Source organism: Anser anser (assembly GCF_964211835.1).
Source record: "Anser anser genome assembly, chromosome: Z".
In the NCBI taxonomy this organism is placed as follows: domain Eukaryota; kingdom Metazoa; phylum Chordata; class Aves; order Anseriformes; family Anatidae; genus Anser; species Anser anser.
The window spans coordinates 6,914,852-6,986,940 of NC_139723.1; the positions used below are offsets into that span (position 1 = coordinate 6,914,852).

Below are 72,089 nucleotides of genomic sequence, written 5' to 3' on the forward strand. Positions count from 1 at the left end.
TCTCTAATCCTAAAATGACTTTAGAGTGTCTAAATAATTTGCCCACATAATCTAAATGAACTCATTGACTCTTGAACTCATTGACTTTTCAAAAAAAAAAAAAAAAAGAGTATTTTATTTACCTAAAAAACACTTGTTTTCAACAGAATAGTAGAACATATCACTGCAAATATTTTCATTAGAAATTCAAATCACCTGCTTTTCAATAGGACTTTCTTCTACCACAAAAGACTATTGTTGGTGATCATTCGTATTTTAAATAGACTAGCGCATCACCGTATAAAATAGGCAAACATTTGCAAGAACAGAACATTCTGAATGCCAGAGGTACTAAATTAACATTTTTGTCTCAGAAGGTTGTATAAGGAAATCTTTAGCAGATTAAAATAATTTATTTTTCTGCTCTGTTGCTCACAACCTTTTAAAGTACAAGCAGCACAGATATAGATTTCTGTATGAATCCAAAATAACCTTTTAAGACTTTAAGCTGTAGCTTATCGGTAGTACACCTGCTGTAACATCTTTGCAAAGTTTATTGCTTTTGAGCATGTTTCATCCACTTCTTTTTAATTATTTGGCATTCTCTTAAAGTAATAGATCTACAAATCTGTACATTTTAAAACATTTCTTCTAGGAAAAAACCTATTAGTAAAAATAAAAATAAAACAAAATGTGGGTTCTGTGCTTCCATTTTGAATTACATTTGAAATTTTTCATTCAAAAATAACTTCTGTTAAAATAAATGGCACATAGCTCTGAGTTTGGGTAGTATGTTTAGAGGAAGATTCATGCAGTGGAAAAAGTTACATCTTTTTCCAGACTCACTAGAGATGATGAGTCCAAACAATGTAATCCTTAAAGGTTAATTCAGCTTTCAAACAAATACTGCTCACATCAAACTCTCTGTATTGTTCTTGATAGTTTTGTCTGGTATCAGAGTTGAGCATTTAAATATTTTAAGCAATTTTTGCTTTTTAAAATACAAGTGACTATGCCTGTACTATGAATCCTCATTTGGCCAAGAAAAATATTCAAAGAGATTTTTCCTGCGTACTGTTGAAAAGAGTAGAAAGAAAGGTTTTGAGGGTTGCAGGTGGGTACTACAATGAGGCTTTTCAGCTCATTGGAGATAGCCCAGGGATCTCTAACCCACTCTTGCACTAGACTTCATGAGCATGCTCTTTCTCACTAAGGCTTTTAATGCTTCAGCTGTTACTGCTCAGAAAATAGAGAAAAGCAAAAATTGCACCTTACAGGAATGAATATCTGGGGAAAGAAACAGTACAGAATGAAGACATGAACACAGAGAGACAGACAAGAATGCAGAGACAAGAAATGCCAAGCAGGGTAGAGGCAACCAGAACTATGTAGTTACCGTAAATGAGAAAGATGGACTATGGATCTAGTCAGGAGAGATCTATAGCTGGTCAAGAAAGGGCCACGCTGAGATGGCATGACCTTTATCTCCCTCAAAGAGGAGTTAAGACTGAACAAAACGTGCAGCCCAACTCTGTCTGTCAACTATTCACCTAGATTTTGCCTTCTCTGTGTTGCTAAATAAGATGCTCCCACCAACAGCAACTGCTTGACTATGTCAAAGTTATGGTGGACTATATAAAGGACATCACATATCAACAACTTTGTTTTGATGTACATGTTAAAAAGGACTGGCGCTTAATGGCAAGTTTCAAGTTGCTTTCAGCTGTCTAACAATGAGAAGTTCAGTGATAGGCACATATTTATAATAACATAAATGTACACATTTTTAATGAAGGCATACCTCAAAGTAGCTATTCAGATTTCATTAAACTTTCTTTGAAACAGCACACTTTCACTTCTGCTCTTACAAAGCATTCCTGAAAAGCTTATTTGGGTGGTTGCTGAGAAGCTCTGCAACCTTAACCATCAAACCCTCCATCTAGAAAGACTTTGAGGCATGCTTTAGAATAACATCACTAGTAAGTTAGTGGCAAGATGCTCTCTCTCTTTTTTTAGGGTCAAGGGATAAGGTGGGTATACCTTATTAATCTCTGGTCAGCCATCCACTAGAGTGAGGAGTTTCAATAAGATATGAAAGATTTAAAAGGATTAAAGAAAAAAAAAAAGGAGAAAAAGTTTCTTACTCTGGTTCTAGAAATCACTGTTATCAGCCACGGCAAGAAACAATCAAGGCTCTTGTACAGCACTTTAGGTAATCTGTATCTTAATGAGCTGATTTGAGTTTAAAGTGACCCCATAATGTAAAGGAAAGAATGTTTCATCCCTCCAAACATTCAGCCATAACTACTCGTGATTTAATGAACTTCTCTCCCATCTCTGCTTAGTAAGTGATATGACAGTCACAACATACCTCTTCAGTTTAAGTTGTATGAAACCATATTTTTGTCAAGAATATATAAAACTAAGATGTGTGTGGAATAAAAAATAAATCACTCATTCAGTAAGTATCTATATCATTTACTACGAAAGACAAAAAAAGAAATTGAGTTCAAATTTCTGTATCCCTAGTCTATTCCATAATCACCTTTTCAGCCAAATATAAAAATATTGGAATTCAAACCACCACCAGTGCAAATAAAGCTGTGACCTGTAATCATCTTACAGAAAGCAGGAAGAATGCTAAGGTTGTAATATTGTAGGTTTTTGCCCACCAAGTATCATATTCTAGTTAAACTGACTACATCAGGAGTCTGAATATCAAATAGCTCACTAAAACATGACTTTTTCACCAGCTTTTTATATTTTCAAAAGACAAAGTTAATATCTTTATGTTAATTCCATTTATTTCACATATTTAAGTAAAGAATGCATTCATCATCCATTTTAGTAATTGTGGGAAATTACATAACCTTTTTCAAAACGGCAAAAAGCCAGACAAGATATTTCTGATCTTTAGGTTCCAGAAATAGCGTCAAGGCATAAGATACTGCATGGCCTATAAGCACAGGAGATAATGATTGCAATAAATCTGTCCATGTGTTGAATAATTAATGTTAGTAGACTTTATGAGGGCTTACCCCCTCCCTTTTTGCTGATGCATAGTTAAAGCTGTTCTCCTGCAGCTGCATAGTAAAAGAAATGCAAAATAATAAAAGGTAATTTTAAAATTAAATTAAATTATATTACATTAAAAAAAAAGAATAAAACCAACTCTTCTAGTAATTCTTTTTATCATATTCTCTTCAAATTTAATAAAAGGATAGTGAGAAAACTTCTCATCCAAATTTTTATTCTTTCTTTAAATCTTATTTTTTCCAACTCATTCTGATTAAGGAATTCTTGCTTTCCTCCGGCATTGGATAGAAAATCCCTGGCTTTTTCCATGAACTCTGTGGAATCTTTGCTTTCATTTGCCTTACTTCCTTAGTCAAAATTCCCATTGACAAATTTTTGTTTTCTTTTGAATTTCTGTAGTCAGACTCTGCTCTTGTATATTTCAGCATGCTTCCTCTGTGTCTACTAATTAGCTGATTTTTCTTTCATTCTTGGGCTTGCATATGGTATTCAGTTTTAATTTCCATATAAAATTTATGTTGTCTAGAGTATTATTCACTTGATTTCAGAACAATAACTAGGTTCTAAAGAATGAAAGAAACTAATTTTTTTGGTAATAGAAATTATGGACAGATATTCTCTTATTCACATTGTCTGGTGAGTTCCCACTCTTCTAAGATCTAAATAAAAAGTTATGAATTTTGTAACATATTTTATAGAATTGCCCTCGGTGTGTCCCTCCTCTGAAAAACAAACCTTCATTTATCACCTCTCTGGTGCCTTCATCACACCTGCTCATCATAGAATCACAGAATCACAGAATCATAGAAAGGTTTGGGTTTGAAAGGACCTTAAAGATCATCTAATTCCACCCCCCACCCCATCCACTAGACCAGGTTGCTCAGAGCTCCATACAGCCTGACCTTAAACACTTCCAGGGACGGGGCATCCACAGCTTCTCTGGGCAGCCTGTGCTGGTGCCTCACCACCCTCAGAATAAAGGATTTCTTCTGAATACCTAATCTAAATCTGCCCTTCTTTAGTTTAAAACCATTACTCCTTGTCCTATCACTGCGCTCCCTGACAAACAGTCCCTCCCCAGATTTCCTATAGCCCCCTTTAGGCCCTGGAACGCCACTATAAGATCTCTCCAGAGTCTACTCTTCTCCAGGCTGAACAACCCCAACTCCCTTTGCCTGCCTTCTCAGGAGAGGTTTTCCATCCCCTTGATCATGTTTGTGGCCCTTCTCTGGACCTGCTCTAAAAGACCCACATCCTTCTTGTGCTGCGGGCCCCAGAGCTAAGCGCAGGGCTCCAGGTGGGGTCTCACGAGAGCAGAGCAGAGGGGGACAATCCCCTCCCTCGCCCTGCTGCCCACGCTGCTGTTGGTGCAGCCCAGGGTACGGGTGGCTTTCTGGGCTGCAAGCACACATTGCTGGCTCATGTCGAGCTTGTCATCAACCAACACTCCCAGGCCCTTCTCCGCAGGGCTGCTCTCAGTCCATTCTCTATCCATCCTGTATTTGTGCTTGAGATTGTGCCGGCCCAGATACAGGACCTTGCACTTGGCTTTGTTGAACTTCAGGTATATTTCTTTTAAAGCTCAAAAATTCAAGTTTTCAAGTGTACGATTATGAGGTGCTTGTAAAAGGTGTCTTATCAATACATCCTTCTAGTATTTGGTCTGGAAACACGGGTCCCTCATTACAAGCGTGTATGACATACCTAACAACTGTCAAATTTAAATTCTTTTTTCTCAGTGGGAATGGTTTCCCCACTGCCTCTATATTTCAACACTCTCTTATGGAGTATCTTTGTCCTTATTCACAACTTGCTGTTTTGCCTATTGGAGTACCCTTGCCCTTCTCCAAAGGTTTTTACTGTTCTTATTTTCTAGAGACTGGGGGAAAATATCTCCAAAGAAATTCTTATTTCATCTTAGTCTATTAGTCATTCTCCAGTTCATACACTTATGAGGTAATACCTTATTGGAAGAAGTTAACAGCTATCATGTATTGCAGTCAACCATGTTTTTTTTTCCATAATAGAAAAGAGAAAAGAAGATTAGACTTTGTCCAAAGGAGAAACATAACAGCATGTAAAAATCAAAGTATCCTAAGAAAAGAAGGTAGTGGGAGAGGGTGCAGAGAAGGAACACATAGAAGAATATATAGTACATTAAAGAGTACTTGAGAAGGTTAAAAACTTGATTTCAGGTAGGCCAATAGCCTGGAAGTTATCTTTTATATGTGGCTAAAGGGAAATTCTTTATTTCTTTATGGTAGTCTAGTATACATAAGGAAAGCTTAAATTTGTGCAAGACTAATTATACCAAGGACTTGAAAATTAAATTTTAATTGAAATCCAGTAACGTCATTACCAAGATGAAAAAAAAGTCGTACACTCATACATACAAAAACAAAACAAGTCTTACTGCTTAAAGTGCACATTAAAAACAAGTTATGTCCTCAAAATAGGTGATATGGACCATTCTCTTTTGAGGACAAATTTGTTTTTAATGATTCTGGTTGTTTTTTAGCAGTGTAACTTGCTGTAGTATTTGTAATGAATTGTAAACTGAAAATGTCTCTCAAAAATGAGAAGTAGAGAACAAGGAGAAGAGCCTGGCTGTGAGAAGAGTTTAATCCTCATTACACTAATGTGGCATATTTGTGTTATTGAGAGAGATGGAAGATCTCTGTATGGTTATACATTGTTTAGTTTATTTAAAAACAACAATAACAAAAATAAAACTGTGAATATTGAATGCTTTGGGCACGTTTCTTGTAGAGACAAGGTCAAACTTGCTAAAATTTTAAAATTACATGAAACTGTACACCTTGACCAAGTTTGCCTAAAAAAAAAAAAAAAAAATTGCATTGTTCAATTTTCATAGAACATTTTGCAAATTCTGTAAGCTTCAAAATGTTATGAGAAAGATTTTTTATCTTCATTTAACAGATGAAGAGGCGGAAGCAAAAATAGTTTACAAAAATAGCCCCTATATTTTTGTGTCATAAGAACAACATAAAAAAACAGAGCAGATCATATGATCTGCCTGTTATTCATCAAATTTTGCCTCATCCTTACATTTGACACATTTGTTCTTGCTTTCAGTAGTGTGACTATGTGGCTTTGCAATTGTGATAATTATTTTGGAGCAGTTTCTACCTCCAAGACTCTGTGCCATATAAACACAAAACCGTCTTTACACTTCACTCAGAAAAAGAACAAGAAAAAACATCAAAAAATTGTCTCCACCATAAGTTTTCTTTTGAAATATAATGAATCTGATTTTTGTATTATATCTGTTTTCAGCTGTGCTTTTTGCCTGAAATGGAAAACTGGAAGTGATAGTATTCTGTCTGATCCTCTGTGCTGTAGTTCTTATGCAAATTACTGGAATATACTTTTATTTTGTCTCTCTTTATGTTCTCTTTAAAATAAACCAACCATATCTTTTCAATCTCTCTTCGGAGAAGAGTTTCTATGTATTAAGTCATTCCAATCATCTTCCTCTGGAGAGCTTACTTTACTCTGATACGTCCTTTCAGAGTTGGAAATCTAGAACAATATTCCAAAGGAGGGAAATTTACTGATTTATGTGGTGAAATTATATTTTCTGCTGCTTTCTCCACCCTGTTCCTTATGCATCATTACATTTTGTTTATTTGTTTTTAGTGATGCTCTAGAATGGTGCCAGTCCTGGTCCATTATATATTGTCTCTCACAACATCATGTTCAACTTATCATTCCTTCTTGATATTCCTTCAGCTGGTGTTTAGTTCACATTCTGTTTTTTTGTTTTGTTTTGTTTTGTTTTTGTTTTTGTTTGTTGGTGCTGTTTTTTCCTCTCTACAGAAACATATGGAGTAAAGAATATCACTTTATATAATAGCGTTTGAAACAACTGCTCTAGTCCCAACAAGAGGGATCATACTGCAGTTATGAAAAAAAAAAAAACCAGACATGATTGTCACTTTCATTTTAGCATGCAAGGTAGAGGACAAGGCAGAAGCAATGCTTTCCCACTCTAAAATGGATTATTCAAACTGAAAAAGTTGCCCTCAATGCACTTAAGGTAATATTATCCCACTAAAGCAAATGGTCAAACTTTACTTGTCATGATTGTGCAGGGAATTTCCTTTATGAAAGCTGCACTCTCATGAAAGTGAAAAGAAAAAGGAATCTTGGTATATACAGTGGCACGTTTCCAAATACTAGCTTCTTTTTATGTAGAAAACCACAAAAACTGTGCAATCCCTGATTTTCTTGCCTTTTCCCTCAACTTTTGCCAAATTCCTCTTCTGAGTAGTTTGTCTTATACTGAAGATAAAGACCTGCTCCTTCACATGTCTCCTTCTTGCTACCCTACTGTGAAAACTGTTAACAGGTTGTTTCATATTTGTTTGACTGTGAAACTAAATTAAATTGAAGAACAATCCATATATGAAGTCATCGAAGCATACTGATTTCTCAGTCTTGCTTCTGCCATCCTGTTGGCACCATCTCAGTAAACATGCAGTAAAAGACCTTGCATCTTCCTACTTGCAGCAGAGAGGTGCCTGACATTACTATTGCTGTCACCATCCACAGAACATCCAGGTTTACAGCTAATATGTGCCAAAACCACTGAAGATTTTGGCAACCCAATGTAACATTTTGCATATTTGCACTAGGTTCATCACAGTGACAGCTGCTCAGACAGATTTCTCAGTCTTCTGTGCCACTAGTGCCCCACGTATTTCTGTCCTTGGCAATCCTTTCAAGAGTAGAAAATACCAGCTGTTACTTCTGGCCACCAGAGTAGCAACAGCCTTCTTTTCTCATCTCCTCTAAATAAATAACTAAGGCAGGCAACTAAATCCAGACTGAGGAATGGCTTCCATCTCTAAATCAAGTGGATAAAATGGTATTGACTCAATGAAGCACGCTGAGTCTTCAGTGAAAACAACACAAATAAGAAGGCTGAAAATGGTTGTGGTTCAGTTATTTGTTGTTGTTGTTGTTTTCAAAAAGTACTTTTAATAGTTAGAAAATGTGGTCTTTTGTGTTTTGTTTTTTTTTTTTAACCTGTTTTTTTTTTTTAATTCTCCCCACTATATACTCATACAAATCTCTGCTGCAACAATACCCCTTTTGTGTAGAAGAGATAGGAATACTAGATCATCTAAAAATCATAGGATCATTGAATCATAGAAAAATATACTTGCAGATCCCAAACCAAATAGTTTCAAAATGCTGCAGCAGTTTGTGCCCTCTCTGTTTAATGTATCAGAAGAATATGTTTTCTCCTCACTTTTCATTTTCAGGTTACACATTTGGATTATATCTGTACATCATCACTTACATGTACACAAAATATACTGTACAAGACATCTCAGCAAGTCAGACACAATACTGACATGACTGAAGGCAAAGGCAAAAGGTTTAATATTCAAATATCTTTACATATAGCTGATAGAGAAAACCAAATGGACATAGCTATCACACTTATACTTTCATACCAGAAGGGCAAGAAGCAGTTGTCACAGCCCCTGTTAGTCTGTTTCAACACCAGTGTCTACCTAATAGAGGCAGCTGGAATCCACCCTATAAGGATTGCTCCCTTCTCTTCCTGGTGAATATTAACTTTTGACTTCTTATTCTAGCAACTCAGCTCTTTCACATGGGACTTTGTGGTGGTTTTATCCTGCTGGGCAGCTGAATTATACCACATCTACTCTCTCACTCCCTCTCCTCAAAGAGAAAGGGAGTGAAAATACCATGGAAAGGGCTCAAGGGTTGGGATAAGAACAGGGAGATCACTCAACAACTATTGTCATGGGCAAAACAGACTCGGCATAGGGAGATTAATAAAATTTATTACTTACTAGGTCAGTGAGATCTAAAAGCAAACTAAAAACACCTTCCCCTCCCCATCCACCCTCTTCTACCTCCTCCCCATGAGTGGCGCAGGAGAACGGGGAATGGAGGCTTCAGTCAGTCCCTGACGCTTCATCTCCGCTGCTCCTTCACAGTCCCTCTCTGCCCCTGCTTCACGTGGGATCCCTCCCACGGGATGCTGTCCCTCCTGAAGTGAGCCTGCGGGGGCTGCCCACAGGTAGCAGCTCTTCAGGAACTGCTCCCACACGGCTCCGTACCACGGGGTCCATCCATCCCCCAGGAGCAAACTGCTCCAGCAGTTGATAATGAAAGGGCTTGAAGGCCGCACCCAGAGAGTGGCAGTCAATGGCTTTATGTCCAGGTGGAGGCCAGTGGTGAGTGGTGTCCCTAAGGAGTCTGTCCAGGGACCAGTACTGGTTAATATCTTTATTAAGGCAGCTCACCTAAACCAACCAAAAGAATATTCCATACACTCAGCAGTGAAAGATGGGAAGGGTGAAGGAAAGGGGGGACTCTCGTTATGAAGACATCATCTGTCCTCTCAAACAACCACTATGCATATTGAGGCTCTGCTTCCAAAGATGTGTCTGAACATGGTTCGTTGATGAGATTTAGAGAACATATTTTCTCTCTCTCTCTTTGATTCTTTTAGGAGTGAGAAAGCAGTTGTGGTGGAGTTTAGCTGCCCAGCCAAGTAAAACCAACACACAAGTTTAAGTGCAAAATTCTACACCTGGGTTCGGGCAATCCCAGACATGAGCACAGACTGTGTGAAGAACTCATTGAGAGCAGCCCTGCAGAGAAAAACTTGTGGGTTTTGGTGGATGAAAAACTTGACGTGAGCCAGCAGTCTGTACGTTGCAGCCCAGAAGGCCAACTGCATTCTGGGCTGCATCAGCAGAGGCATGGGCAGCAGGGAGAGGGAGGTGATTGTGCCCCTCTGCCCTTGTGAGGCCTCACTTGGAGTACTGTGTCCAGATCTGAGACCCCCAGCACAAAAAGGATGTGGGTATGTTAGAGCACGTCCAGAGAAGGGACACAAAGATGATCAGAGGGCTGGAGCAATTCTCCTGTGAAGAAAGACTGAGGGAACTGGGGCTGTTCAGCCTGAAGAAAAGACTCCAGGGAGACCTCACTGTGGCCTTTCAGTACTTAAAGGTGTGAGAAACAAAGCTGTGTTTTTGCAGTAGAGAACTAATTTTCTGTATTCCAAGGTAGTTGTGTAGTCATAATAAGGAGAAATGCTAAGTAAATAAGTGGACAGTAGAAGGCCTCACTGTTCCAGAATAAGGTAGAAGCTTGAGAAAAACAGGATGAGCAGTGTGAGAACAGTAAAACAAAGATCACAAGTTCTCAAAACATAAGAAAAGAGAAATTAAAGGGTTGAAAAAAAGAAAAATTGTACATATATGGTATAGAGGAGCGTCGAGTAGCTTGTGAACCTGTAGTACTCAGCCAATGAGGAAACAGGGGAGGTGATCAGGCGTCGGGTAATACGGAATAAAAGGTTATGATTTGTTTACTAAAATGCGCTCCTGATTGCCAGGACGCCTGCCATTGCAATCACAAATAAAATAACTTCACAGAAGATCCTGTCTGAAGAAAATTATTTGAGATTTTTCTCATAATTTGGGGGCTTATAAAAAAGATGGAGAGTGACTTTTTACTAGGGCACACAATGACAGAACAAGGGGGAATGGTTTTAAACTGAAAGAAGGGAGATTTAGATTAAACATTAGGAGGAAATTCTGCACACAGAGGATGTAAAGCACTGGACGAGGTTGCCCAGAGAAGTTGTGGATGCCCTATCCCTGAAGGTGGGGTTTGATGGGGCCCTGGGTCCTAGTGGATGGCATCCCTGACCATAGTAGGGGGGCTAGAACTGGATGATCTTTAAGGTCCCTTCCAACCCAAGTTGTTCTATGATTCTGTGATACCATAAACATACTTCAATTTTGTTTTAGTAATTATTTACTTTTGTACAAATGTCTTTCATAGAAGAGGATGCTAAGTCAACGGTCATACTGATACCAGTGACTGGACAAGCAGTTGACATTACTTTCAGTAAGATGTTAGACAAATAGGGAAGATAGCAGGCAAAATTAATAAAAGTGGGTTTTGCTCGATGCCTTTAGGTACTAGCAGTAATTAAAAAATCAGGCAAATAAACTGCAAAAATCAGCAGATCCCCTCCATATGTTACAGCACATACAAGATGTGTGGCTTCCAAAGAGTCTAAGGGCCACTTTCTAATTTTAGATGTTCTGATATTCCTGTAACTCCAACAACTGGGGTGGAATGGTTGCAGGGGAGAGGGGGGAGCGGTGGAAAGAGAATCTCCTTCTGCACACAAGCTGAAGAGCATGTTTTCTGCACCTTGGAGTTCTGCAGTTCTTCTGGGATTAGAAACTAGCCCCCAAAATAGAACGTGTCAAAAGTCTGAGTCACTATAACCCCTTCATGAATGAATAAGCAGTTCTTGTCCACTCTCTTCACCTCCATTTTTCACAGCAATGTGGCATTCAGAACTTGAGGCTATCTCCTCGCACCATTCTACCCTTTTCATGTTGCAATGCCAATATATTGAAATTCTAATTGCTACTATTTGCTAAATCTGTTCACAGTGGTGGTGAGTTTTATTTTGAAAATAGTGCTTTTTTTTTTTCTTCCTATTTTATTTTTTCTTTCTGTATTACTTGTAATTCTCCAGAAACTGTTCACATGGGCAAAAATTTTGGGTTGCATCTGGGTGATCTTACATTGCTGGTACTTGTTTTAACACACTAAAGCTATGCATTTTCAATATTTCTGCAATACTATCTTTTAATATAAGATTCCTATTACATCATAGGTTATCATTCATTTTTATCTTCTGTAAAACATTAAAGCATTGCTAAGTGTTACCTGTTATCTGCCATCCAGTATGCATTCAGATACTCCATGATTAAACAGTCTACAAAGCTGAAACATTTTTTTCCCATAATTGGTGGTTAAGAATGGCTTTTCATCATTTTTAAGATAGTTGCAGGCAGACATAAAACAAGAAAAATTTTTAGTTTAATTTACAGAGGTAGATAAATTCTACCTTAAATTATGTACACCGTGTCTGCACTAGAAAATGTATAATTTTAGAAAGAGGCATAATCTGCCTTCATGCACTTTAAATGGGCATTCTGGCATTTTTTTCTAATACATTTTTTTGTGGTTCAATTTCATTTTTTTTATAAGACTTTATCTTAAAATATAAAAATCTATCAAATGTTGAAGCATAAATACAGATCAAAAAATCAGAATCTAGCTTCCAATTTAGCAGCTATGATACATGAAATGGCCCCTTCTCTGAGGAGCTCAAATCCTGATCCACGGGTATTAATAACAAACTTTGACTAAGTTACAGGGTTTCATTATGTCTATCTGTCTCTCGATATGCAAGCTAAGAGCAGTCTGAAGTGCAGTGTGGATAATGTGTTCTGTCAGTGCAGTTGGGAGCAAGAGACTGAACTGGAGTGAAAGCAACAAGTTCTGAAGATAATGTCCTTTCCCAACTGAGTGGATGATGTAGTTAATAATCAATAAGCCAAGATACCTGGAAATGAAAGAACAAAGGAGAGGGATAACTAGCAGTTGGACTGGTGGTAGCAATTAATTTCTAGACAGTGATTCCTAGTTAAACATATGGCTGAAAGACTATATGTTCTCAGATAGAAAGTCTGGTAGGCACCTGAAAGATAGTTTGCGAAGTTTGATTCTTGTTTTTAATTTTTCCAGTGCAAGTCTTTTACATGATACAGCAAACATTCTGACGTATTCAACTTGCTTAATTTGTCTGTGATTTTGAGCAACTTTTTCTGTCTGTCAAGGAATCCTCTGGGAGTGGGAAAGAACTAGATTGATTTGACATAGGCCTTGTCCACACCTTAATTGCTAGGTCTTGGGCACAGTTATCTTAGAAAGAAATTATAGATTTAGACCTACTAGAGACAAGTTTGGCTTGTCATTACTTCACAGGGACCATAAGGGCTAACAGACACACTTGCCAGGATGTATATACCTTTAGATGCACCACAGTAAACTGCAGGGCTGATTTTGAAAATAAACCAAAAGCTTTGTAAGATGAATTTAATACTTCACAAAGAGTCTACCAAAAAGCCCAGACTGTACCACAGCATAAGAATAGCTGTTACTTCTTATAAAGTTTAGGGCTTTCTGCCATTTCACTTAAAACCCTATCTGACCTTGATTTAAATTTACTGCTTACTTGTATCAGGACTCCCAGATTGCCTCAAGTAGAGGGCCAAGAATTTGCATAGACTCCTACAGTTATTGTAATGACCCAGGTTTTGATATATCATACTGAAGATGATTTTAAAAATGCAAAGATAAGATGAATTTAAACAGGGAACCAGAAAAGTCATTGCTTGTCCCAGAAAAAAATGGAGAAAGGATCAGTGAAGAAAATAAATATATATAATAGATTCTTCAGCTGTAGCAATACATATATAGGCTAGAATATCTGTATTTCTTTGGAGTTATTTTCATGAATTTGAAATTGCATAGTGTTTGTACTGCTTTAACATATACTTTGCAGCTTTTTTTTTTTTTTTAACAGTTTAATGTTCAGTCTTCATCTCATTTGTAAAGGTAAAAAATTTTGTTTTTCTTCCACTGTGAGAATACTTTTTCTACAAACACATCAGGTTCAGAGTCTACTTTCTGACAAAAGAAATCTTTGAATTCTCATACAAGGAACTTTCACATTTGAAAGAATAATAGTTATAATTTGAAAGATTTCACAGGCCGGGTATATTTTATAACAAAAAAATAATAAGTTCAGAATACTTCAAGAAACAAAATTTGGAATCAAAAAATATGCTATTTCTAATCATATATATATATATTTTATATATAAAATAAAATAAAATAAAACAAAATAAAATAAAACAATAAAATAAAATAAAACAAAATAAAATAAAATAAAATAAAATAAAATAAAATAAAATAAAATAGCCACAAGAATTATGCTGTTAAAAGAGCTGCCTGATGATTTTTAGGAGACAGAATGCTACTTTAAATTTTCTTCTTGCTAATTGTATGTTAATATATTTGTTGAACTTTAAGTGCTGAGCTTTATTTTTGGAGAAGAAAAAAACTTTTTTGTTGGTTTCATTCACCAAAAACACCTTTTAGATCATAAATCTCTGAAGTTCCTAGAGTTACTATTTCTTCTGACAATCTAGGAAGAGTATGACTTAGTGCTGTGAACAAGTAGTTCTTCAAAATATTGAAGAGGTACTCTGCATATCACTGCTATATATGAAAGAATCACATAAGTGTTTGAATACATAAATAGCATTAAACACTCCTCCATATACTCTTGAGATTTCCTGCATCTTTGTGACTCCAACCATGATAAAAACAGTTATTTCACCACATCTTACTAATGTAACATTAAAATCATTCCTTCACTTTCAATTTGGACAGTAATCCCAAAATAGCTTTTTTTTTTTTTTTTTTAATGTGTGTGTGTGTTTTTGGTTGGTTGGTTGGTTGATTTTTTGTTTGTTTGTTTGTTTTGGGGGGGAGGGCTGAAAAAAAAATGTAACTGTGAGAATTTATAGAAATCATAGTTGGTTAACTATCACTTCTTGAAAATAAAAGTTATCAAAGATCAATTAAGCCTAAGGCGATGAGGCTTAATTAGTTGATGCAATCGCTGTGATGCTTGGAAGCAGAGATAAAACCCCAAGCAAAGCGATCTTTTTGGCATGAAATTAAGTATTTTTCTTTCTGGCACACAGTTCAGTATTTCACTGTTTATTTCTCTCCTCTTTTTCCTCTCTGCAATGTTTAGAATAAGCTTCACCTTCAGCAACCCTACAACAGAAGGGTCTTCTGTGAGAGTAGGCAATGCAGACAGCTGTTTGATCTTCTCCGTCTCCAGGAGACAGCTCTGTCTCCAAAGCAACACTGCCAAAGCCCACCGGTACCCTTCTGGACCCTTGCAGTAACCTCTCCTGATGTTGTCTATGCTAAGGATGTACAGATTCTTCAGGACAGTCCTATTGGGGTGCTTTAACCAGTCATTCCCAGGTAGACTCACTTCATCCTCCAGTAGAGTTAACTGCTGGGATTCCCCTGTCACCTCATAAATACAGATGGGTTCTGCCCCGTTATAGCTTGATGTTATTAGTGTACACTGTGTGCCAGTGACCACTCAAGCCTCATATTCCCGTGGGTACAATGTGCCAGGCCATTAAATACACACAGTTCAGCAAATCTGATTGTCCCTTTCCTCCTCCTGGATGGAGCCAGAGCCTCTCTAGTCCTGGTCATAGTATCCGTTACTCACTTTTTGTAACTGTGAATCAGAAGTCCCTTTATTAAAATAAGCAGTAAGATCAGCCCTTCTACTCTGTCTGGAGAACTGCCCACTGGAAACTGGAGCAGCAGTTTTCTGGAAGAGCCCCCTTTTGTGATCGTCTTTCCTTGCAACTCACATACCTGTGCCACGGGGGTCGAGGTATGCTTTCTATTCCACTTCTTTGTGTCCTCCCCTTGGCCACACAGGTAAAACCACAGGGTGACACATGGTGTGTACCCACTAGATCCTCTCTCCTGTGCCGAGGAATGCTTACTCGTAATAGCTGAGACACTAGTCCATATGGGTTGGGGAAAAGACATATTTTCTTCTCTTTAATCTGCTGAACCAGTTTCACCACAGCCAAGGTACAGGCCCATAAGGGAGAAGAGAGACTTTCTTCGTACTGACAGAGTTGGCCAGCCAATTCACCCGTTCTCTTTCCAGGTCATTACAGCCAGTGAATTGGTGTACAACGACGCACGCTGTACAAACTGACACAACATGTGTCACGTGTACTTGACTTCACCTGTATCTTTGGATATCTGGTCATTGTCTTGGTCACCACAAATCACCTCCAGCACATCTAATTCACTCAGGCACTGGATATCCCCCTCCTTCGTGGACGCCCATTTGCCTGATTGATATACAAGATCTTCCTTGAAGGGATACCTTTCCTTCACGCCTGACAGGAGTCGACTCCAGAGGCTGAGGGTTTGTGCCTCTTTTCTAATCACCTTGTCAATGCCCCTTTTCCTAGAGGGGGATCCCAGCTGCTTGGCTTCCGTGTTCTCTAATTCCTGACTACTGGCCCTGTCATCCCAGCATCAGGCAGTTTTCAGAGTCTCGTCTGAGCAGTACCTGTTGTGTTCTGGGTCTGCCCAGAGCTGTAAGGATCTTCTCACAGAAGACTGGTTGACAGGACAGCAAGAACTTGTTCCCAGATTTTGGCACCTCTCACTGCTGTTTGTCACCCTGAACTTAGCAGCTTCATACAGAAACCTGCAGATTTCTGCAGACATTATAAAGTATTGGTGGATCCTAAACACTGGATCAGACTTTGGACTGTGAAATAGGAGACAATAAATGGCTTTTTTTTCTGACCAAAGCAGTACCTCATACCTTAAATTGTAACCAGTCGGTGAAGGCACTGCAGAGCAATCCAGAAGTCTGAAGTCTGTATGACAAAGTACATGGTCCTACCCCACACATTAATCACTATAGAGAAGTAGAGAAATTAAACATTCCTTCTTATTCATGTAAGATCACTAAAAGTTATTTACTTGCTCACAGATGTTTTCTGTTTTTTGATGCATTGTGTCACAAGCCCAGGAATGGAAAATACATTAGGGTCCCTGTTTTAGGTAATGGCTCTGCCCTTCAATAAAATTTCACTGTGAATAAAGTTTGTGGTTCCAGACAACACAAATAATGACTACCCAATAGTCAATAGCTGAATATTTCAGAAACAAATTGTTATTTAACTAATATTACAGGAAACTCTTAACATAAAATAGTGCTTCTTATTATTATCAAAATCTATGATCCTTTTTCTTCTATAGACTTCTGTTCACCTCAGCTGAACCTTCAACCTTCAGACCTATCCCTGACAAATTTACAAATTAATAATGGTAATATGCCCTTTCTAGTTTTGGACAGAGGATGATAACCTTATTTAAGGGGTGATGGAGAGTTGGAGAATCTTTTACTTCTAAGCCCTTAGAGGTAAATAAAAGTCTGAACTGTGATGTGCTAGCAGGTGGGCATAAAAAGATGTCACTTTTTGATTGGATTTTGTTAGGTAAATCACTGCCAATGAACATAGGTGTTTGTGATGTTGGCACAGAAATTACAGAACATCCTTGCAGAAAGTCTGGGAGTAGCAGTCCAGTAGATTATGGCTAATGGTGAAGAGTTATATCTATATGAAGTATCATGTACACAGTGTACTCAAGTAATACTCAAGTATTAGTTGAGCCATGAACATGTATTCCTCAGCACAGCTGTTGACTGACTACAATAAATTCAAAAAGACAGTACTGGGCATCCCTTCCTGCTATCAAAGACAGGACAGAGCCTTCGCTGAGCTAGCAATCCAAGGAAGAAAATGGTTTGGCCTTTAGTCCTGTATCACAACCAGCAAGGAGAAGGCTTCAAGGATGGGAGAGTCAAGAGCAGAACAGAGTAGTATAAGCACATTTCTTCTGCCTTCCGTCACAAATGCCACAGTTGTGCAGTGTATTTGGTATTGAAGAATCAGAACTACAGTGAGTGCACGCATTTTTGCGGAACACAGGAACGCACTGGCAAGCTGGAAATGTTGGCAGGCTTCCTTATCTCCTTTGAAAACACCAAGTAAATCATACAATGTGAATTACATGGTTTGCACTGGATGGGAATTTCTCAAGTATTTAGAAAAACTCACCAATTTTTAATACAATATTTCACAGAAATACTGGTGATGTTTATAACAGCAGAATGAGAACTATTTTTTGTTATCAATTATTGTTACTCATTTGTATTACAGCACAGCACTGTCCAGACACAGAGCAAAGGATAATTGTGATCTTGATTACTTATCTCTCATTTAGCTAGTAGTCTAATTAATTAGTATTGTGTTCTTCCAGGATGTGCACACAACAGAATTACATTTTAATCAATGTTGTGTGACAAAAAAAAATCCTTCACGTCTATTTTAGCCAGGCCTACTCTTATATCTCAAGTTGTTGCTGTTCTTCTATCTCTAAGGACAACAGAGAAAGAAAAGGAGCCAAAAGAGTTTACTGGCATGGCAAAATAAGAGAAGAAAAAATCTTGTGCATATACACTTAGCTTTTGCTGCATTTACTATTAGGTCCCATGCTGGGGGAAAAGTGACAATTCACTGATGTTCAAGTATCAAGAGGTTCATAATACTACTTTTGTTGTGAACTTGGATGACAAACAGCATTGTGTTGTGATAGCAGTATTGCCTGAAGATTGTAGGCCTGAAAGGACTTGTTTGGTAGGGATCAGATGTCTGATAAAATCTTGACACTGCTCTAAGGAAAAAGAGACAAAAAGCAGATATCTGTTTGATAACTCAATAACTCAACTAAGGCATGACAAGTGAAAATAATAAATTATGGCAGTGCTGGAACTGTAGCTGAAAGTACAAGATTGTACTGTGAAGTGCATGATTTGTTCTCAAAACTTTCTCGTATCACCTCAAGTGCTGTCTGGTAAAAACAGAGTGTAATAGTTCTGTACAGTCATTTTACTGATGTACAGCCCAGAGTGAAAGCCACTACAGCTTCCTCACAGGCAAGCAGCTCAGCAACAACAATTGCTTTAAGCACTGTACTATAAAGAAAATTAGTCTAATTGATGAAGTCATATATATTGAAATAATTCCTTGCACAGAATGCCAGTTTCTACCTTCCCCATTGTTAGGAGTCAGGCTGAGGTTGAAAAAAAGTGTTGCTCAGAGTGTTTACTCATCAGTCTATTTTTTATGTTCCTATATTTTTTTCCAACAAAAGCAGATACTAGCAACATTTTTTTTTTTCATTCTATTCCTCAAGGAGTTTCCTTTAAGTGGAAAATATTGCTTCCAACTGCTTCTGATACCTGATGATCTCAGCTTTCAGCAAAGGAGTTTCTAATTTCTTCAAAGAACTTGTGGCAACAAGCTACACAAACAAACAAATAAACAAACCCTTTCAGATTAAAAATAAACAGCTACAAGTATATATATACATATATATATGTATATATTACTATATACATATATATATGTATATATTGCCTATATATATATATATATAAAGGACTCTCTCTATATGTAAAGAACTCATGAATGCATTTTCAGACTTGTAAGCCCTTCTCATCTTCTTTTTCAAAAACAATTTGCTGAAGGGACGTCACAGACTGCAAATCACAGGTTATGGCTTTGTATTCAAACAAAAAACCCTCAAAATCTTAAATATCAGAAAATACCTGCATAATTTAGTGGTACCATTAACATCAATAGGCAAACTAAAATTGTAGTGAAAAGAATGGGAGCTTTTATATTAATTTTTTAAAAGCCAATATAATTAAGTGGGAGCTAGTGCAATAGCATCTGCAGAAGATCTATCAGGTTTCATCTGAATTTGAACCTCAGATATTCATGTTTATGTGTGTTGGGAGCCCAAATGAAATAATTTATGACTATCCATGTGTACTTTTTGACAAATAAGGAATGTGTAAAATCACACATAAAGTAGTAATACTAAGAGACTATATGGATGCAATAGTGGAAAAAAAAAAAAAAGAGCTTATACACTTAGAAGTCTTCTTTGGTCTGAAAAGTAATCTACCTTTTATATGCACAATGTACTTAATAACATTGGTTCAGTCTTTGCTAACTTCTAAACTGACAAAGAATCAAAATGAAGAAAATGGTTCACTGAAGAAGCAGCAGCAGATTTTTAGGACTGTCTTGGCAGGGCAATAGAAGGAGAACAGCAGAGCAATAATTCATCATACTATTGCCACTGTTTAACCTGTTGGTTTTTCAAAGCAAGTCCACTTACCATTGAGCATGAGGTCTGGAAGGAATGAAACAATCATACATGATTTTCTCGTGTCAGACAGGAAATGCCTTTTCTTGACAATCAGTATCACAGACAGCAGGTACTCCAAGGGAAAGCAAAAATCAAATCACCTCCCTAGAGGTCATACTGGCAACATGGAAATTTCAGGCTTCTGGCTAACTGGTGACAGTACGTAACATTGCTTGCTACCTTGAAGGGATTCAATGGCATGCAGCCTTAGTGACAGAAGAGATATTGAGAGAGATTTGGCCAAATATTTGTTTAAATATAAGCAGCAACAGAGTTCATTATAAAATGATTTATTTTCCTAGGTGTTCCTAGTATGAGATTAAGCAAGACAGATGCAGTCACCTCAGACACAAAGTTTTCAAAGTTGTTCTTTGAATTAGAAATTGGAAATGCTTAAGACGAATTATCTGCATTGATGGATCAAGTTTTTTGTTTCTTTGTTTTGTTTTGTTTTTCCTACAGGTTAATTCTTTTCTCCCTAGCATATGTTCAAGATTTTATTGTCCATGAAAGTGAAGGGCAGAGAGTACAGCGTCCAGCTGAACACAGCTAAGGGAAATGAGATGCATAGTAAATGATGTGCATAATTCCCTGCACATTTATGCTAGTGACAGGAAATCTCAGGTGTGAAAGCATTCAACATCCCATCTGTTCTAAATGTGTCCCCTTTCCTTTAGGGGGGAAATGGAAACGTAAAAAGGCCTTTAACTTTCAGTCCAATGCTACAGTGCCATTTTCGTCATAAGATTTCTTTAAATTATGGAAATAGACAAGTATGTTATTTGGAGCAGTATGGAATTACAAAGAAAGAGACTAAGAATAGCTTAGGATCTAAATTGTTCCCCAGATAACAGTCTGTGCATTAAATACTGTGAAAATTTCTAGAAGAACTCAGAAGCAGTTCTTCTTGTAGAAATGTGTATCTACGTGTGTCTACATTACACAGTGGGAAAGGTTGGTGCTCATTACTTGGAAAAACTTGGCCTGAGGGATCTGGACACTTATTCAATATCCCTTCAGCGTAAGACATCTGAGTCCAAGAAAGAAAAGAACACTTGGTGACAGAGACAGTTACTTGCAACTGCTGTAGGCAACATAAGCATGCTTTTAACTTGTCACCTTTGAACTGAGAAGCCAGATTTTATCCAAGAAATAACCTTTTATAATAAGTGGATTGAATATCTCACTCATTTTTTCTCATAAATTCAGACTCTAAACTAAAGACTCACAGCTGTTTCAGGTGCCATAAGAAGTCACATAAATATGGCTTATTATGACTACCTTAATGCTGAACAGAAAAAAAAAAAAAAAGGAAAAAAAAAACCATGCATTGATTTTCTACACACACACACACACATACACATCTAAAATATTAGAATTTGTATTTGTCCTTTAGTCCTACATACAAGATTAGACTTTAGTGGTAGTGTTTTTCTTATTCATCTCCGGTTTAGAATTGATATATTATTTACTTCAGAGTACTTAAATGTCTTTGCTTTCAGCAGGTTTTCTCTTTTGGACGAAGGCTTGACTACAAAGAGATCTTTTGCGTTTAAGAGATCAAGGCAATTATGTACTCCAAACCATTTCTAGATGAATTTTCACACGTCAGGTGCGTTCTTAGGATACTACGTTTTCATTATGGTAGAGTTTGAAAAGTAGGTTGGAACACTTAAATGTTTCCCTGATTTTCACTGGTTTTCCCCAGTCTAAATCAGTTCTGGGCATCCAAAAAAGCCAGGTCATTCTTAAAGATATGTTATGAGTTGTATATTTCCCAGATTAAGTGAACAGCAATCAATAGGATTTTAACAGCAATTTTATAGTTGAGATTCTTCTGAATCTTGTATTGGGAATTTAGCTTCTGTTATAGGTTTTGGTCTAAGATCAAAACTAAATTCCTAGTGACAGTCTGCAGCTTAAACATCTCCCTGCAAATTTTCTTCTCCCAGGACTCTGAAAAATAATGAAAATTTTCAGAATAAACTATGTGAGAAAGATAGCATTACAAATGCACACCTACTCTTAATTTTTATCTCTGCTGAATGAACATTGGACTAGAAGACTAGACTAGAAGAATAGGAAATAAAAATGCATATTAAAAGCCATGAAAGGCTTTAATTTGGTATTTTTAAATGCATCAGCAAGAATCTGTCTGTTTCTGCCATTTCAAGTGCTTAGAGAAACCTTATTTTAAATTCTGTTAAAGATGTGTTACAACTGTTTCTACAGTTCTGCCTTGTGATGTTTTACTAGGTATTTTAGGGATTTGGTAAAAAAGCAATGGAATGCCATTTTGTAGTTGTCATTTTATGAAAAAAAAATAGCAACAGTAGATATATTATATATAAACACTCAGGAGAAAACTATCCATATTCAGAATTAAAGGTGTCATAAGTTAAATTTCAAGAATGAGAAGCAAACTTCTTTTAAGTACTAGAGATACAATTGTTTTGCAATTTTTAGCTTGGCTCAAAGTCTGTCAGATCCAGGAAAAGAGCCCATCTATCATATGCCGCAATACAGACTTTAAACATAAACATTCTCTTCTCTCCCATTTGTCTTATTCAACCCTGTCCTGCACATGAATAAAGCAGGAGTCCTACGAAACTAAAATATCTCATCAAGTATGAAAAGATTGTCTGCCAAGATGGATTAAAAATGACAAGCACATTTCATTCTAGGATTTGAGGTCCTGCTGAATAAAATAAATCATGAACTCTAGCAAATTAACACCAGTAACTAATGCATTCCTTGTTCCTGACTGAGAAAACTTCCTCTTGGAGTTAAGGACTTTTTACCAGTCACTGTACCTGGATAACATTCACTATCATCTATGAAACTATAGACATCACAGAATGTTCATCATGAGAATGCTGAAAAATAAGACTGCAATCACCTTTTCAAACTGTGCTGGCGAAGATAATAAAAGTGGTTCGAACCTTATGACATAACTGCTCTTATTAATTTGAACTTGAAGACCTCATTTTTTTATTTATTTTTTTAACTTCATGAACATATCTTTAAAATATTTTAAATATCAGGCAGTGTTAGAAAGCTTTTTCTGTAATTTTTTTTTTTTTTTTCAGAAACATCTGAATATTATTCTCCTGGGAAAAATAACCACAAAACCCAAACCAAACCAAAATAATAAATACTTACTAAACTGTTTAAATTCTGCAGAAAATAATCTTATAACAAGGATGAAATTAATCTGCAGAAGATAATCTGATAACAGAGATGAAATAAAATGTCCCCTGTACATCTGTTTGACACTTCTTTTGCTGCTCCTAAGCCACTACTGTGGTGACTTCAAACTAAAAATTGGAATTTTGTTAAGTCAGTATTTATTTTCCAAATAAAGGAAATAAGCCAACAGGTTTATACGCAGAAATCAGTGAAAACGAAGAGTAGAGGCAATGTATTGGATGCAATCTACTGAGTCTCAGTCCATGTCCCACTGAAATACAAAACTGCGTTCTTAGAGTTTACTAACATTGCTCACATGCATAAGTATGTCTGTTTAAAGTAATGTTACATTGGATGTTGTATTGGTTTTGGCAGTTAGTTCCCTTCATAGCAGCTGCTATGGTGAAGTGTTTGGGGCTTAGGAGGAAAATAACGTTGATAACACACTGACGTTTGAATTGTTGCAGAGCAGTGCTTACAGTGAGTCGAAGACTTCCCAGCTTCTCACTCTGTCTTGCCAGCAGGCAGGCTGGGGATGCAGCAGGAGCTGGGAGGGGACAGAAGCAGGACAGCTAACCCCAACTGGCCAAAACGATGCCCCATGCCATATGACATAAAGATCAGTCATAAGACGGGAGGGAAATGAAGGAAGAAGGGAAGGGATTGTTTTCCCAATAAACTATTAAGCATAAGGACCCCTGTTTTCCTAGAAGTGGCCTGTCAGTGAGAAGTAGCGAACGTTTGCTTTGCTTCTATACACAGCTTTTGCTTTACCTTGCAAACTGTCTTTATCTGGACCCACAGTTGTTCTCACTTTTACGATTAAAATTTTCCATTCCATGAGTGAGTGAGTGGTTGGGTCAGCTCAGCTGTCCATGAATGTTAGCCTACAGATGATGTCTTTTGTATTTTCTCACAGCCCAACACACTGAATAATTCTGTGAGCATCTAACAAAAATCTTCATATATGCAATTTTGTGTCTCTTTTATGAAAAAATAGTTAATACTCCTAACATTGCATTTTATTAGCTATCAGTTCTAAAAATGATTCCTTTACTGTCTGTTCCAGTTTGGTTTTCCTGTGTTTTTTGTTGTTGATTTAAGTCTCCCCAAGAAATACCATCTCTCAGACTCTCATGTTTCTTCTGAAAACATAATGAATGAATATTTTTGTGATTTGGAACAATTGCTTAGCAGCATGCATTACTTTAATAGACACATTGCTTTAAACTAAGACTCCACCATCTGTTCTGCCCTTTAATTACAAACACAGATATTACATAATTCAGAATTATATGTTTAATATAAGTGATTTAAATCCATGTTTGTTCCCTTGTACAACAAATAAAATGTGCGCCTGGTAAATTTCTTCCTTGTTTTTCAAAATCAAGGGAGGATTGATTTTGTATAATATAAGCAATTTTTTCATTGCTATGCAAATTCACTTTTAGAGAGTTTCTTGACCTGTTATTTTTGAAAACACCTATGCTAAAAGTACAAATTTCCCAAGAGTGTGTTCTGTTGTTTATTTAAATAGAGAAAAACATACTGAGGGTCCTAAGTTTTAGGGACTGTAGGAGGTGCTTTTCCTGGCCAAAAAAAAAAAAAAGCATACCATCAGATTCAAAGGTGTGCAGAAAATGTAGGAGATATGGTCATCTGGGAGAAGAGGGAGGAGTATATTGTCCTTCTTGTAAGCACAGAGATGAAAGGAGAAGGCTGGCTGCTCTACATGCTGCCATTCTCCAGCTTTCCCCATCCAACAGCAAATAAGTAACAGGTCATTACAAGGTCGCACAGTAAGAACTCAGGTCTTCCTGAAGAATCCGAGCACCAGTATTTCCCTCACTGTATACCACTTCATTTATGATGTCTAAACTCCTGTGACTACTGACATGTAAAAGAAATTTTTGTTCTCCTCTGATTTGTCACTAGTTTCTTGTGATTTTCATTAATATTAAAATTCAAGTGAGTTAAGCAGCCCTTCTATGATCAGTGATGCCTGGAAATGGGATTCTCAAAGGAACATTCCTTATCCTTCCAATGAATTTGTGTGCCCCAACACTTTTGCAATATAATCATTTTATCTTCTATACAAGTGTCAGTTATCCTTACTATAAATATATGTTAGCCTTTACATTTTGGTACATTGAAAGAGTATTTACATTGCTCACCACCATTTTTGTAAGTACACACATTTTTAAAAACTTAAAGAGATTTTCATGACATGAACTGTGAAACAGTAATCACAAAGCTGAAAATTGTTTAAGATAGAAAAAAGAAAGCTATTATATTCTACGTGATGTGTTCATCATAAAAGGTATACACAGGTAAGTATAAAAATTAATAAATAAAAAGCAATACATAGTTATGCACACAAGCATATAAACAACATATAACACACACTACTACACACACCCTTCTAGAGCACATAAATTCTAGAGCACATAAACAGATTTACTCTGTTCGAATAAGTTCATTACTAGAAAACATAAAACAGCAACATAGGAAGATTCCTACATCAGCCCAAAAGCAGTAGTGATTATAATCAATACTGCTTTGAATATTTTCCTATACTTGTATTCTGTCCAAGAACGTTACCACAGTACTACCAAATACTACTGTGGAAACTGGGTGAAATATCTAAAGAAGATTAGGAGGTCAGTGACCAGTCCTGAGCAAGCACAGGCAACAGGGTCAGATGTTGAACTGACCTAAATAGCTGAATCTTCAGCAATGCCTGTACATTGTTGAGCCAGAGCTTGAAAATACAAGTCTTTAATGTTCATGCATAAATTAGCAAATACCAGAGATGTTAGCTTCCATGGGAGGGAACCGGATATATGTACAATTAACTCAGGCTTTGAACATTACTTCTTTCTAGCGCTGCATAGTCTCTTTCAGGCTGGTTGGGGATAAAGAGGTGTTGCAATTCAAACAAGTCTCTTACAAGGATAATTAGCCTCACAAATAAACCCATACTAATTTTAGTCAGTTAGCAGGGAGACGGAGCTTAGGGATACAGAGGCTTTCAACACAGTGCAGTTTTGTAAGGATTTAGCATGTGCTTTCACAAGAATCAGCATTTAGCCATTAGAATGAAACTTGGAAAATAGCTGACCGTTTTTGTCCTGTTCAGACCAAAAAGCTTGGAATTCTTCAAAGAGTATTAAACTAACCTGGGGAAAAAGAAAAAAAAAAAATGTGATTCTCACATTTTAGTAATAAGATTATTTTATCAATGACAAATGGTCTGAGAAAAGTGTGGCAACCTATTTTGTGACTGGAAGTTCAAGACTGCACCTCCTTCCTTTGGGGCCTTGTATGCAATGTTGTCTAAACCTAGAGCAATACTTGGATCTGTACAAAAGGGACCTGTGACTCTGGAAGGATTAAATAAAACTCTCTTTTCCCCCTCTTCCACAGAAAAGACCCATTTTTTAGAGCATTTTTATCCAGCTGTGGTTGCTATAATGCACTGTAAGAAAAGTAAGAAATAGTTTAACAACTGCTGTTGCTGTAAGAATTTTGCTCTGCTCAAAATTATGAGTGTTTTTACTGAAGAGATTTGAAAATTTCTGCCATTTAGTACTTTAAAATTCCAGTGTCTTCATTCAGCTGTCTCTTAAGAAGGAATTAAGGAGATAAAGATATATCAGGAACTTGGTTAAATTAATGTCCAGGCAGGGAATATAATAGAGTAAAAATAAAGAGCTTAAGGAAAAAACAAATAAGGAAAAAAAACAGAGATGGCAAAAAAAAAAAAAGAACATCCTTAAGCTCCTATTAGCAGAGGATTTTTATTAATGAAAGATATATATTTTTTATTTCTTTTCAGCTAATCTAAATAAAGATGTTATCAATTTCTTTTACTGCACTGTCACGTTAAAGTGAATTTATCAGAGTCAAGAAATTGAACATTTCAGAGTCAAACTAAGGATTTTCACTGAGACAGTTTTGCAAAGTTGAACATACTTAATAAGGCGATAGATAGATTTGGAATTGTTGCTGATAAATACATACACTGCAATAGTGCTAATAACAGTGATAACAGTACTAGTAAAATGCAGTCCCGGGTATTCCTTAACAAAGGTTTTTTTTGTTGGTGGTGGGTTTTTTTGTTTTGTTTGTTTGTTTTTACACTGACTCAACTTTCCTTTATATTCTAACCTTATTTGTTCCCTCCCTGGGGTGATGTTTAGCATGGTTTGGGTGAAGAGCTAAGTACTATAGTCATGTATGTTTAGCATGTATTTCATTAAGCTCATTATCATATTCAGAGGTGTTAACTTCTGTGTTAATATTCATTTTACACATAATGAAGCAAAAGGCTTCATTCAGGCCCTCAAGATTCTGTTCTCCTGCCAAAACAGGGCTGTCCCATAACACAAGACTCCCTCCTTCAGCAACCTCTCATACAAAGTTCGCAGACCTCCATTTACAAAGTTTGTATAAGAGATAAACAAGAACAAACTGCTCAATTTTCCTTTGCCCAAGGCTGTTGCTAATCAGCGATGCTTATAAGTCTCCACAATGCACTTAAAATAATGTTTCTGATACTTTCTCCACGGGGAAGGGGAGGGATGAATAATCCAAAGTGAAGATACAAAATACAGAATTAACATGCACTTAAGAGGCTAGGAATTTAGATGAATCTGTGTAACACGTATGTAAAGCACATTTAGTGTATTTATTCAGACCACTTAGTTGCCTATTGAGTACCAATGGCAAAGTTTCTGTGACATGTTTAGCAATAGTCATCATACATGGTATTTTAAGAAAAAGCATTCTTTCTAACACAAAGACTAGTATAAAATTCAGTGTATGTTCAATTCATAAAATCAAAGCAGAACAGAGTATCTGATTATTTATCCATTTTCTTTAAAATAAACTTTTTAGATGATTTTCTGTCCTGTAAATTAGCCATCCTCAGAATTAAATAGAGAAGGGAACATATGGCAAAATGGCTAAAGCAATCCAGAGAATGGATGGATGGATGTTGAAAGAGGCTGATGATTAATCTCATATGCCTAATTTTTCCCCTCGTTATTTCAGCATAGTTGTTTTAGGTTGCCTTATTGATACAGGCAAAAACACCTAATATGTTTAAGTAAATATCATAAAAAAGTAATTGCACCTAAGAATACATGGTCAACTTGATTGGGAGTCTGCTTCTGCAAATGTAATTCTAACAGTGAGTTTCTTCAGACACTAGACAAATTTTGATGTAAACAGCTGAGATGTAACTAATAAAAACAGACCTCTAAATAACATAAAATACATATCAGAATGGACACTGGTATTCATCTTGCCACAGATGTCATAGAACCTACTACCGGTACATACAAGGTAGTATGAGAAATGCACTGTATACCTCTGGAGCATAAATCTTTCCAGCAGCAAGAACATACATAAAAATCTTTCATAATCTTTCATTTCCTTAGACTTTCACACTTGCTTCTCAAAATAACAGAAATTAAGTAAATATTGAAGCCCTGTTCTAACTCTGCAGGAAAAGTTACAGGGACCTTTAGTATATTTCAGATTCAAAAGGTGTTTTTCTGACTTGAGTGGGTTTAGGAGCCCACAGGGAAAGTGCTTTCCTCTGAGCGTTGTACCCACATAACTCGATAACTGCTAGAGGCCCAGTCAGTGGCACACGTGATCTGGTTGGTGACTTCGGGGTGCAAGTACAGTTTTTTTGCGCATGCACACCTTTTACCTTTTCCAAAATGCATTTCAGGCCTAACAAACTTTCCTAATAAAAATACTGTCAACACACAGCATGGTGTTGCAAATCAGCACTTTCGGCAGAGGCTGTTTCATTACAAAATCCCAAAGTAGTGCTCATAAACAACCCTGTAATTGTTCACAGCATGTCAATGAGGAAAGGCTTTGATAATTTTATTTTGGCAGGAAACAATAGTGAGGAATTAAGTTCATAAAACTTGACTTAATTGTGGATAAAACCCTGGCATACAATTCTGCTACATTTCAGAAGCCAATTAAAGTGTTTACAGATTAGTCAACATCTATCCATCCAATTCACATCATCAGTATGCAGACAGAAATGGAAATGCTAAATAGAAATAAACAAATGCCTGTAATTTATAGTTGTAGAAAGTTGTCAGCTGCTTCTCTCAGCTTAGTGATCTGTCAGAACTTCTTTTCTAAACTATCAAATTCAAGGAATTTGATATTGCCTTAGAATTTGTCTAGTCATATATTTCTGTAAACATTATAGCATTTCAAAGACAGGAATGTCATGAGATAAAGACCTTCTCACACATAGACAATGACCTTCTTGATCCATATTTGCAATTCAAAGTGGATATTTTTAAAACCTTTTTTAAGTTTCTGAAGCAATCTGATAAAAATCCTGTTTGCCTGATCAATAACAAACCACATGCAAAAGGTCAGTTAGACCTTTTTCTTCATAACAGAAAAGCAACAGCTTATTCACTGAACTTTAATGTCGAGAAAAATAAAATCACAAATAGGATAGAACTTGTAGGGAGAATACATCTATTTTGTCATTTAAATGTAGTATTTGCTGGCACTAGATAAATTCTTGAGGATTTTATATAGTTCATAAAGGGATTTTTGTTTAGTTGATTCAAATAAACTATATTGTAACGTTTGTAATTTATCATTAATTAAATTTAAAATTATAAATTTTACATGAAATGGTTTTAATTTTATGAGGTGTAAAAAGATCTAGTTTGAGCATTAATTGGTTTATAGTTTTAAGAGGAATATCATCCTTTAATTTCAGGACAGAAGGCAATTACTAATGGAAATTTTCTCTAATGATTGTATCAGGATGTCAGATTTTCACTCCTGGAGTCAGAACATTAGTATATCAGAATATGCCTGGAGTATCTGATCATGGTCCTGGGACTGTATCTTGTGCACATGAAATTATGGCAAAATAAAAACAGCAGAGCAGTTTTGTTCCTGTTGGGGGGGGGGGGGGGTGTATTTTTTTTGCTGTTTAAGACAATAATAAAAATAATTGCTTTTTAAGTTCCATGACATACACTTTAACCTCATATAACATGACACACACTAAACTAAACTAAATAAAATAAGATAAAATAAAAAATAAAATAAAAATTTCAGGCTTTGTTTCTATAAAGATAAAAGTTATTCTGCCCTAAGAATATCTTGTAATAAACACAGCGTGAGGATTCAAAAAATGATTTAGCTTACATTTTAACTTTGTGTTAAAAAGCCCACACTACTATACCATATGCTGCTGTCTGTGGGAAAGGAATAAATAAATAAATAAATAGAGTTACTAAAAACAGAAGGAAACTGCACAGAAAATCAAAACATCAGCTGTTTATCAAGGTTTTTCTTTGTGGAAGAGAGTGAATACTCCACAGATCAATTTCTAAACAAAACTAAGAGGACACACACCCCTCTTTTTATGAATACAGATTTCCAGGGGAGTGACAGCCCCACACTTTGAAACATTACAATTTCATCTTCTCTAAATAAAGACCTCACATACATGGAATAGAGGCTATGGGGTGTCCAGGGTGCCCTCTCATCCCACTTCAGCCAACACTCAGATCCAACATCAATAACAGAAAGAGTTGTTAGCTCTTCTTGTTCACTGCAAAAGAAGATTCACACTTCCCCGGAGCTGGAAAGGGGCAGACTGTACTTGTATATCTGGAGCAAAACAGCAGACTGGAAGGCTTCCAGGAACCTGGGAATTGAATTTTGCCCCAGCTATGACAGAAATCCAGCTGTCTCCTCTACAGTTGCCTTTTTTGTTGATCCACCTTGAGTCCAATGGAAAACTGGATTCTGCTTGAAAGAAAAGCTGAGGAGTAGGTTGGAGAGCTAAAGGAATGGTGCTCAGCTTCTAAACAGCCATCTCACACAGCCCATGATATTTATCTTGTTACATCCACATTTCAGTTCTCTATTTCCTAAAGTCATAGTGATTTTTCCTGCATTTCTGTTCTTAGATCTTCTGGGCAGAAACTCCGTTTTACTCTGATACCGCAGTGTCTTACCTACAGCATCTGGTTCCCGCCTGGGGCCTATTTGCACTCTTGTGAAAAGAAAAGCAGTGGAAAACAGATGATAGTTTTGCAGGTCTTAATAAACAGCATTTGCAGACTGTCTGAATTGAACTTCTCTTGGCATACCTGGGAACCCTGTAGGGACCTTGTAATTTGTTTCTCCTGACTAACTGGTGCAGGTGCAGCTTGTTACCCTCATCCTGGATATTAAGAAGACAAGTAGGCTTGCTTCAGCAGAGAGAAGCAGTAGGAAGATAAACAAGGAAGAAAGTGCTGGTAGTTTACAAAGTATAATAATTTAAAGGGGTCAATATATGGATTTGTGCACATAAATGCAGTAGTAGCCACCTCTCAACTTGCTCCTTAGGAGGAATAACACAATAGGATGATCACAAAAAGCCTACAGGGTATTTGTCTTCAATTTGACTATAACTTGCAATTTAGGAAAAGAAGGTACTAAAATGCTGTATGTACTGACATGGTTCTAACCTTAAATAATAGCAAACAAGAAGATCAAAAGAAAACCTCTGAACTGGTGATAAGGAAGTAATATTGAACTAAACGCGACTATTTAAAATAAAATAGAAGATAGATAATTCACAAGTTCAGTGTACTGTGAGTGCTTTAACTGTAAAGTAACCTTTGAATTAGATCTACATTTTTTTTCCATGCTCTTTGCTTTTTAACACATTCTTAGTCTTTTTATATCAAAGAGAATAACAAAGCCACAAAATTTTAAAAAAAGTTTTGAAACATTTTATCAGGACCACAGTATAGTGTCAATATATTTGACAGAAATATACTCTGCCCTGGAATATTGTGTCCAGTTCTGGGTCCCTCAGTTCAAGAAGGACAGGGAAATGCTTGAGTCCAGTGAAGAGCCATGAGGTTGATTAAGAGCATCTCCCTTAAGAGGAAAGGCTGAGGGAGCTGGGTCTCTTTAGCTTGGAGAAGAGGATACTGAGGGGTGACATTATTAATGTTTATAAACATGTAAAGAGTAGGTCTCAGGAGGACAGCACCAGGCTCTTCTTGGTGACATCTAATGATAGGACAAGGGGCAATGGGTGCAAGCTGGAACATAGGAGGTTCTGCTTAAATATGAGACGAAACTTTTTCATGGTGATGGTAACAGAGCACTGGAACAGGCTGCTCAAGGGGGTTGTGGAGTCTCCTTCTCTGGAGACATTCAAAACCCACCTGGACACGTTCCTGGGTGACCTGATCTAGGTGTTCCTGCTGTGGCAAGGGGATTTTACTAGCTGATCTTTCAAGGTCCCTTCCAATCCCTAACATTCTGTGATTCTGTGAAATGGAGGAGAACTGGATAACAAATTGCCATGTCTCAGGGAAAAAGAAGCACCTGGTGTTTGTAAAAATTGCTCATGAATTCAAAGAAGCCTTCAAAGATAAAATGACTTGAGATATCTGCATGTCTTGTAAACAGTAACACAGAAACAAAAACTCAGAAAACTAAACCATATGTCTCTTTGTTTTTCTATATTAAAGGGGGAAAAAAGTCACTAATATCTTATGGTAGAAAAAAAATAGTATTATGTCATAAAGAAAAGTGAATTTCTAAGATAATTTTTATGTTTATTAATCCTTTAAAATTATTTTCAGACTAATCTCTAAAAGTTACTCTGGATCTACAGATAACTTGTAAATTAATCATTTTTTTCCAGGAAAATGGGGAGGTTTTTTCTTCAGTCTGTAGAAGATTAAAGTCTGTCATGTGCCAGAATTCAGTTTTGGTTACATGAAATTCTAAATTCTGAAGTTATTCCCTGTGAGTTTTTCATTTAAAATATTATTTTTTCACTTAAAATATTCTACCAAAAATATTTTATTCAAAAGTTACTAGTAAACATTTCACAGAAAGTAAGCAAAGCAGTATTTCCTCCCAAGTATTCAAGTTAAGAATGGTTCTGGTAAGCATACAATTACAAACACTATGATACTTTTCCTATGCCAAAGTAATTGTGAATCAAAGAAAAATATTGCCATTTTCAATTGTCAAAAGTCATACTACCACACATACCAACACATACTACCACATTACACTTTACGTCTACATCTACATTTACATCTACATCTACTACCACTTTACATCTTTAACTTTCTATACATACACACGAAAGTAACTTATCATTATATTCCATTGTCTGCATTTTTCGGTCATGAGTAATCATTGATTGACTATCACTGATGAAAACAGAAATCACCTTCTGCTGCTAAATACCAGAAATATGTTTCATAAGCTGTGTTACACTTCTACAGTCAGTATAAAAATAACCAAGACATTGCGTAGTGAAATGTCATTATTGCTCGGATTTGTGTTTTGTTATTGCTTAAATGGCTATGGTAGGAAGATGTTATACCTGGATAAATCACCACCAGAAGCAGAAATGTTGCAAAAGCTTTAGGTATAACTGAGGTAGAAGAAAAAAGAACTACTTTTAGTATGGGAAATAAAAATAGATTTCATGCTAATGTGTCATAGTTCATTTTTGGAAGACATCAAAACATTCTTTACTGTTGTTTATTGGTTGCAATAAGGTGTAAAACATTACTTATAAAACAGTTTTTATTTATAATTTACTATAAGATATACATTTCAGGCAAAAATGTAGAATAGCATGGTAAAATAATAGCTTTTCAGGGGGTTTAAGCTACCCTGTTTCAAATGGTGCTTAACATAGATATTTTATTCATAAATGACACTACAATCTCCTCATGGCAATCTTCTGATGTAGTAGTTCTGCCAACTATTAGCAGGAAGAGAGGGTTAGATCCCATGAAATGCATGCAAAAGTGGTTTTATTGTGTTCAGGTTGTGGCAGCTATGGGATTCTGCTCATTGGATGTCTTCCTTTCCTGTTCACCACCCACAAGCATCTTCAAGGAAAGGAATTGATTGCACAGGGTTCCATAAAAATAGAAAAAAAAAAAAAAAAAGGCAAAAAAAAAGCAAAAAAAAAGGCAAAAAAAAAAAGCTATCATTAAGTCATAAGACTTTATTAGGCAATTCTAACCCTTCCCCAGACCGCACTAGTGCAAGAAAAGTTTCTTTTGGCTGGTGAGGTAGAGAGGTAAAAAAGGTAAAAGACGCGATACCTTAAAGACTATACAAAAATTTCAAGACTCTTCCATGCTATGCACATTTTTCTTTGCACTCAATGCTGTTCTAGATTCTACACTAACTATTGTCAATGCAGATCACAACTCAATTTCTAATTCTCCGATGTGAAGAATGACTTCCAATGAATGGAAGAACTAAACTGAAAATACGTATTCTAGGCTGTAATTTTCTTATAGAAAAAGAACATCTTTTGCCTAATTTATATCTTTGTGTCATGTCTGTTCATCACTTGCCAGATCTTCAGGCACATGTATGTATATATCTGAATATTACTAAACACAGGTAGAAAGAACAAATACTTTACAGAAGTCCACTTTATCTCTGGAGATAGAATAAGACTTTCCATTCATCTTTCATTAAAAGTTTTTTTCTTTCTATTAGTATTAATTATTCTGATTGGAATCTACTGGAGGAATCCTAATTTATGAACCGTTGTCACTTTGTGTTTCATTCTAACATTTGTGGCCTGGCCTGTCTTTTTGTTCATAGGTAGCTCACATGAGACACACAGCAATAGCTTCTTTCTGTACTCCATTATACTCGCTCACGTATTTTCATCTCAAAGCCTATTTTTCCAACAATTCAGGTACAATATACGCAATTATAATCTTAATTTGATATTGAATTAATCTGTTTGGAAATTAGAGTGCATTGGTGGAGATCTATGTCAACAGATTCTACTCTCACGTGAGTACAAATTAAGATTAATTTGTTGATGTTACAGAAGTTTTATTGATATAAAAAGATACATACAGTATTTATTAGCAGTTATCTTAGGAAGGGGTATGAAAATAACATAATATTATTACTCTGTTATTTCAGATACTTGGTACAAGTTAAATCTGATGAGGAATGAAATGATTATACAGGTTAAACAGCTGAAGGTTTTATGCTACTTAAAAAATGTGTGGATCAAGATGTTCGTAATGAAGTTGAAGTAATCTGGGGCCTACTCTTCTAAAAGATTGTTCCTTGTAATCCCTCTTGATTGAGTATGACTATACACTACACATACCGAGGCAAAGCAGAGATTGAGTATGACTACACACTAAATATACAAACCTGGAATTCTGTGATGGGGAACAGAAGAAACCCCACACAATTCAGGTGGAAAAAGTTAGAGACTTGCTGCTCCACCTGAACTGTCACAAATTCACAGGGTCAGATGGGATCCACCTGAGCATGTTGATGGAGTTGGTGGATGTGACTGGTGGACCGCTTTCCATCATCAATCAGTGGTCATGGTCATCCGGAGAGGTCCCAGCTGACTGGAGACTTGCGAATGTGACACCCATCTACAAGCAGGGTCATAAGGAGGACCTGGGGAACTACAGGCCTGTCAGCCTGACCTCGGTGCCAGGAAAGGTGATAGAACAGGTCATCTTGAATGCAATCACATAGCATGTGCAGGACAACCAGGGGATCAGGCCCAGTCAGCACAGGGTCATGAAAGGCAAGTCCTGCCTGACCAACCTCATCTCTGGATATCAAGAAGAGGTTCTTCACTGAGAGGGTTGTCACGCACTGGAACAGGCTCCCCAGGGAAGTAGGCACTGCACCACCTCTGTTGGAGTTTAAGAAGCATTTGGACTGTGCACTTAGTCATACGGTCTGAATTTCTGGGTAGACCTGTGTGGTGCCAGGAGTTGGACTCAATGATCCTTATGGGTCCCTTCCAACTCAGGATATTCTATGATTCGATGATTCTATGATTCTTTCTACGACTGGGTGACCCGTCTGGTGGATGAGGGAAAGGCTGTTTATGTAGTCTACCTAGACTTCAGCGAGGGAAAGGCTGTTGATGTAGTCTACCTAGACTTCACAAAGCCTTTGACATAGTCTCCCACAGTATTCTGGAGAAGCTGGCAGCCCATGGCTTGCACAGGTACGCTCTTTGCTGGGTTAAAAACTGGCTGGATGGCTGGGCCCAGAGAGTGGTGGTGAATGGAGTGAAATCCAGCTAGCGACCGGTCACCAGTGGTGTTTCCCAGGGGTCAGTGTTGGGGCCCTTTCTCTTTAAGATCTTTATTGATGATTTGGATGAGGGAATTGAGTGCACCCTCAGGAAGTTTGCATATGACACCAAGTGGGGGGGAAGTGTCAATCTGCCGGAGGGTAGGAAGACCCTGCAGAGGGACCTGGACAGGTTGGATTGATGGGCAGAGGCCAATGGGACCAGGTTCAACATGGCTAAGTGCTGGGTCCTGCACCTTGGTCAAAACAACCCCATGCAATTCTACAGGCTTGGCTGGAAATATGTGAGGAGGAAAAGGATTTGGGGGTGCTGGTTGATGCTCACCTGAACATAAGACAGCAGTGTGCCCAAGTGGCCAAGAAGGCCAATGGCATCCTGGCTTGTATCAGGAACAGTGTAGCCAGGAGGACAAGGGAGGTGATCATCCCCCTGTACTCTGCTCTGGTGAGGCCACACCTTGAGTCCTGTGTTCAGTTTTGGGTCCCTCCCTACAAGAAGTACATGGAGGCCCTGGGGTGTGTCCAGAGAAGGGCTACAAAGTTGGTGAAGGGTCTGGAACACAAGTCCTGTGAGGAGTGACTGAAGGGACTGGTGTTGTATAGTCTGGAGAAGAGAAGGCTTAGGAGAGGACTTATTGCTCTCTACAGCTACCTGAAAGGAAGCTGTGGGGAGCCAGAAGTTGGCCTCTTCTCGCTGATAACCAGCGACAGGACTAGCGGGAATGGCCTAAAGTTGTGCCAGGGGAGGTTTAGGTTGGAAATTAGGAGAAATTTTTCTCAGAAAGTGTAGTCAGGCATTGGAATGGGTTGCCTGGGGAAGTGATGATGTCATCATCCCTGGGGTGTTTAAAGAAAGATTGGACGTGGTGCTTAGGCACTCGGTTAGTGGGTGACATTAGTATTAGGAGGATGGTTGGACCAGATGATTTTGGAGGTCTTTTCCAACCTTAATGATTCTATGATTCTGTGTATCTAGATATCAGCTAGTAGGTAGCACCTTATATTCCAGCTAGCTGGAACTCATACTGGTGCTGAAGACATAGAAACATAGAAACAGTATTTGCATAGAAGCATAGAATCATTAAGGTTGGAAAAGACCTTTGAGATCATCTGGTCCAACCATCACCCTACTACCAATGTCACCCAAGTTCAGTGCTGCCAATAAGACAAATAGATCTTGAACAGAAGATCCATAACCATAGCAAGCATTGAAATGAAACGGACTCCACAAGTCATATGAGAAGTTAACACATCCCCATTTTGGGCAAGGCTTGTTTGCATCTACTCAAAAAAAGTGAGCTTACACATATCTGTAATATATTACCATCTTTTGCATTATGACTCTGCTAATATCTCCTATATATCTCCCTCAGCAGGTATCTTTTATCACAGTCTCCTTCATGTAATCTGTGAGAGTCTATGCGAGCTGAAGTCAAGACAAAGAAGTAAAAAACTATGTCATCTCTTGTTTTCAATGGCTGAAAGTTTCATTTGGTTTGCTGAAATTTTCTTCACCACAAGTCTATTTTTTTTAATTGTTATTACTATTGCTATTCACAAAATGGAGTGATTCTGATAATAAATTAGGAGAAAATTCAACCTTTCTGTTCATACGCGAAATTACTTAATTTCAGTGAAAAATGTCAAATTCTCCATGCCTGGAGCACGTATTGAAACTGGTCTCTGAAATACATCTCAATAATCCTGACCCTCTCTCAGCCCTGCCCAAGTTCATTCCCACTTCATCCAATATAATTTTTTTTGTTCATTGAAGATGGTAAGTATTCAGTAAAAATATACTGTCTTACAGCCAAACTCTCATATAATCCAAAATTAGAGTCAGTCAGTGGAAGCTGAATATTTACTGCTATAGTTTTCCTCTTTGCGGAGTTATGGAGTTTAGGAAATACATTTTACATACATACAGTTCCTATATGAACATAGCAGCTACATGATAGAGTTGAGTCAGAGAAAAACAGGCACAGATTCTTCCACAAAGGATTTAGGAAAATCTTGAGAGAATGAAAAGGAAAGCACTTGGTTGTCAAAACCATGAAGCGTAAGGATGCAGACAAAATTTTGTTTAGCCTAATGAGCATATTTAAGCTTGCTCTCTGGGAAAAAAAAAAAAAAAAAAAAAAAAAGGATACAGTGACTGTCAGATTTGATCAGCAGATCAGCAGAAATTGCAAAACACTCATCTCTCTCCTGAAATCCTATTCCACAGTTCCAAGTGCCTGTTGTAGGTACTCTTCAGGTATATATTAAGTACAACCCTATAACATGACATAGATGAGTATAAGAACTAAATTACAATAGTGTAACTATCTTTGGGCTTTTTCAAATTATGACTGCTTGTTAGCACAACTCAAACAGCATTTTTTTTACATTTTCTGCATGTAAGCAGTTTTGTTATTTCATCTAATGGTTGCTCGTATTTCATTTGTGCTTCTGCAGATATGCAAGCTACAATATGCTAGGTACTTTATAGAATGATGAGAAAGTAAAATAATAGCATATTCCTTATCTCAACAAGCTTGCACTCTAAATTTATGACAGCATACAAAAGATTGAAAAACAAACCAGGGGTGTGATATGAAGGACAAAAAGACAATGAAATAACTCTTGTGGAAGGACCTGGAGCAGAACACATTAATTTTGTTTATTTTGCTAAAATCACAAACATCATTTCAACACACTAGCATTATAATATCTTTTGGTCATGAGTAGATTCAGTGTTTCACAATGTTTTGGCTAACAACAGCAGACAATTAATTTTATTGTCTAATATAACTTCATTCAACAACGAAAATATACTCAGAATAATAGATCAGAACTGGTGTCAAATGCAGAGAAACGTTCTGATAAATATTCTGCCCTGAAGTAAAATAATGTCAGTACTGCATTACTTCTCCTTTTTTATGAGCTATGGATCTGTGACTGTTTTGTACTGCTGTAAATGGATTTTTTTATATCAGAAATCACTTTTCTTTCCAAGTGATGTAATCAGAGAGAAGAAAAAAAAAAAAAGAATAAGTTAAAAAAAAAAAAAGGAAATTAGTATTAGAGAAGATCATTTAACTTTAAATTTAAATTTTAACCAAAAATAGTGATTAGGAGATTAGGAAGAATAAAAGGATGAGACAAAGTTTTAAGGTAAAGTTAGGTTGAGTGAAGTTAATTTTCACAGATGTTATGAAAATAAATGTTTGAAAAATTGTCATTGCTGATTTTATGATCTGATTTTATTTTTCAGCTGAGGGCCATACTTTGTATGGAATATCATGTAGATATTGGTATACAATAAGACCTGTAGTTTTATTCAGATATATCTGCCTTTCGAAAGATATCTTGATTGTATGCTTTGATGGTGGAGTACAAATTAGAAAAGAATGCTTTCTCTAGCCTGAAACCCAGGAAATAAAATGGTATTTGCAAAAATTCAAAGCAATCTCATATGACAGAAAATAATAGTAGGATAAATGTTGTCTGTTTGTACTTGTTTGGTATTTCTGTGGAGGAAATGGTACTTCATTCAAAAGCATTTACTGAAGTCTATAGTACTGATGTTTGGGGAAAGCCGAAGGACAGTGTCCTTGCATAATTATGCTTACAGCAGTGCTTTGCTTTTCCATCCTTAATATGAATTGTATAGTAGCCCAACTTTAATGGGAGAGGTAGCTAGTTTATAGGTTGGTGCAAGGTACAAGCTCTTAGAAATAGCAAACATGGCTTTGAACCTACAAGCACAGGTATAGAGATTCAGATGATCTTCCATCAGGCTGAAATTTCTTCTGCCTGGTAAGTTTTTAAAGAACTTACAAATACATCTTCATTCTTCATATACTCACAAATGATGGAATCACCACTCTAAATCCTGTGGCAGTAAGAGTTTTCTAGTGCTTAATGTGTCCTTACTAAGGAGAGCTGGGAAATATTCAAGTGATGTAGTTAAGATCTTGTGCGTTTGAGCTGGCGAGAGTTATCTGAGGATATAACCCCAAACTAAATTTTATTTTAAAATTTACTTGTATTATTCTTATAAGCACTTTGTTGTTGATGATGGAGAGACTAGCATTATTAATTTATATTTCATGCAGTTCTTATTTACTTTATCATATTCACCTGTTGCTTCTGTATGAAGACATCTGTACTGACATATTTGCAGATGAGGGATTCTGAGAGTTGCTTCTTTATAGTCAGAGGTTTAAATAATATGTAACTGAGTGCTAACTTCTAAGAAATTTTTTATTTATCTGGTAGGATTATTTAAAATCCAGACTTTGCAAAGCACTGATTATAAAACTGATACAAATGGGAGTGCTGAAGTGCTTAAGTTAAGCATGTGTGTAAGCACTCTGGCAGATTGCGCTCTAATCAAGAAAACAGTGAAAAGCACCATCTGTTCAATGACATTTCACAAGACAGTGAAAAAATTCTAAAGTCTAATCTTCAGTGCAGATGAAAAAGAGATCTGTCCAGAGCAACAAGCTATCACAAAATTAATTTACGAACAGAAACAAGCAATTTCTCCACTGCACTAGGCTCTTGAGCTTCCTCACATTAATTTTGTAGATTATAAGAAAAGTAAGTTATAATGCATCCCTGCTGCAGGCACAAAGTTCAGTGAGGATGAGAAAGAAGTGCAATTTTGTTTTTCCCATTCTGTGGTAACAGTGGCAAAAGAAATCAAATATCTCATTTTATGTCTAATTTATGAGAGCTAGCTCCAATCATTATCACTCTGTCTATAGTGAGAATGACATCACTGTAAATGGCTGTTTTTCTGATTAGTCAACCTTGTTTCTGAGAAACATCCATCCCTCATGCAATTAGGTCTTCTTAGGGATGAAATCTACCTCACAAATTAAATGATTGATAGTTGAAAAAAAATCTAGGTATATGTCAACATGTTGCCAGACATTTCTGTGGAGCATGAGCATAACTAAATGCATAAGATTTCCAGACTGGATTAATGAATTGTATTAGAAAGTCTAATGCTTAAAACTTAAAAAATGAGGCTGAGTTCTGTTCCACTTTCATCTTGCACTAAAAAAGAAAAACAGCAAACAATAAATATTATTCAGGAAATAGGTGAAAAATATGCCAAATCAATAAAGTTACATCATTATACTCAGGTTCAAAATCCTCCTTAGCTAGCCTCTGGCCCATATACTTCTCTATAGTTTTGCAAAAGGAAAAAAAAATTACTCCTTGTACAAGCAGAAACATACCAGCTGGTATTTGGAAGACAGATAATTCCTGCAACTCTCTGTGCCTGGCACCAAGTGTCAAATGTAGTGGGAAAAAAAGGAATGGGTGTTGTGTTTTTTCTGACATTTCTAACCAACCAGGCTCACTCATGAGCCTTGTGTCATTCAAGATGTCAGCATAATATATCACTAATATAATGGAATATGCACTGAAGTGTATAGATCTTTATGACATATTATTCTTTACCTTAATGTGCCGAATACCATGCCATCAATGAGGGTAATTTTTCTGTTTCTTTATATGCTTGGTCATCAAAGAGATAGTGGTACTTAACAGATCATCTGTCGTAATTGAGATCCAGAGTTAATTATATTAGTAAGATGAATTCTCCCATTCATCTTACTAATATCATAACCTTGCAGTGACTGCTTCTGACTGGAAATACCCGAGCAAATACCAGTGAACCCTCTTCATCCATTCAAAGGTTGTCTTGACAACTATGACTTCAGTGAATATAAGCTGGGATATCTTTGCTGAAATCAGTGATAGTAGGATTTACAACACTGAGTGATTTGTTCCTAGCTTTAAATGAAGGAGTAGATTTTGAAATGAAGGATATCAAACCTCATGGAAGCAAGACTCAGTCTCCTCCCTTCCCTCTCCAAAATATAAGGTAACTCTACTGAACCCTAGCTGAGGATCCCCTCAAACCATTAATACTGCTCTTGCTTCATTACAACTATCCACCCAAAGAGCAATATTAATCTGGAGGTTGTACATCACATATGAAAATAATCCACCTAGCCTCTTCATTTGCTAGCATATCAGTGATCCTTCACAAATTGTATAGCAGCAGCTAGCTCATCCAAACTAGGCAGAAAGAAGGAAAATGATGATGGATAAAATGTCTTTGCACCTTATCTGCAAAGTATCTTTTTTGTACCTTATCTTATCTTATCTTATTTTATCTTATCTTTTATCTTTTATCTTTTATCATCTTTTTGTACCTTATCTGCAATCATTACAGCAGATCTTTAGCAGTTATAAACTTGTGAAATGCCTCAATTCAGTTAAACCCTGTCCCTATCAACTCTGCTGTAATAGGTTTGTTATACTTAACTGGTGCAGCAAAGTGTGCAAGTAAGACCACCTTAGGGTAATAACTTAGCAGCAATTATGATTTAATGGTTTCCAGATTCCTATGTTTTTCACCCTCTAGAGCTGAAACTGAGTTTCAGGATTTTGGAGTGGGAGCTTTCACAGCATCATCCCCCACACAGAAGGGTTTTGGTGGGTGTACTGGCTCTCAGAAGCTAATTTGCATAGCTGCAGATCTGATGCTGTCTTAAGGGGCTTCATTGCGTGAAGGGTTTGGCTCAACACAAAACCAACTCTCTTTAATTGAACTGTGCACTCCTGAACATCCATTTCTTTATCTTGCCCACTTCTGCTGAAGGGGTCAAGTAGTTTCTCCATCTTGCTTTTAGTACTACCATTATACATGCTAAGAAGAAAAGCGTGTAAGATATTTGGAAAGAGTGTCCAGTTCATATATCAATGTAATCAAATAGTGTGTGACCAAGACAAATCAAAATAAAAATTAAATTATTTTATATCAACTGCTTGTGTACTTGACTAGAATCTTTATACCTTATCAGCTCTAACTCTCAGTTTGTCTAAAAATATAGCAAAGCATACGAAGACCAAAGAAAGATATTTAATAATATTTTAACAACATATTTTCCACATTTATGTATCTTTAAACCAATAGTGAGGGGGAAGAACTTTGGACACTACCCTTCGACATCTGTAGCTTGCTAAATCATAAACATGATATATAAATTTCTTCACGATTTTAGCAGATATCTCTGTTAGTACCAGGTCCAGGAGTACCCCTCTCCTTGTTGGCTCACCTACCACCTGCGTCAAGAAGTTATCTGCAATGCTCTGCAGTAACATCCTGGACTGTTTCTTCTGAGCTGTGTTGTCTCCCCAGCAAATACCAGGGTGGTTAAAGTCCCTCATAAGAACCAGGTCTTGTGAACGCGAGGCAACTTGCAGCTGCCTGTAGAAGGCCTCATTCACTTCCTCTTCCTGATCTGGTGTCCTGTAGTAAACGCCCACCACAGTGTCACCCCGCTGGCCTGCGCTTTGATCCTCACCCACAGGCTCTGGACTCGCACTTCCTCCCCCGCTAGGCAGAGCTTCATACATTCCAGTTGCTCAGTCATGTAAAGAGCAATTCCACCACCTCACCTTCCTGGCCTGTCCATCCTAAAGAGCACAAAACCATTCATGGCCACCTTCCAGTCATGGGAGCTGTCCCACCATGTCTCAATAATTGCGATGAGATCATAACCCTGTAGCTGCACGCACATCTCCAGTTCCCCTTGTTTATTCCCCATCCTGTGAGAGTTTATGTAGAGGCATTTGAGTTGGGCTCCCAAGGCATCCAACTTTCAGTATGGGGCAACTGTAACTTGTCAGTGTGGTCCTACCGTAGCTCTCCTGTTAAGCTTTGTTCCCTCTTTAGGCTGAGGGCATCCTTTGCAAGCTGTGTTGTTCAGGCTTTGGATCTTTATTCCTTAGCTAAACCACGTACTTGAAAACTATTGCTCACGGTTAGTCTGACTGACTGGTTATAAAGCAACAAAAACATGTTATCATGAGGAATGAGCTCCCAAGAATATGAGAAAACTAATATTTTCTTTTTTTTTTTTTCATAAATCTCATAAATGTTTCACAAAACCCAGCAAGAACACAGGGTCATATGCTCAAGCTTTAAATATCCATGACTTTGTTGTTTAAGCTTTCTATCTGTGGTAAACACTGACTGTTGAACAGTTTCAGCATGAAGTAAATATTAATAAGCTATTAGAAGTATTAGTGCAAATTAAATACTTTATCAGGGAGTATAGCAAATGGTATTCAAAAGTTGTTAATCCTCAAACATCTTCAAAAATTAGTGTTTTTATTAATACTACATAGTAACTCACTGTATCTATATTAATTGCACAGGAAAAAAGACGTAGTAAAAGGAAGGAATTTCACACAGATATATACATTTACAGATAGGTATGTATTTGTATACAGACATATATATGTGTGGACATAAAGTGAAGTGCAAAACTACTCTCTGAAACATACAAAATTTAGTATTGTATTTCATGTAAACATTTACTGAATTTAAGAACCTTTTTATGATATCTTAGTGAAATAAAACGATGGAATTCTAGGTGTGGGGTCTTTTTGTTGTTGTTTTGTTTTGATTTTGCTTTAATCACCTCCAGCCCTTTGATCAGCTACAATAGGGTTCATCCCAGTAATAACTTCTTTGGATCATTGAATAAATTAAGATGAAGCATAAATTTCCACACATATCTATATCTTTATATACGTACACCTAGACAAAATTGTTTTTTTAATGTAATGTCTTAGATGTACAAGAAATAAAATCTCTACCTCAGCCTCATTTCCTACAGACCTAGAGACCTTATTTTTCTATGGTTCTTTTTAGTTGCACAGCTCCCATGGAACGAACTAGTAAATGTCCATTATCTTCGTAAAGAAGTATAATTAATCTGAAAAAGCTTGAGCTAGTTCATGTTTAGCCTGTTTCTGAGTATCAAAAGTTCATATTTCTCTAGGTATGTTCCTTAGATAATGTCATTTTCCTGTCATTGTTACAGCTACATGCTAAGGGCTAGAATTATTCATTAATTTTACATTTGCTCAAATACAGGCACTTCCAGAGGAAAACTTGCTAATAGTAACTATGGTAATTTCACACATTAAAGTGCCTTTTCAAAATATTACCTGGATTGCCTAAGCAATTCTATTCTGTCATTTCTGGAAAAACATCATTTTTTCCAAATCTGAGCGAGATGAAGCAGCAAGATGTCAGGGAGCAACAGGGGCAGGCTCGGTGAAGGAGCGCAAGACCAGAGTCACAGTAGGGCAGTGTCTTTTTATCAATATTCAGTTTTGCCTGATGAGAAACAATAAGGAGCAGGATTTTTGCATTGAGTGGAAATGGTATCTACACCAGTCCAAGCTCCCGGGACAAGAAAGGTTGTATGCCTGCCCTTGTCCCTTGAACTAGTTAGCTCTTTAAAAGAGCTCTTCCCACCACAGAAACAGTCTTCAAATGTAAGTTCAAAGAACTCAATACACAAGAGAACTTAAAAAATACTCCTGACAGCAGGGTAGTATAACAGTATCTCAGTTACTTTCACACTAACAGGCTGAGGTACTAGCGTTAGTACCTTTGGTATAACAAAGCTTAGTGCTGTGCTAAAACAATTAGTCTTGGTAAGAACTAGATGCATGCATTTTCACACATCAGGAAAAGATTATCCCAATATTTTAAGTTTTAATATATGTGTTTGTAGATAAAAATAAATACCATTAAATTAATTTATATATACAGTCTAATTTCCCTTGCTCTCTTTCTTGCTGAATATTTTCTTTTTATTCTTTATATGTCCACAAAACGTCAAAGTGCATGGAGATAGGTTCAAACCCATAGATTTATGTAGTGCCCTAGGTGGGATAGATGGCAACTGAAAACTAAAGAACACTGACTGCAAGAAGTGTGGAAAACATTATTTTTTTGTACAAGTTCTTGAAGCCAGATAAGGGACAGAAGAGTATATTATTTAGAAGTATCCTGAATCTTACTCTTGGTGTAAAGGGCTGCAGGGACTGGAAATGTCCCACAGAAGATGAATTCAATAGAAATGTGTATATAAAATGATTTAAGAAATGCTCACTCCTAGAAAATTTGATGAAGCATTTTGGATATTTTGAGACACTTCTGAAGTCTTTTGAGATCTTAAATATTGTTGGAGATTTTTATTTATTTGTTAAACTAACCAAAGTTTTAAAGGGTCTGGACTTCTAAGTAAAATAGCCAGGTTTCAGAAGGGGGTGTCTGGAGTATTGAGCAAGATGAAAACATCTAGATAAGAGAATCCCAGACTCCAGATTTACAGCATCTTTGTGCTGTGAAAGACTCAATATATATGCTTGATATTATTACAAATATTTATTGATGTGTATCCTACTAATGGCTAAAACTTATGATGTGCAGTGTATTTAAGAAAATACACTGAGATCTATATATACTGGACAATCCTGAGATACAAATAGCTATGCACAGAATCTTAAAACATTGCAGTGTCTCCCTGCACTGTCAGAAATTGCCCTGCCTATTTTCTTCAGAGACCTACTGTTCTGTAATGTTCAATTACTGCACTTTAAACTTTTCTGGTTTTAGTCTTAACCTCTCTGCGAATCTTTTTGGTTACCCCTTCTTTTTTTTTTTTTTCCCTAGTGGTATTTTTTCCTACTCTTTACTTCATGCTGCAACGTATTACATTTCTTCTTTTTATATGATAATAATAATTTTCTACTTCCTGAGGGTATTTTGAGGCTAAATCCATTAATATGTATGAGGTGCTCAAACTATAGTGATAAGCACCACTGAGGCTGTACGTATGCATGTGTATATATCTCTACAGAAACACACATCTACGCACATATATTTAAATCAGTGTACTTACTGCTAACTGGTATATATAACAATGACATGAATATACAAATACTTTGCATTTCGTCTGCATTGTTTTCTCCCACTGCTTGATCAAGTAGATACGTCTGTTATTCCCCTGGCTGCATTACATTTGTTACTGTTATTGCTATGCTGTGCTGCCAAAGGCTATGTCTATGCAGAAATGCTGGAGCACTCCATAATGTGGTTCATACTCTTGATTCCTGAGACACTTCCACTGGCACTGGGACAGAGCTTATCAAGGCTCTTTTCCAGCCAGCCTACCAACCCACCCAGGTTTGGGGTTGTTTATTTTCTCATGTTCACAAAGATGTGAGATGCCAGTGTAGATCTAGGGTTTGTTTCAGTATGCGACTTGTACTAGACCAAGAAGTTGGGAAGCTCTCCAAAGCCCTCAAATTCTCATGTAGTCTACATGTCTCAAATCTGTATGAGCCTTACACATTATACAAATATTGGAGTCAGAAGACATTCACAGTTTAAATAATGAACACAAAATGTGAAATATCTCTGAATGTATGCATTTTTACTTCATGGACCTGACCATCTAGGTTTTTGACGGTAAAATTCTTTAGATATTAGCATTGTATCTTCACTGTATATCAAGTGTATTTTCCTACTGTTTAGACCTTCAGACATGTCCCAGGGTACAGGGTATATACCCCATCTAGGGTATGCTTTAGCCCTGTATGTTACCTCTAATGTATGTTCCAGCAAGGAGAGTGTCATTGCAATGTGGAGGGCATGGGTCTCTTTTCTCAGAAGACAAGTGAAATGACATGCGGAAACAACCTCAAGTTGCACCTGGAAAGGTTTAGTTTTAACATTAGGAAGAATTTCCTCAGACAGACAGACAGGAAAACCCTTTTGCTGATATCTACCAATATCCTGACACAGCTTTGTGGTTTTCCCTGCAAGACCAGAGCCAAAAGAGTCTGAATTACAACCTAGTTAAGTAAAACAAACATATTATTTGTATCCGTACTCACAGACCTCACTTTAGTTTCTTCCTAGGAATACTGCGTATATATAAATTTAGAATTTTGACACTTATTTAGAACTTAAATAGAGAATAATTGCAAAGCTGCAGTTTAAACAGAGAACCATGCACATCTTAATCCATGTTTTATAGCACTATAATTTATGGTAATGGTCAAAAAGAACAGTCTGTATTATAACATTGCCAGGAATATTTTAATTACGTGTCAGAAATGTACAGTTTGATTTCCATCATCTGAAAAGTAATGCACTCAGAAATAGTTTACATGATAAGAATCTGTTTTTTTTTTCTTTAATATAGTTATAAACAGAGGTCTGTTTTATCTAGCAACTTGCTTTAAACCTTACACATTATACAAATAATACATAAATTCAAGAATGTACATTAGCTATCAAACACAATGAAAAATTTTAACTTGAGATTTTGACACTAAAAATGTGTATTATTATAAAAGGCATTCTAGTAATTCATAATTTAAAGGGCTAGATGGACCACACTGATGTTGCCCACCTGGATCCTTAGTCTAATCTAAAGTCCCACTCAATCAAGAATGATATCAGTTGACACATTAAGCCTGGTGATGCTCTTTGCCTCTTGAAATTTTGAGGTGATGTGTAAAAGCTGCAATAAATTAACAAAGATCAGAGAAGCTGCTGGGAAAGCAGCACAAACATCTGTGTACTTTTCTTTCATAATAGTGTGTTGTGGTGGTTTTACCAGCTGGGCAGCTGAGCTCCACTACAACTGCTCTCTCACTCCCCTTCTTCAAAGGGAAAGGGGGAGAAAATGCAATGTAAAGGGCTCAAGGGTTGAGATGAGGACAGGAAGATCATTCAACAATTATCGTCATGGGCAAAACAGACTCAGCACGGGTCCCCCACGGGCGGCAGCTCCCCCCAGCCCCCCTGCTCCTGCGTGGGCTCCTCTCCACGGGCTGCAGCTCCGGCCCGGGGCCTGCTCCTGCGGGGGCTCTCCATGGGCCGCAGCCTCCTCCAGGCCACATCCACCTGCTCCACCGGGGGCTCCTCCACGGGCTGCAGCGTGGAGATCTGCTCCGTGTGGGACCCATGGGCTGCAGGGGGACAGCCTGCTCCACCAGGGGCCTCTCCACAGGCCGCAGGGGAACTGCTGCTGCCTGCCTGGAGCACCTCCTGCCCTCCTGCTGCACTCACCTGGGGGCTGCAGGGCTGGTGCTCACTTCTCACTCTCCCAGCTGCTGTTGCACTGCAGTTTTTGTTGTTGTTGTTGTTGTTTTTTTCCCCCTTCCTTTAATCTGCTCTCACAGAAGCACAAACCATGTCACTTATTGGCTTGGCTCTGGGCAGCAGTGGGTCCTTTTGGAGCTGGCTGAAACTGGCGCTTATCTAACATGGGGGAGCTCCTGGATTCTTCTCACAGAGGCCACCCCTGCAGCCCCAGCTATCAAAACCTTGCCATGTAAACCTACTACATGTATAGGAAACCATGTTAAAGTGGAGGACCCGAAAATCCATCCCACAAAAGCAAAAGAATAGATCATTTCTTTTTGTGATCTTATTCTTCAGTTGCTGACTCATTAGTATTTTACAAAGGTTCATCTATTACATTCTTTGTGGGTGAACTAGATATCCAAATCTCCGAGGTAGGTAACAGCAGAATTGTTATATTTAGAGCAGAAAGCCTGCCTCTAAGTAAGTAGGACTTGGATCCTCATTTTAAGGAGTTTTGTGTTTTTTTTTTTTTTTTTAAGATCCCTTGAGATCTTTATTTGTGTTTCTGGGTACTTTACACCATAAAATTTTACCTGAGCTCTGATCTATTCTTTTCTTAGACATTATCCTACTGTATGTCATTTGAAACCAGAATATGTTTAACAAAGTATTGTGTTTTCAGAATATGTATGTATGTATATATATATATATATTGCTACCTTCTAAGGTAGCATACTGGAATTTATGGCAATCATAATATAAATATACTGTATTTCATTCATATCGCTAAATTCTGAAAGTGAATAATTTAAGCAAATGGAGTCATAAATAACTTAGTCATAACATTTATATTTACAGATGTCAAAATAAAAAGAACACAAACAGATTACAGAAACAAATGTCAAAATTTTCCTAATTCAGTTATCATTCACTGATGACTGCTTGCTTTGCATGTCTTCTCTCCCACCTTCCATCAAATGTGTACTTTCTGTGCGTGCACTGATTATGACTCATATTCAGTACAGTATGAATGAAACTTTTACTATGATCACACAGTATTACTGCACAGTTCATGTTATTTCCAAGTAGTGCTACAGAAGAAGGGCAACCATTCAGCCCTCCTGAACAAAATACACCTAAGGATGTACCCTGTAATCCCTAGGGTCACAGTGATCTGGAAAGGAGGGATGGAAAAATAAGGCGCTGGAAGAATGCAGTTTTGTTTCAGGACAATTGCTGGGGTCACTAAGCGCAGTCTCATAGTGCAGCAGTCAACCATACAACATATTCTATTCCTGAATTTATCAAGCTGTAACTTCAATCTTGTTGTTTTTGTTTCTGTTTTTGTTTTTAACTCTGGTGCCTACATGAGGGGTCCTGAAATGTAGGATCACATTTGCCATCTGCACTCATTGGGCTCAGATAGAGTTCAATTTTTTATTTTTTTTTTCTGTTGATAACAATCTTCGTTGCATAGGGAAAAAAAATGTTAACATCCAAGTACAAAATATACATAGATATTTTAAGTTCTGTTATTAAATGTCATTCCATTTTATTTCTCCTCTCATAAAAGCACTTAATTCTTACTGTATAATTTTTTTAATCCTTCCTGCATAAACTGCTCCTTTCAGTTTAGCTACTACAGCTAAAGTTCAGTTTTGTATAAACTGGAACTATAAAAGCTCCAGTTTGTGTGCCAAAGTCTGAACAACAACAACAAGGTAAACTATCTTAGAGTCCTTGTGAAGTCCACTGTGACTTCCTTCAAATATACATTCCTTTTAACACGCTCAGTTATCAACCGTAGCACAGTTTCTTATCTATTTCACAATTTTTGTACCAGCAGCTTTTTAACTTATCTTCTGTATTTCAACAAGTAATTTCCCAAGTGGTCTGTAAATACCTCAAAATTTTGAATTTCTCATAACAACATGACTCCCTTCAACATTTACTCTCTAATATTACTGATATAATTAGATCAAAACGTGGGAACTAGAAGCAGATTTTAACATCCCCAGTAGAAACTCTCTCACAGTTCTCCATCAAGGCATTTTGGTCCAAAATATTCTGGTTTCTGTGACATTTACTTAACCCAGCCATGTGTAATGTAAATCACCATTCTACCATGTCATCTGGACATGGCATACACGTATTTCAATCTCAATTGACATTTTAATACTTTTCTGTTATCTTTTCTCATAAGTTTTGTAAGGGAAAAAAGGAAAAAAAAAAAAGCTTTCATTTGGTTTTCCAGACTCACACAAATATTTCATCTATTTCTCTGGTCTCACATGGTGTATTAAGTTGATTAGTCCCCTAGGTCTTTCAGCTATTTACCTGCCCTCTTCTCTCATCAATAACATCTTCCTTTGTATTGACCCTTCGAGAGGACTGAGGGAGGGTCCATGGATGAGGATTAGTGAAACCTGTCACTTAGCAGTATCCTCCATCTCTTGCTCTCTTGACATGGAGGTGGGATCTGACAGCTCCAAGCACAACTTTGCAGCACATCTCCAGTGCTGCACCAGCAGGGGAGCTGGGGAAATCTGACACTGGCTGCCAGAGTCTCATCCAGAGAGATGGACTATTCAGGTCCTCTCTTCAAGTCAACATGGGGGCTATTTCTGCTTTAGGTTAGTCTCAGTGTTATTTCTTTCCCTCGTTATATTGATAGTAACTTGATATTCCTGTTTGCTTACAGGACAAGGATGTGCTAGTGGTCTTACCCAAGTTGACCCTCCCTATTTGAGGCCTTGACTATTTCTTTCATTAATGCTGCAGAAAATAAAGGAAGCAAGGGAAATGGGCTTCATCTATGGCTCTGACAAGCACACAAATTGGACACTTCCATAAAAAAGCTTGAGATTAAAGAACATTGAAGTAAGCTTGTATATTATTGCAAAAATGTTAGAATTATTAAAGAGTGAAATTTATCCGAGTATATCCTTTAGTAAACATGAATAACAGGCCATATATTAGATCAGATTTGCAGAAACTGCACAGATGTATGTGTCTTTTGTTGTTGCTGTTTTTTGTTTGTTTGTTCATTTTAGCAGAACTCATGTGTTGACAGAGTGTCTATCTTCATTCTTCATTACAGGGTCAGGAAGGCACTACCATGTGGAAACACTCCTGCTACTGAAGTGGATATTTAAAATGGTATTTTAAAGTCAAAGATAAAAATCTGATCAGGTCCTTTAGGCAGCAACTTTTTATTAGGGCTATATTACTGTATTGTAGGTATTGGAGTTTTCCTGCATTTTTATTGCTAGCAAGAAACAGTGTTATTTAGAAATAAAGTTTACAGACCTAGAGAAGAGAATTAGTGACATTTGGAACTGTGCTGGCCAAACTCCAGAATCCAGCCTTTCACGCTGGTTTAAAAAACTAATCAGGTATTTCAAATTCAAATTCTGAATTCTGCACTACATTGGATGACCTTGAAAAAGAGGTGGGGGGGGGGGGAGGGGGAGGGAAGGGAAGGACAGGGGGAGTAGGAGGAAGAGTTCAGTTTTTGCTGAGTTCCAAAATGTGAGAAACAGTAGTATATATATAAAAAAAAAAAAAAGAGAATCTTTTTTCAGCATTTTCCTGACCTTAAAAAAAAAAAAAAAAAAAAAAAAAGAAGTGAAATGTAATGATAGGACAAGGAGTAATGGTTTAAAACTAAAAGAAGGGAGGTTGAGGTTAGATATTGGGAAGAAATTCTTTACTCTGAGCCTGGTGAGGCACTGGAACAGGCTGCCAAGAGAAGTTGTGGATGCCCCATCCCTGGAAGTCTACAAGGCCAGTTTGGAGCAATCTGATCTGGTGGAAGGTGCCCCTGGCTTGAAACTAGATGATCATTAAGGTCCCTTCCAACTCAAAAGATTCTATGATTCCATGATCAAATATGCAGTTTTTACTTATGTTGAGTAAAGCTCCTTCCTGTGTTTGTTGTTGTTGTTGTTGTAATAATAATAATAATAATAATAATAATAATAATAATAATAATAATAACAATTCTTATTATTATTACTGGGTTAAAAATTTAAGTCTGGCAAAGCAGTGTAAGGCATCCAAAGCTGGCAAATTCTAGGTGTTTGGCTTTGCTGACTGTTTTAGAACTCTATTGAATGCTGTTTGATATAATTTCCATCATGCATAATAAAATTTAGCCATGAAAAAACATGTGATCTCCAGACTCTTCTTCTCTAGAGTATGTTCACAAAAATCCAATGGTGCAAACAAGTTGAACTGACAGAAAGATTTTGTTCCATACAAATAGATTTTTTTTCCTAAGCAATGATATTTTGATGCTCTTTTTTTTTCTTTTTTTTCTTTTTTTAATTTTGACTTAAACAATTGTAAAAGTGTCTATTTTATTTCTGAAGGAATTTAGAAGTGCTTCAAATCTTAAAAATGAAACAAGAGCTTTCTCTTCAGGTTGGTTATGTCTTATTTGTTTTGGTAAAGCAACCCAGATTTTTTTCTTTTTCATGACTCTGTAGAGAAGCTGTTTGGATTTACAGATTCATTGAGTAATCAAAAGCCTTATAAACACGGACAAATGCTATTACTATGGAATATATATTTTTCAGCATTTATGGCTTATAAGAGGAATGAGTTTGTTTGGAATTCTGTGAAGTAGCTCAAAAATTCCAAATATATTACAGTTTTAAGTAGCTAAGTTCTTTTCCCTTAAAAATCAAACAAACAAACAAATGTCAAACAGAGGTACTAGCTAACTTGAATTTCTTTTCTGTCTCCTCAGTTTATTTAATGTGTAAAGGAATTTCATTTTCTGATCCACAGTCACAGAATCAGAATGGCCGAGGTGGGAAGGGATCTCTGAGGATCGTCTTGTTCAATCCCCATGCCAAAAAGGATCACCTAGAGCACATTGAACAGGATGGCATCCAGGCTGGTTTTGAGTATCTCCAGAGGAGACTCCTGAGCCTCTCTGGGCAACCTGTGCCAGCGCTCTGTCACCCTCACAGTACAGAAGTGCTTTCTCACATTCAGGTGGAACTTCCTGTGTTTCAGGTTGTGTCTGGTCAGTGGACATCACTGAAAATTTTGGTCCTGTACTCTTGACACCCCTCCATCAAATAGTTACACCCTTTGATGAGATCCCCTCTCAGCTTCCTCTTCTCCAAACTAAACAGGCCCAGCTCTCTCAGCCTCTCCTCGTATGACAGCTGCTTCAGTCCCCTCATCATCTTAGTAGCCCTCTGCTGGGCTCGCTCCAGTAGCTTCATGTCCCTCTTGTACTGGGTAGCCCAGAACTGGACACAGTTCTCTTGGTGTGGCCTCATCAGTGCTGAGAAGAGGGACTCGATCACCTCCCTTTATAGGCCCTCTTGGCTACAAGGGCACATTGCTGGCTCATGGTGAACCTGTTGTCCACCAGGACTCCCAGGTTCTCCTCCACAGAGCTGCTGTCCAGCAGGTCAGCCCCCTGCGTGTACTGATGCTTGGGGTTATTCTTCCCTAGGTGCAGGACCCTGCACTTGCCTTTGTTGAACTTCATGAGGTTTTTCTCAGCCTATCCCTCCAGCCTGTCCAGGTCCTTCTGAATGGCAGCACAACCTTCTGGGGTATCAGCCACTCCTCCCAGTTTTGTGTTATCTGCAAACTTGCTGATGGTGCACTTTGTTCAGTCATCATGGTCATTGATGAAAAAGTTGAACAGGAATGGGCCCAGTACTGACCCCTGGGGGACACCACTAGCTACAGGCCTCCAAGTAGACCCTGTCCTACCGACCACAACCCTCTGAGCTCTGCCATCCAGCCAGTTCTCAATCCACCTCACCGTCCACTCATCTGTCTCACACTTCCTGAGCTTGTCTATGAGGATTTTGTGGGAGACAGTGTCAGAAGCCTTGCTGCAGTCAAGGTAGACAACATCCACTGCTCTTCCCTCATCCACCCAATTAGTCATTCCAACATAGGAGGTTATCAGGTTGGTAAAGCATGATTTCCCCTTGGTAAACTCATGCTGACTACTCCTGATCACTTTCTTCTACAACAGTGCAATAGCATCCACCAGCTCCCTCAGCACACGTGGGTGCATCCCACGGGGACCAATGGATTTGTGGGTGTCAGTATTGCCTGAATGTTCTCTAACCTGATCCTCCTTGACCAAGAGAAAGACCTCCTTTCTCCAGACTTTCTCCCTTATCTGTAGGGTCTGAGATTCCTGAGGACTGGTCTTAGCAGTGAAGAATGAAGCAAAGAAGGCATTCAGTAACTGCCTTCTCTGTATTCTTCATCAGCAGGGCTCACAGTTCAGCAATGGGCTCACATTTTTCCCAGTCTTCCTTTTTCTACTGATGTATATGAAGAAGCCCTTCTTGTTGTCCTTGGCATCCCTTGCCAGATTTAATTCCAAATGGGCCTTGGCCATCTTCATCACATCCTTGCATCCTCTGATGTCCCTATATTCCTCCCAAGTGGCATGTTCCTTTTTCCACATGCTGCGTACTTTATTCTTCTGTGTAGTTTTGCCAGAAGTGTATGCCTCTCACATGAAGAGCAACTCCACCACCTCACCTTCCTGGGCTGTCTTTCCTAAAAAGCACATAGCCCTCCATGACAGCATTCTAGTCATGTGAGCTATCCCACCACGTGGACTTAGTGCCCTGCAGTAAATTATAAAATGGAAGCTAAATAAGCTCATTATTAAAGACTCTCTAAGAAGTCCCATTACATGCAAGCACTGAAAGCCTTTTGTCTGCAACTTTCTCTCTCAATAAGAGCTGCAGGTTCAATAACTATACAGTGTTGCTACGTGGGGAAGAACAAACATAAGTCGCAAGTTTTTCTGCGTTGGATTGACTTACAATGGGCTACACTTTTATGCACTGTTTTCATTTTAAGGATAGTTACAGACAATTTCTAAAATTCGAGGGAAACATAATACATCAACACTTTCATTCTTGAAGTCATATTGCTTATGATATTAATATATATTTCTTAAAAATCATGCCACATTGCTCCTATAAATATATAATAAATGTAAGATGGTATTGAATAAATAAGAAAGGAACACTTTGGAGATGAGAGGACAACATTTTAGTTTAGTATAATGGATTTAAGAAAGGCAGGTCCTGATAGACTAACCTGATCTCTTTCTGTAAGATTACTGGTTTAGTAGGTGAGGAAAAGGCTGTGGATGTAGTTTACTTGGACTTTAGCAAAGCATTTGATACCGTTTCCCACAGCCTTCTCCTGGAGAAAATGGCTTCTCCTGACTTGAACAGATGTATGGTTTGCTGGGCAAAAAAATGGATGGATGGATGGATGGATGGATGGATGGATGGATGGGTGGATGGATGGATGGATGGATGGGCCCAAAGGGTTGTTGTGAATGGGATCTAATCCAGTTAGCAGCTGTTCACAAGTAGCGTTCCCCACAGCTCAGTGCTGGGGCCAGTTTTGTTTAACATTTTTATCATCAATCTTGATGATGGGATTGAGTGCACCCTCAGTAAGTTTGCAGACATCACCAAGCTGGGGGCCTGGGAATGGCTGTCATTCTCCTTTAATGTAGGAAGGCTCTGCAGAAGGATCTGGATAGGCTGGATCCCTAGGCCAAGTCCAACTGCATGACATTCAACAAGGCTAAATGCTGAATCCTGTACTTGGGTAATTACAACCCTGTTCAGCAGTATAAACTTGTGGAAGAATGCCTGGAAAGCTGCCCAACAGAAACATTGCTGGGGATGCTGGTCAACAGACGGCTGAACGTGAGCCAGTAGTGCATCCTGGCATGTAACAGGAATAGTGTGGCCAGCAAGGCTAGGGGAGTGATTGTCCCCCTCTACTTGACACTGAGGAGACCACTTCTCGAGTACTGTCTTCAGTTTTGGATCTCTCACTACAAGAAGGATATTGAGTTGCTCAAGCGTGTGCAGAGAAGAGCAACAAAGCTGGTGAAGGGACTAGAAAGCAAGAGTTATGAGGAGCAGCTGAGGGAAATGCTGTTGTTTGGTCTGGAAAAGAGGAGGCTGAGGGGAGACCTCATTGCTCTCTACAACTTTCTGAAAGGAGGTCATAGTGAAGAGGGTGTTGTCCTCTTTTCTCAGATGACAAGCAATAGGATATGAGAAAACTGCTTCAAGTTGCACCAGTGGAGGCTTACATTGAATATCAGGAAGAATTTTGTCATGTAAAGTTTGCTTAGGCATTGGAACAGGGTTTCCAGGGAAGTGGTGGAATCGCCATCCCTGGAGGTATTTCAGAGACATGTGGATGTAGTACTTAGGGACAGGGATTAGAGGTGGACTTGGTAGTGTTAACTGATGGTTGGACTTAATGATCTTAAGTGTCTTTTCCAACCTAATTGGTTTTAATGTTACTACTGAGTAGGAGAGTAGAAAAATAAGTGATGGAATCAAATGTCCTGAATGCAAATTTTTTTTTCAAAAGTTGCGTAAGAATACATACTGTAAATAGTAACATGAATTACTGATATATATCAATAAGCTCGAGAAAAGAAACAGAGAAGAGAAGAGAAGAGAAGAGAAGAGAAGAGAAGAGAAGAGAAGAGAAGAGAAGAGAAGAGAAGAGAAGAAAAGAAAAGAAAAGAAAAGAAAAGAAAAGAAAAGAAAAGAAAAGAAAAGAAAAGAAAAGAAAAGAAAAGAAAAGAAAAGAAAAGAAAAGAAAAGAAAAGAAAAGAAAAGAAAAGAAAAGAAAAGAAAAGAAAAGAAAAGAAAAGAAAAGAAAAGAAAAGAAAAGAAAAGAAAAGAAAAAAGAAAAGGAGATCAGAAAAGAAAAGGAGAGAAGAGAAAAGAAGAGAAAAAAGAAAAAAGAAAAGAAAAAGAAAAGAAAAAGAAAATCTTAACACAGTTCAGTTACAAAATATGTCTAAGGTCATTCAGTGGAAACAGAAAAACAGAAATACAAAGAAATGTGACATTATAAAGAAAAAGCAGAATTACGTCACTATACAAAAAAATAAATTGAATAGTGGGAGAGTTAAGTCTCCCTGAACTTGTAGCTTGTAGGAACTATGAAAATAGAAGATGTACTCTTAATTTTTTCAGTCTCCAAAAATTTTAATTTCAGGGAATCCTGAGCCAGAAGAGATAACTCTGCATCCAGATCAGCATCTGCAAATATTCTAGTGTTAGAAAAATGGGCAGTAAAAATTAGGAGAAAGATAAATAGCCAGAAAAAAATATATATTATAGGATGTTCAAGAGCTGATTAAACATGAGAAGGCAAAATAGAGCAATACAGAATAAATAAGAATATTCAAGACATTTTCAAACCAGGAGAAAAGTTTACACTGTATGCACTTGAGAAATGAAAATAAAGATCAAATACAAGCAAATTATTTTCATTATGCAAAAAGCAATTAACCTGTGGCCAATTATACATCATAATTGAGAACAGGACTTCAGAAATAAAGAACTATATGGATAATAAAAACATCAACAAAATAAATAGGATAAGCCAACAGAGCAGTTTTTCTTCTAGGCTAACATAAAGGGAGAGTACTGAAGATCTGCACTTTATTATGTGTAAAAATGAATCACCGTGGTTCTACCACAAATATCAGGGTGTAGTCCCAATAAATTCACCCAGGTTCCGCAGGATGGATGATCCACTGCCAGTGTGTGGCATAATATTGTTTTTGGTGGTGGTGTTTTCATTGTTGTTTGTTTCGTTTGTTTTTAACAACTTAATTTAATTAATCATATGAAACGATATTTGCCTTTTAGCCATGTCTAAGAAAGTGAATTACAATTATGACACATAAATTATAATTAAATATTATATATGGTAAGATCTAATAAATTCATATGACTTAGTAACACAAGTTTTATCAAAATTTCTGTCAGCAGTTCATTTCTTGTTTTCAGCTGGTACCAATAAAAATAGAAAGGAAGGTGATGGGTTATTTCCATGTTTTTTGGAACTGTGCTATTTTACTTTGGTATTTTGCTTTAGAAATATAGTTTTGTCATTTCCTTGTGCAAAGTGATCAAGACATGCAACATAGGTGTGTTTGTGTGTGTGTGTGTGTGTGTGTGTGCGTATTTTTTTTTACCTTATTAGTACTAACAGGTCAGCAAAAAAAAAAAGAGAATATGAAATACATATTTGGGCTAATAATCTCCACAGTAAAATGCAGTGTTTGTGGGTGCGAGTCTGTATGTATTTGTCCATTTTGTATACATATGTATGTATATGAGGAAAGTGTTTCTTAGTACTTTCAGACTCCCTTTGCATCTCAAATGATCACAGGCTCCTTCCTAATATTAAGGCTTATGGACAGTACTGTCCCCTCTTAAAAAAAAAAAAAAAAAAAAAAAAAAAACAAGAAGCAGTCATGGCAATGGAAGAAGAAAAAAGAAGAAAATATAAACCTTCAGAGATACATTTTGGGTTTAACACTGAAACTTAGGTGAATATTATTTTTGTAAATGAAGTATTTCAACTTTACATAAAATACATTATAGCTGGGGGGAGACGGGAAACTTTTTCTATTTAGGGAAAAAAGGAGCATACTAGAATAAACTTGTACCATTGTAATTAATATTTTCAAGAAAAATGACTCCACTACTTATTAAAAATACTAGCAGAACAAATCCTGACTGTGGTGTGGTCCCTGAAGAGCCTAATACAATTTGCACCACAACATTGAATTTATCACTCTCTGGAATTTAACCTGAGAAGTTATTCCTGATTTTTTGCCAATCCTATTGTATTTCTCTAATTTTGGTGACACGCGGGCAGCTCTAGTCAATGTTGTTTTGAACAGGCCAAAATGCAAACTATTCTATGATTACAGCATGTTTACCCTCCTGGCAGAGTGAGATATTTTTAAAGGTAGCATCTTCAGCAGGAAGATTTGTTATCTACTGCACTAGCAGTTTTGCATATTTTGGCAAAACTCATAACCAGGCTGTCTTTACTACGGCTTAAGCTAATCTTGTCATACATTATAACACCAGACAGCTCTTAGTAATCATTAATTAGAATTAATATCAATTTACAAGGTACCCATGTTTACCCTATAAGATTCTGTCTGTAATCATTTTCTTAACAGCTCTGCACTGCTTATTGACTGTTCAGCACCTTTAGCTAATCTCTCAGTTCATGATGTAGACAGATTGTTTCACCTCCAGGCTTGAAGTACATCATCATGAGGGACCTTGCTGACTGAGTGAAAGTTTTTTTGTTGTTCTTATTTTGGGGGGTTGGTTGTAGGGAGAGAGTTGTTTGTTTCTTTCTTTGTTTTCCCACTCTGCTTCAAAAACAAAACAAAACAAAACAAATGTGTCCATTTTCAGTTTTGTGAGATTGTTCATTGACTACAGTGAATGAACACTAAATAGTTTTGATTTTGAGTTTCGAGTTTTGATCCATGCTATACTATGGGATTTTCTTTTTTTTTAATGCAACTTTGTTTAGTGAAGCCAGTGAAATTCTTATTAGCATAAGAGTTACTCTTAATGTTTGTCACATTTCAGATACTAACAGACATATATATTTTACAAATGCTTACAATTACTGCAAGTGTCCTTAGCTAGGGGTTTAAAATATTCACTACAAATACAAGGTATTTTTTTCTTCCTGTAATTCATATATTTCCTGTTATGCTAAAATCCAGAAAACAAATTTAATTTCAGAATTAATAGGAAGTAAATATAGTGTTTGTTTTGTTCATTTTTAAATACACTTTGATTTAGGAAGTCAGGAAGTCAGGAAGGAAGGAACAGAGAAAGAGAAAAGGGAAAGGGAAAGGGAAAGGGAAAGGGAAAGGGAAAGGGAAAGGGAAAGGGAAAGGGAAAGGGAAAGGGAAAGGGAAAGGGAAAGGGAAAGGGAAAGGGAAAGGGAAAGGGAGAGAGAGAAAGAGAGAGAAAGAGAGAGAAAGAGAGAGAAAGAGAGAGAAAGAGAGAGAAAGAGAAAGAGAGAGAGAAAGAGAGAGAGAAAGAGAGAGAGAAAGAGAGAGAGAAAGAGAGAGAGAAAGAGAGAGAGAAAGAGAGAGAGAAAGAGAAAGAGAAAGAGAAAGAGAAAGAGAAAGAGAAAGAGAAAGAGAAAGAGAAAGAGAAAGAGAAAGAGAAAGAGAAAGAGAAAGAGAAAGAGAAAGAGAAAGAGAAAGAAAGAGAAAGACAAAGAAAGATTTATTTTTGATGCAAGTATTTTGCAATCTAAGGAAATTTGAATATTTTTGCCTGCTTTTAATAAGACTGTCTCTATAGCTATTTACTATCAAACACAATTCCACAAAACTGAAAAAGATTTCCTGCATTGTATGTTGGCAGCTGTCTGTTCTCACATAAGTAGGATCGTCTATAGTTTGACACTGGGTAAAAAGCTTTCCTGTTGCATGATGGAGGAAAGGCTGCAGCGCCTGTGCTCCATAAGAACATGTACAGCTGACCTTACCCAGAATCTTGCAAACCACTCTGGCAAGAATAAGATGGGAGAAATGAATGATGTTTCCCTTCTCTATTTGCACTGCACTAGGATATTTAGTTCAGAGGTAATGGAGCTCTACAATCTGTATATGAGATTGCTCATCTCAAATAAGTTCCCCTTTCCTGAAGAAGAAACTTCTAAATTACAGTAAAGGATTGCATACCACGCAACTGAGTTTTAGTTATTAGGAATTATGGAGTGGAAAAAATAAGCTTTCTGAAAATATATTATTCATTAAAAAAGAAATTCAATAAAAAAATAATTCAGAAAGTCTGTGTTATTAACAATTCTTGAAGTATTTGGGTTTGTAAAGCAGTCACTTCCACTCTGATTTTCTTGTCACACCCCCTGATCACTACTTCGTTTTGGTATTTTTAAAACTTTCAGCTCTGTGTAGCCAAGAAGAGGCTACTCAGGCATGCTTCCCATCAAGACATGAATTGCAGTGGGATGCAATTATCTCCTATATGTTTAACATTAAGATGGAGCAGCATCTGGTTTGTTGGATACTGTCTGAGGAATCACAAAATGTGGGCTCTGAGCCTTTTGCAGAGGAAAGGAAACTGAACTCATCTGACCCAGGTGGTAGCTGAGCACTCTGCCCTTTTAGCTGCTGCACAGACAGTTGCCGATCTTTTTGCTAACCCTGGGAAAAGGGTAGGATCTTTCTTCTAGTTCTGAAATATAAGAGAGAGAGAAGTTTCAAGTTTGCCCATCTTGAATGTAAAGAATAACTCAAACTTGAGTGACAGATGAAATTTAAGATACTGTAATTCCTTTCCTCAGCATTCATCACTACTTTTCTATGGCAGTCCTACTTTGCAGTCTGTTTTTTTTATGACAGCCACTTTGAAGCATCTAACTCCTCTATGTATTGTGGGGGAAATTATTCTGAGCCCTTAGTCTGAAATTCCACCAAGGATGTGATTATTCATCACAAATTGTGTGGTGCAGGAGCAGGGAGTTATGCTAGGACTCTCTTATGTTAGCACCCTAACCACTTCTCCCTTACCTGGCTTGTGTGCAGTGAAATTTTATTTATCCCAACGACAAACACAGTAATCAAAAAATAACAAGGAGTATGAACTGACATTCACATGTGGAAAGCTCAACATTATCCTTTGATTTCTGAGAGGGACAGAAACTGTTAAATAACGCTTCTTATGGTATATGTCTAGGAGTATCATTGTAAATGGTCTTGCTTCAGTTTCTTCTTGTTTTAGGACTGAATTACACAAGGGAGTGTGAGCAAGTGAGCAGATCCATCAGCCTGCCTCATGTTTTCTCTGCCAAAGCAGAAGCTCTACAGAGTTGGCATGATTCATCAACAATGTCAGCACATTCTTTCACCCTCCTACATCTCTCTTAAATGCACAGAAGCAAGGTGATAACCTGATCCCTTGTTGATAAGTGAATATTTAAATCTCATGTCTCGTGAACATACCTGGTGTATATAGCTTTGTCACCGCCTGATGAATAAATTTTGCTCCATCCACTTGAGAAGAAAGGAAACTTCTGCTTCTTGTTTGTACTACTTAACCTCACTCTCTTCTGAGGTGACTGTTTCTTACACTGAGAGAAAGAAACTAAATGTATAGTCTTTCAGAAGAGTACAGCAAAAAGAACCCTGTGCCTTACTCTAGCAAAATGAAACTTTATCACAAAGCTCTGACTACATATTTTTCCATTGCATGCAATGAGTTATGATTGTACTTTGACTCAGATGTACTTTGACAGTATGGATAAGTTGATTTCTTACCTGAGAATCAGACCCTATGTATGTAAAAAAAAATTGGACATGTCAATGAGAACTGGTGCATCCTGAAGAATGTTGCTTGCAGATATTTTATTCCACTCCTTCCCAAATCAGGTGGGCTATCTCCTCTTAATCATTCCTCTAGTTTGCAGGGAATGTTTTCTTGTAGGTGTTTTCAGAGAGTTGGAACATTAAATTTGAATTGTATCTAATCACAATGTAACTATCATTTGTTTATATTTTTCAGAAATTGCAGGTAGAGAGGGAGAAGAAAAGGATTATCAAAAGCTTTGAATTTTTCTGCTGAAAACATGTGATGATCCTACTCATTCAGTTATACATAAATCTTGCCTAGAGTCAGTTGTCTGGCTCTGGACTGACTTGGCATTGGCTATTCATATGGCAGCTATTTTAAAAAGGCCCTTTAATAGTATAAGAAATATCATATTGAGTTCCAGGTTATCTTTCACTGATCCTTATCTTAACATATATAGTATGGGTGGAAGGTTTTCCTACATAAATAGCTCTACAAACTAATTTTTTTACTGGCAACAGAAACTTTCTTTTTAGGAATTAAAATTTGGTATCCAAAGTGATCGTTAAAAATGATTCAGACCCTCAGTTCTGCTTTTAGGACTCATCTTGAATGCCTAACATGGGGCTAAGAACTCGACTGGGTGGCAAGGTGCCTAAATATCAATCTTAACAACATTCAACACTACAATTCTTCAATCTTTTGTGTGGCTATGGTTCTCATTGCCTACCTGGTTCAGTTCAGCTATGTACCATCATGTATTTGGCTCTTAAATACTGCACTATTAGGAGCTACAGAGGTGCTTGTAATAGATGCTTCATTTCATGAGCATGTTGCCACTGGAATAAAAGCCAGAACCTTAAATTCAACTTAAAATCTGAATTAAATTTTGCTGTGTAAAAATGAAGACATATATTAATAACCTACTTTTAGCTGTATACTTCCTGATGACAAAATACATACAAAGCATGTATCACAGCACATTGTGACTAATAAAGCAGGCTATAAAATACTTATTGCTGATACCCAGATCTCTCATATAACCAGGACTAGCTAATTTTTCTTGATTAATCTCTGCAGAAACACGTTTTTTTTCAACCTTCATCCTAATAGAATAATAGGATCATAGAATATCCTGAGTTGGAACGAACCCACAAGGATCATGGAGTCACCCTCATGGCTCCACACTGGACTACCTGAAAATTAAACTGTATGCCTAAGAGCATTGTGTAAATACTTCTAGAACTCCAGAAGACTTTGTGCCTGGATTAGTAAAATAGGCATTTTGATTCGTGTAGTTGTAAGCTTGGAATGCAGCACCCTTTTGCAAAATTCCATATGCACCCCAATACTGTATCTTAACTGCAAGTTAATTTTACTGTCTAAATAGATAGAAGCAAAATCAATAGAGAAAGCTATTTCAGATGATTGCTTCAGAAGCTGTGTATAACTCAAATAAAATGAGTTTAAAATAAACAAATATAATGGTAGACGTAGATACAAAGACTGTGCCCATACTCACATAAAGAGGAACAATATCCAGGAAAGCAATGGCTCTAAAAGGATTTAGATCATGGCAAGTAATACAAAGGGCACTTTGTTTTTCTGCTGTTAGAAACTGATATCAGGTGTAATTAATAAAGGGTAACAGAGAAGAAAATTTATCTCTGTTCAGGGAGAAACTGATAGAGGATACTGTTTACATTCTAGTACGTGTGAATTTTGTTTTTAAATAAAATGGAAAGCTGGACTGAGAATATGTAGCAAAAGTTGTGGAAGTTACTGCTGTTACCCTATCAAAACTATACTGTCAAAATCAGTCCAAGGCTTTCTCTTGCTTCTCTCCTTGGCCCTGAGATATTTGCAAGTATTCTAAGATAGGAATTTTGGTATTGAGGTGATAGTCTGATTGTAAGAATTAGTTCATATTTTTATGAAAAGCTTTTTTTTTTTTTTTTCCTAGTTTTGAGAATCTCATATCTCTGATTATCCTAAGTCTCTCACCTTTAACCTTAAATCTTTACCACTGAAAGGAACGTTGAGTTATGACTCTGTGATCAGTTGCTGCCAGTCCTCATTGGCTCAGAAGATAACCTTTAAAGTTTCTTGTAAATTTTATCTGGATTTTTGCTCAAAGATTTTGTAAAATGGAGGCTAGTCTTCCAGGTGTTCAAAGAAGACACTTAAAGAAGAAAATCCATCAATTACTTCAAAAAGAACATGCCATTTTTATTCTTTTGGGACAAGATATTTGCAAGGCCGGTGGCTTATAAAACAGACAGTAAAATGGACAATAAGCTTTGCTTTTATGAGCTTTGTAAGCAAATTCACATAAACAGAAACAAACATATAAACAGTAGTGGAAAAAGAAAGATATTTTAATTCTATTTTTCATCAGACCTTACAATGTGTAATGAATTTTAATGAGGTCCTCTCTTCGTAGTATTTATATATATTATTAATCTATCATTCCATATTCTCACTCAGAATATCAGCTTTCCCTATTTTTAATGATGAAAATTATTATACTTTGCCACAGGCTAGATGCCAACAAGAGCTCATTTTCAAAAAGAAAACTATTTAGTATTAGAAGAATATGGAGGAAAAAAAAAAAAAACTTCACATGCAATTAGCTTTTTGTATCTAAGCAAATTAAAAACACATTTCAAAATTTGTTTAAGAAAAAATTTCATGAATCATGACAGACCTTTTGTGGAATGTCAAATACCTGTGTTTCTAATAAAATGCTGACAGATGATGATGTACAATGGGTCTATTGGGCAATGTTCTAATATAACTAAAGTATAAATACTGACTTTCCTGATGTTATCAAAAATTCATTTCATTTCATTTCATTTCATTTCACATTTGCTGACATTTAAAGTGCGTGTACACAACAATTGATTTCTTTTGGGTTTCTAAACAATTTTAAATAAAGCTAGTGTAAATTGATTTTTTCTTGGTTTCCTGGCATGTCAATTTAAATTCAGTTATTGAGGCAAATTCTTGAAAATGAACAGATACTTCAAGGAAAATTAAAATGTTTACCTCCAGAAGTGTTAAAGCAACTTAAAGTCTTGAAAGAACAAAGAATAATAGTAACTTCTGTAATTTCAAATGCATTTAGCTTATTGTAGTATGTCTGTATTTAAATAGTCATATCCAGTGTTTTTGAAGTCTCATTCAGTGTTTCTTCCAGTGCTAATGTTTTTCAAAATACTTGATAATTTCTCTACTCCTTAAATCCAAATTACATTGCATCTCAGAAGCAATATAATGTGCATTGGGAAAAAAAACTAGAAAATGAGATGTCTATTGACAGAAACAAGTATTGCCTATATGGTTTCACCTGACAGACTTTAGAAGTCTGTATTACTATAGATATCTTTATAACAGAAAACAGTTGTCTTTTAATTTTTTTTACTGATCTTCTATGAAAAAAAAAAAAAAAGGCATTTTTAAAAGTTTTCAAATTTACTGAGCCCAATCTAGGACCTTTAAAAATTCTCATTCTTCCATGAAGACATCATGAGAGAAGCCAAATTCTCTTGGTGTCTCATCCATTTGCAGAGGCTATAGAACTTGTTTAAAATTGGTTTGGCTTTTGTTCTGTTCTCGTTCTAATCTGAGGAGAGTACTAAGTTTGTTTTCAATGAAAAGAAATCAACCCTTTCTCTCTGATATAATCAAAATTCAGTAGGACAACATGCATCTTTTTTATCTATATCATCGTAGTGCTTTCCACAATATTCTCAACACCCTGAATTCTGTCAACCACTAACTGAATGCAAAAAGTAAATCTGCAGAATATTATTAAACTAATATATACCGAAGATGGAAGCAATACATTAGACAAGAAGGCAAGATGTAGTTTTAAGTCATCTTTGCCTAAATTCTGGATATTGCCCACACATAGACTTATATTTACCAAATTACAGTTACTATATTTTTTATCACAGTGATAGTAGATGCCTATCTAAAATCCCAATTGCAAGAGCAACCTAAACTTTCAGCAACCCAAAGGAGAGGGTTTGGTATCTTGATTCATAATCTTGAATTTTTATATCTTGATCATAATCAAACTTTTCAAAGTATTCAATCCCTCATGATGTGGATCGGTGTAAAGAAGACAGAATCAGAATCTTCTCAGTGGTATCAAGGACAAAAGGCAATGGGCACAAACTGAAATACAAGAAATTCTGTTTAAGTATAAGAAATAACTTGTGTTTTTTGTTGTTTGTTTTTGTTTGGTTGGTTGTTTCATTTTTGTTTGTTTGTTTGTTTGTTTGGTTGGTTGGTTGGTTGGTTGGTTGGTTTTTAACCATTGAGAGTGAACAAACACCGAAGCAGATTTCTTGCACAAGTTGAGGAGTCTCTATCTTCGGAGACATTAAAACCCTTACTGTACACAGTAATGAACAATGTACTCTAGATGATCCTGCTTAGGTAGGTAGAGTAGACTAAATATCTGAAGACATGCATTCTAATTTCAACAAATCTATGATTCTAAGAGTAACCTACATTGACTCCAGACAATAATTTGAGTTTTCTTAACTGAGGAATATACCTAATCCTGTTTAAAAATTGCACGATCTTGCTTTATTTCTTGAAAGTTCTTATTTAATTCAATTTGCACTTGTTAATAAAAATATATACTTATATATATTTCCAACCTATGTTTCCGTAGCTATAACTTCCAAGTATCTGATATCACAACTTTTTTCAAGATATACTGACATAAGTTAATTATCTCTACCATCATTTTCAGGGGAATCCTGATGTCATTCTAGGTATCATGAAAAGAGATGAATATGCTCTTACTTTTCAATACACTATAGATTGTTGGTGATTCAGTCCCGTCAGTTTGTCCCTAGAAAGGTGTAAACATCTAGCTCTATCTTTGTACACACAAAATACATGCAGAATACAACTATATATGCAAAAATGTTCTGACACAAAATATTTTGTATTATGGGCATTTGATGAATGACAGGTTTTCCATGTTCTTATAACGTACAAGATACTCAGCTTGTCTTGCCTGAAAGAATATTTGAGTTATTCTTATCTCCCAATCTTTTCAAAATAAGGCTATCAGACTGGTACAGTGATTAGTCTTGGAAACACTAATTGAACTGATGCCCTAAAATAGGGAGGGCAGGGAGAGGTGACATTAGTCTGCTACAGGCAGCCATTAGAGTGCTACAGGCCAGCCAACCTGGAAGAACAAGCAGATTAGGCCCTCTATAGATACATAGGTAGGAGCAGCCTCACATTCACAAGCCCTGGTCCTCATGGGGAACTTCAAATACCTCGATATCTGTTAGAGGGACAGCACAACAAGGCATAAGCAAGACAAGAGGTTCCTGGAGTGTGTTGATAACTTCCTTTTCCAAGATATAAAGGAACAAATTGGGAGAGGTGTTATGCTGAACTTTATTCTTACCAACAAGGAGGCACTGGTGGGGAATGTGAAGCGCAAGGGCAGCCCTGGCTGCACCGACCATGAAATGGTGGCATTCAAGATACTTAGTGTAGCAAGGAGGGCACACAACAAGATCACTACCCTGGTCTTCAGGACTTGGCCTCTCAAGGGATCTGCTTGGTAGAGTACCATGGCAGAAAGCCCTGGAGGGAAGATGGGCCCTAAAAAAACTGGCTAATATCCAAGTATCGCCTCTGCCAAACTAAGGAAAAATGTATCTCAACAAAGAGGAAATAAGGCAAAAAAGCCAGGAGGCCTGCAATGGATGAACATGAGCTCTTAGCCAAACTCAGACACAAAAAGGAAGCTTACAGAAGGTGGAAGAAAGGACAGATAGTCTGTGAGGAATATAGAGAAATCATCCAAGCAGCCAAGGATTAGGTTAGAAAAGCTAAAGCCCTGAGAAAATTAAATCTGGCCAGGGAAGTCAAGAGCAACAAAAAAGACTTCTATAACTAAGCCAGCAATAAAAGGAAGACTACAGAAATTGTGGGCCTTTTATGGAAGGAAACAGGGGACCTGATAACCTGGATTATAGAGAAGGCTGAGGTACTCTACGACTTTTTTGCCTCAGTCTTCACCAGCAAGTGCTCTAGCCACACAGCCGAAGTCACAGAAGGCAAAGGTAGGGACTGGGAAAATGAAGAACCTCCCACTGTAGGAGAAGATCAGGTTTGATACCATCTAAGGAAGCTGAAGGTGCACAAGTCCATGGGACCTGATGAGGTGCATCTGCACATCTTGAGGTAGCAGGTAAAGTTGCTAAGCAACTGTCCATGATATTTGAGAAGTCATAGCAGTCCAACGAAGTTCTGACTGGAAATGGGGAAATATAACCCCCATTTTTTAAAAGGGAAAAAAGAAAGACCTGCGGAACTAAAGGTTGGTCAGTCTCAACTTTGTGCCCAGCAAGATCATGGAGCAGATTTTCCTGGAACCTATACTAAGGCACATGGAAAATAAGGAGGTGATTGGTGACAGGCAACATGGTGTCACGAAGGGCAGGTAATGCCTCACAAATCTTGTGGCCTTGCATGATGGGTTACAGTTTTGGTGGATAAGGGAAGAGCAACTGATGTCATCTACACGGATTTGTGCAAAGTGTTTCTGGGGAGACCTCTCTGTGGCCTTTCAATACTTAAAGGGGTCCTACAAAAAAAGATGAAGGACTCTTTACTTGGGTAGATAATGATAGGACAAGGGTGAATGGTCTTAAAGTAAAAGAGAATGGATTTAGATTAGACATTATGAGGAAATTCTTCACTCTAAGGGTAGTGAGGCACTGGAACAGATTGTCCAGGGAAGTTGTGGATGTCCCATCCATGAAGGTGCTAAAGACCAGGTTGGATGGGGCCTTGGCCAAACTGATCTAGTGGGTGGCATCCCTGCCTATGGCAGGTGGGATGGAGTTAGATTGTCTTTAAGGTCCTTTCCAACCCAAGCTATTCTATGATTCTATGATTTGACACTGTCCCCCATGACATACTTGTCTATAACTTCCAGAGACATGGATTTGATGGATGGATCACTCACTGGGCAAGGAATTGGCTGGATGGTTGCACTCAAAGAGTTGCAGTCAACAGCTTAATGTCCAGCTAGAGATCAGTAATGGGAGGTGTTCCTCAAGTGTCAGTATTGGGACTGACACTATTTAGCATCTTTGTTGGTGACATGGACAGTGGGATTGAGTACACCCTCAATAAGTTTGCCAATGACACTGAGCTGTGTGGTGTGGTTGACACACTGGAAGGAAGGGATACCATCCAGAGGGACATCGGCAGGCCTGAGAGTTGGGCCCATGAGACCTTCATTGAGTTCAACAAGGCCAAGTGCAAGGTCCTGCACCTGGGTCGGGGCAATCCCAAGCACAAATACAGGCTGGGCGATGAGTGGATTGAAAGCAGCCCTGAGGAGAAGGACCTGGGGTTGTTGGTTGATGAGAAGTTCATCATGAGCCAGCAGTGTGTACATGCAGCCCAGAAAGCCAAACATATCCTGGGCTGCATCAAAAGAAGTGTGGCCATCAGGGCGAGGGAATTTATTCTTCCTCTCTATTCTGCTCTCACAAGACCCCACCTGGAGTACTGCATTGAGCTCTGGGACCCCCAATATAAGAAGGACATGGACATGTTGGGGCGAATCCAGAGGAGGGCCATAAGGACAATCAGAGGGCTGGAGTACCTCTCCTATGAAGACAGGTTGAGGGAGTTGGGGTTGTACTGTCTGGAGAAGAGAAGGCTCCAAGAGGACTTTATAGCAGTCTATCAGTACCTAAAGAGAGCCTACAAAAAAGCTGGAGAGGGACTCTATCAAGGAGCATAGCGATCGGACAAGGGGCAACAGCTTTAAAATAAAATAGAGTAGATTTGTATTAGATATTTGGAAGAAAATCTTCACTAAGAGGGTGATGAAGCACTGGAACATGTTGCCCACAAAAGTTGTATGGGTGCTGCATCCCTGTAAGTCTTCAAGGTCAAGCTGTATGTGGCTTAGGGCAACCTGGTCTGGTGGAGGTGGGGGAGTTGGAATTAGGTGATCTCTAAAGTCCCTTCTAACCTCAACCATTCTATGATTCTGTAATTCTAATGTGCAAAGTATTTTGAATCCTGAGTCAAAGACCATCCATATAAAGGTAATGTTCACCCTGTCTCAATTCCATTCTGTCATGTTCTGCAAAATGCTTTAGTTCTTGGAATGGTAATAAATATATCAGCAAAATGTGAGAAGTTATACTTTTCCTAGAAATTACGTTCCTAACAAAAATCACAAACATTAATAAAAGGTTTGCACTTTACTGTATAATGGTGATGCACATAGTCTATAATTTTGCATACAAATGACTGTGTTTCGAATATATTTTCTAAGTGAAAACATTAAATAATGGTTTTGAGAACGCTAACTCACTTTTACCAATGTTAAATCTTTAATTTTAATTTTTAAGTTCAGTATAAACTAAGAAATATTATTGCCCATGTTCTATTACCACATAGAAATAACACAAAAATCAAATACGCAGTAACGATCAGCACTGATTTTTAACTTCTAGAGAGCTATACTAACCAAACGATCTATCCTAATGGTGCTTAAAAAGCTCTTTATTTTTTTAATTCACTATAGAAATATTGGTCAATGACTAGAAAGAGAGTAATTTAGAAAGCAATGCAAGGTGGGGCTTTTTTGTAAAGGAGAAAAAAAAATCTTTAAGTCCATAGAAAATATTATTAAAAAAATAATAAATATGTATATATATATATAT

General features: G+C 37.2%; 1 long non-coding RNA gene across 1 annotated transcript; it reads right to left on the reverse strand.

Moving 5' to 3' along the window:
* Positions 1-21,699: 21,699 nt before the first annotated feature.
* Positions 21,700-31,163, reverse strand: LOC310889077. Its single transcript, XR_014576361.1, has 3 exons — positions 30,530-31,163; positions 26,135-26,192; positions 21,700-21,780 (listed from the first exon to the last, which is right to left on the reverse strand). It is a non-coding gene; the product is annotated as an uncharacterized lncRNA (long non-coding RNA).
* Between the last annotated feature and the right edge of the window lie 40,926 nt (positions 31,164-72,089).